Source organism: Stenella coeruleoalba, assembly GCF_951394435.1.
Source record: "Stenella coeruleoalba genome assembly, chromosome: 7".
Lineage (NCBI taxonomy): Eukaryota > Metazoa > Chordata > Mammalia > Artiodactyla > Delphinidae > Stenella > Stenella coeruleoalba.
The window spans coordinates 122,059,022-122,123,382 of record NC_137153.1 but is presented as its reverse complement, the minus strand read 5'-3'; the positions used below and the strand labels follow the sequence as shown (position 1 = coordinate 122,123,382).

At 66.5% G+C, this 64,361-nt stretch overlaps 5 protein-coding genes across 10 annotated transcripts; 3 read left to right on the top strand and 2 right to left on the bottom strand.

The window, feature by feature from the left end:
* Nucleotides 1-4,376: 4,376 nt before the first annotated feature.
* On the top strand, nt 4,377-5,601 carry FUT7 (fucosyltransferase 7; the record flags this gene model as incomplete). Its single annotated transcript, XM_079925493.1, is given in 3 exon segments — nt 4,377-4,428; nt 4,431-4,468; nt 4,471-5,601. Coding segments are annotated over 3 exon segments (1,110 nt in total). The 3' UTR covers nt 5,491-5,601.
* A 2,338-nt stretch (nt 5,602-7,939) lies between these two features.
* Nucleotides 7,940-28,136, top strand: ABCA2 (ATP binding cassette subfamily A member 2). 2 transcript variants are annotated; one of them, XM_079926459.1, is made up of 48 exons: nt 8,044-8,124; nt 11,771-11,864; nt 12,843-12,954; nt 13,036-13,199; nt 13,494-13,621; nt 13,752-13,862; nt 14,170-14,388; nt 14,669-15,039; nt 15,303-15,462; nt 16,302-16,430; nt 16,520-16,687; nt 16,759-16,855; nt 17,006-17,179; nt 17,248-17,350; nt 17,429-17,543; nt 18,116-18,306; nt 18,406-18,556; nt 18,631-18,835; nt 18,952-19,116; nt 19,204-19,384; nt 19,483-19,695; nt 19,782-19,978; nt 20,066-20,248; nt 20,404-20,588; nt 21,043-21,163; nt 21,430-21,666; nt 21,745-21,951; nt 22,204-22,306; nt 22,408-22,727; nt 22,800-23,013; nt 23,104-23,209; nt 23,308-23,419; nt 23,496-23,556; nt 23,644-23,818; nt 23,936-24,051; nt 24,136-24,283; nt 24,385-24,508; nt 24,631-24,763; nt 24,982-25,099; nt 25,214-25,392; nt 25,477-25,618; nt 25,688-25,822; nt 26,000-26,103; nt 26,186-26,278; nt 26,379-26,481; nt 26,558-26,695; nt 26,770-26,976; nt 27,392-28,136. In XM_079926459.1, exons 1-48 carry the CDS (start codon nt 8,059-8,061, stop codon nt 27,425-27,427), a joined length of 7,314 nt encoding a protein of 2,437 aa, XP_079782585.1. In that variant the 5' UTR covers nt 8,044-8,058; the 3' UTR covers nt 27,428-28,136. The 2 variants fall into 2 exon arrangements, with proteins under 2 accessions (XP_079782586.1, XP_079782585.1); XM_079926460.1 differs by having other exon boundaries at nt 7,940-8,124; nt 22,408-23,013.
* Nucleotides 28,137-29,889: 1,753 nt separating this feature from the next.
* On the top strand, nt 29,890-32,902 carry CLIC3 (chloride intracellular channel 3; the record flags this gene model as incomplete). Its single annotated transcript, XM_079926594.1, is given in 8 exon segments — nt 29,890-29,943; nt 30,140-30,166; nt 31,838-31,878; nt 31,880-31,935; nt 31,938-31,944; nt 32,025-32,150; nt 32,269-32,384; nt 32,456-32,902. Coding segments are annotated over 8 exon segments (840 nt in total). The 3' UTR covers nt 32,869-32,902.
* A 58-nt stretch (nt 32,903-32,960) lies between these two features.
* On the bottom strand, nt 32,961-35,129 carry PAXX (PAXX non-homologous end joining factor). Of its 5 annotated transcripts, none has more exons than XM_079927151.1 (7): nt 34,897-35,129; nt 34,765-34,825; nt 34,474-34,523; nt 34,287-34,389; nt 34,051-34,122; nt 33,829-33,913; nt 32,961-33,725 (listed from the first exon to the last, which is right to left on the bottom strand). In XM_079927151.1, exons 1-7 carry the CDS (start codon nt 35,019-35,021, stop codon nt 33,670-33,672), a joined length of 552 nt encoding a protein of 183 aa, XP_079783277.1. In that variant the 5' UTR covers nt 35,022-35,129; the 3' UTR covers nt 32,961-33,669. The 5 variants fall into 5 exon arrangements, with proteins under 5 accessions (XP_079783277.1, XP_079783279.1, XP_079783278.1 ...); XM_079927153.1 differs by having other exon boundaries at nt 33,225-33,729; XM_079927150.1 differs by having other exon boundaries at nt 33,234-33,725; nt 34,199-34,389.
* A 6,450-nt stretch (nt 35,130-41,579) lies between these two features.
* Nucleotides 41,580-48,298, bottom strand: PTGDS (prostaglandin D2 synthase). The gene is made up of 9 exons (XM_079925604.1): nt 48,127-48,298; nt 47,137-47,276; nt 46,950-47,026; nt 46,292-46,408; nt 46,053-46,154; nt 45,460-45,485; nt 44,133-45,093; nt 43,687-43,774; nt 41,580-43,324 (listed from the first exon to the last, which is right to left on the bottom strand). The coding sequence occupies exons 1-6, from the start codon at nt 48,238-48,240 to the stop codon at nt 45,460-45,462; spliced, it is 576 nt and encodes a 191-aa protein (XP_079781730.1). The 5' UTR covers nt 48,241-48,298; the 3' UTR covers nt 41,580-43,324; nt 43,687-43,774; nt 44,133-45,093.
* Nucleotides 48,299-64,361: the final 16,063 nt, after the last annotated feature.

Here is a 64,361-nt window from a genome sequence, read left to right as displayed (position 1 = left end):
ATGCTGGACCTCTGGCTCCTAGATGGATGGGGGCAGCCGTGAATGGGGAGCACAAAGCCAGTCTGGGACAGTCAGGTCCCTGACGTGGGGCTGGGCCGGGGAAATGGGGTTGGCTCTGCTTAGAGCTAATGGCTTGTCCTAAAGCGGTATGTTTCTGGGGCTAGAGCCCACCCCTGACTCCTGGGCCGTGGCCTTGGGCTGGCCCTCAGCAGGAAGCCTCAGTTTTCCTTTGAGGCACTGGTGTGGGAGATGAAATGGGCCGGGTACAGGGAGCTGGGAATGAGGGTAGGGTGGGATGCAGGCAGGACGACGAGGACCGCTGTCCACTGTCATCTAATCTGTATCGTGAGGGGAAATGGCCACGAAGAAAACTGGGGGGCAGAGAGGTTAAGTTCTCACTCAAGAGCAAGGCACCCAGCTGATCTGGCCAGGCCAGTCCGTCTCGCCAGCGGGACCTGCAGACCCAGGGCCGGCGGCTCCCCTGGAGCCCTGGGGTCAGTCCCCGGGCTCCTGGTACTTGCCTTTCCCACCTCGTGCTGGCCTGACCGGGGCAGAGAGCGGCCACCCTACGTGCTGACCACTGTCACCTTCCAGACGACAGCACCTAGGCAGCAGGAGTGGGGAGCACGCAGCCCCAGCCCGAGGGGCGCCTCAGGGAGAGAGGGCCAGAGCCTGCCTACCCAGCTGTCTGCCCCAGGGGTGGACCTGAGCAGAGCCAAGACCAGACACGTGCCCAGAGGCCCCCTGGTGGCCATGCTCCCAGCCCCCGGCTCCTGCAGGAGCGGGCTGAAGGCGGCAGAGGGAGCCCGCACACCCTTTACTCCCAGAGAGAGGGTGAGGCAGGGGCTCAGGGAGTGCCTTTGGGAAGGTGGGCGCCCAGGCTGGCAGGTGGCCAAGGGCGCCCCAGGTTGGGGGTGCCGCTGAGGGAGCAGCACGAGGGCAGTGCCGGAGGGCAGTCACAGCAGGCAGCAGCCTCCCCGTGGACCACCTGGAGGCCACCAGCCCCGCCAGCCCTCCTTCCCTTCCTGCCCAGGCTGTGGAGCATGGCCACATCCTGTCCAGGGGGAGCTCCAGGACCTGCTGGGGGCTCCTCCAGGGCCCTGGGGGGGTGCAGGGTGGGGACTCGGAACCCCGGGGCATCTCAGCCACCCAGGCTGGCGGGAGGACATCTCCTCCTGGGGTCTGCAGCTGGGGAGGCTCCCACTGCCTAGGCTCTTGGCTAGGGGGCCACCCCACCCCGCGGCCTGTGCCAAGCACCATCTGGGCCCTAGGGTCTATGCTGGGCTGTGGCAGTGTCCCCCTCTGGCACCTGCACTCGGGAGGACAGAGGCCAGGGAAGCTTCCTAAGGAGCGGAGGCACACATGCATCACCGGCCCCGCTCCCCCCCCACGCCCTCTAGTGAGAACCGGGTGGAGGTGGGGTGAGGGCTGCCAGAGATGGGGCCTGTGAGAGTCCCAGGTGGGCTCAGGGCTCCTGGTGCGGTGGCCAGGAAAAGTGCTCGTGGGCAGGGCACCTGGGCTGGGGACGGGAGCAGCAGCTCCAGCCCCAGGGCAGCCCCCTGCATCCCAGGGCCTGTGAAAGGAAGGGTGGTTGAGGATTTGACCAAGCAGGGGCCGGCTCTGTCTGAGCTCGCCTGGGGCCAGCGGAGGCCAAAAAAGCCAGATGGGGAGCGGACATGGAACTGCTCGGGGCCTGGCGCCCGGTGAGTGGGCTGAGGGAGGCCCTCCTCCCTGGGGGACCCCAAGCCCCTGCCCTCCCTTCCCTGACCCGGTCTGCTGGCCCCTAACTCGTTGCGGAGGCTGCCGGAAGGGGGATCCTCTTCCCTTGGGCCCTGGGCAGTGGGAAGCAGGGACCCTGGGGAGAGGCTGGGGGCCGTCTGATCGGTGCCCGCCAGGAGGCTGGCCCTGGAGCAGCCCTGCGCTCAGCTGCGGGAGTGACCCTGTGTTCCTGGGTCCCAGATGCTCACGGGCTGCTAAGCTGGAGGTGGGTGCCCGCCGGCATCCCAGTGACTCCGAGGCCCAGGGCTGAGCTGGCAGGAGGAGGCGCCACTTTCCCTTTGACTCAGACGCTCTCACCTTTTTCATTTTCCTCTGAGAACCTCTCGTTCTGACCCATCTCTGGGCCAACCTTGGAGCCCCATTTCCCAGCCAGCAGGTTCTCACGAACGGGGGGGGCCCCAGTGACTGGCAGGCATGCCAGGGGCCCCTAGGAGCAGCAGACCTCACGTAAGGGTGGGGGAGGTTCCCTCAAGTCCACCCAGGAAGGGAGTGGGCTGCGGGTGTGGGTGAGGCCGGTGGCAGGGCCCCAGCCAGCCTGGCAGTGCAAACAGGAAGGGCAGAGGCTCTGGCAGCCAGGAGCCAGGTCACTGGCAGGCTGTGGCGGGATCAGCTCCTTCCTGCTCTCCCCCACCGCCCGAGGGGCGCCTGCCACAGGCAGAGGGGGTGGTCTCCTCCGGGGCCCCTGTGCCAGGGAAGAGACGCCTGGGTGGGACCAAAGGCCCAGTGCCACTGTGGTCCTCTCTCTAAATGACGGGTGCCGGAAGGGCAGGGGTGGCAGCAGCTGTCTGCTCCGGTCAGGGCCTGACGCTGGCCCGCGGGAGCCAGGCCTGGCGGCTGCATCCACACCTTGGGCCACCAGATGGTTTCCGACCGATCCCGCAGGCCCCGCTCCGCCCCCCGGACGACGTTGCACAAGGCCTCACCGCAGCTCAGAGGTTATGCAGGGGGTGGGGAGCCTCAGAGGGGCCAAATTGCCCCCCTTCTCCTGGACTTGCCTCTGTCCCCCTCCATGGGTCTGCCACCAGCTCCCCGGTTCCTGCCCTGAGGGAACCAGCCAGTCCTCACCGGAGGGCGGGAGTTGGGGGAGGCCAGCAGCCCCGGGAGCCCGCGTGGATCAGGACAGGGACTTCGGGGCGATGGGAGGCGCCCAGGATAGCGTGGGCGGCAGATCCGACCACTGGTTCCTGGTTGCTGTTCCTTCCACGACACCCAGCCTGCAGCCTCCAAAAACTGGACTGGCCTGAGGCCTTTAGGACACTAGCATGAGGGCTGGGCCTTGCCCAGCCACGTCCAGCCAGGTTGAAGGAAGCTGATGGCTGAGCGCGGGGTGCAGGCCAGAGCCAGGGCCGTCCAGCTCCGAGGAACCAGAGCAAAAGGGGAAGGAACAGGACCTCCATGCCTGGGCCTCCAGGGCTGGCCGGACGGCGGGGGAGGAGAGGGACTCTGGACTTCAGCCTTCCTTTTCCTGGAGCGGGTGCCAGCCCCCTGCCCACGTCAGGGACAGAGCGACTCCTTCCCTTTCCAGCCTGGAAAGCCCCCTCCCTGCCCCCACTCCCACCCTGGGCTGTGGGACCTGGAAGAAGAGACCTGGAGACCCCAAGGGCAGGCCTCCCACCCCAGGTTCCTGCAGCTCTTCCCGGCCTGGCCAGAACCTGGGCCCCGCCGCCGGGGCTTCCACAGACACGGTTCCTTGGGAGGGAAAAGAAGCTGTGGCAGCCCCACAGCCCACCCCGGGGCCAGGCCCAGCCCGGCACCTGCCCACCACGGGCACGTGCTGGGGCCTTGTGTGGGCAGACACTCCTAGGACCCCTGGACGGAACCCCTCTCTGGGAACCTGGGTTCTGGGACAAAGGTGTCCTAGAGGCAGCAGGGGTGGGGTGGGGTGGAGTGGCCCAATTAGAAGCAAAGAATAGGACAGACCTCAGCCTCCTGGCAAACAGCTGAGTGCAGCACATCTGCGGCAAGAGGGTCTGGGAGCCCACAGCGGAGCTGAACGGGCGGTGAGCAGGGGAAGTGGGTGATGACACAGCACTGGGGGAGGTGGTGCTGGCCGGGGCTCGGCTGGCCTCCGAGGGAAGCGTGCCTGCTGTCCACGGGCACCCCAGGCCTGGGCAGCAGGCAATAGCTGGGTGCTCAGTGGCTGGGCCACCCTTCTGGGGCGGGGGCCACCTCCGCTCAGGATGGCCTCCCTTTCCCTGAGGTCCCACGGGCCCTCTCCTCCTCCTGCCTCCCGTGCCTGCCCCGTGCTTCACCTCCAGGCCTTTCCAGAGGCCAGCCGGGGTGGGGGACACGGTCCTGGACCCTGGCTGGGCGCCCTTCCTGTAGCCGCCTCCCCGCAGCAGCCAGAGGGCTAGAGGGGGAGGCGGGGTGAGGATGGCAGCGATGCCATAGGTCACCTCGGGGCGGGGGCGAGGGCGGGACGGGAGCGGGAAGGTACCCTGGTTGCCCTCCTCCTGAGCAGATGAAAGGACGGCGTTTCGAGGTGGGGCTGGGTGCAGGGGTGCAGCCGTGATTTCAGGGCATCCCCGTGCAGCCGCGGCTGTGATTTGAGAACCTCCGGCTGCTCGAGTAATTAATCTGGGAGCTGCCAATGCATAATGCCGGTGAGTGTCTGGTCTTCGGGGAAGCTTGGGCTGGGAGGATGGGGCCTGGGGTGAGCCCGAGGAGACAGCCTCTCTTCCTGTGTCCTGTGCAGGGGTAAGCCCCGCTCCAAGGCCTCGGGCTTTGGGGGGCCTGGCGGTAGCGGCTCTTCTCTCGGCCCTCTGGCTCCTGTGGCTGCTCAGATCGGCCCCTGGGGGAGCTCCGGCGCCCCAGCCCACAATCACCATCCTCATCTGGCACTGGCCCTTCGCCAGCCAGCCCCCAGAGCTGCCCAGCAATACCTGCAGCAGCTACGGTGTGGCCCACTGCCGCCTGACCACCAACCGCAGCCTGTTGGCCAGCGCCCACGCCGTGGTCTTCCACCACCGAGAGCTGCAGACCCGGCAGGCCCGCCTGCCCCTGGCCGAGCGGCCGCAAGGGCAGCCCTGGGTGTGGGCCTCCATGGAGTCGCCCAGCCACACCCGCGGCCTCGGCCGCCTCCGTGGGGTCTTCAACTGGGTGCTGAGCTACCGGCGTGACTCAGACATCTTCGTGCCCTACGGCCGCCTGGAGCCCCGTGAGGGGCCTGCGCCGCCGCTGCCGGCCAAGAGCAGGGTGGCCGCCTGGGTGGTCAGCAACTTCCAGGAGCGGCAGCGGCGCGTGCAGCTGTACCGGCAGCTGGCGCCCCACCTGCAGGTGGACGTGTTCGGCCGTGCCAGCAAGCAGCCCCTGTGCGCCGACTGCCTGCTGCCCACCGTGGCCCGGTACCTCTTCTACCTGTCCTTCGAGAACTCCCAGCACCGAGACTACATCACCGAGAAGTTCTGGCGCAATGCGCTGCTGGCTGGCACGGTGCCCGTGGTCCTGGGCCCCTCGAGGGTCACCTACGAGGCCTTCGCCCCACCTGACGCCTTTGTGCACGTGGACGACTTCGGCTCGGCCCACGAGCTGGCCGCCTTCCTCGCTGGCATGAATGAGAGCCGCTATCGGCGCTACTTCGCCTGGCGAGACCGGCTCCGAGTGCGGCTGTTCGGCGACTGGCGGGAACGCTTCTGCGCCATCTGCGCCCGCTACCCCCACCTGCCCCGTGGCCAGGCCTACCAGGACCTCGAGGGCTGGTTCCAGGCCTGAACTCTGCCGGCTGGAGGAGGCAGGGGAAGGTGGCTGGGAGCCGGAGGTGTGGGCGGAGGCCTGGGTGTTGAAATCCAACCCCCCGGCATCCGACCAACCCCCATGGGCAACCCACAGGCTGACTTGGGGTCTGGGGATGGAGGCCAGGAAGCGGGAGTAGCCTTGGCAGGCTGCCCGGAGGCGGAGGCGGGTGGGCACTGGAGCCACTATTTGGGGGCAGAGGTGTGAGCAGGGAGGGAGCAATGGGGGTGCACGTCGCTGGGGCCCATCAGAGATGAGAGGCTACGGAGGCCCTCCCTCCCCACCTTGATCATACCTTGGGCCGGTCAAGGCTGTCCTCCTGAGGTCTGTGGGGGCAAAACCTGTAGCCACGGTCCCCTCGTCCGGGACGTGCAGGCTGGAGCCCCGCGTACAGACCTGTGTGGCCCGGACCCGAGACAGCCAACCAGCTTCTTGGGCTTTTGGCAGCCTGCAGTCAGTCCCCTCGGGGGAGGGGACACCAATCAATAAAGAAACAAAGGACACGGATGGCATGGCACGCGTCGAGTCTGCTTCCCGCTGCCACCCTGGCCACACAGGCCTTTGTCCTGGCTGGATCCCGCCCTCTCCATCCCAGACCTCTGTCCTCCCAGCTTGCTTCAGCCGCACTGAAAGGCACCGCAGCAGAGAGCCTTCCCTGACTCCCCAAAGGCCTGGGGGCGGAGAGCAGAGGCCAAGGACAGAAATGCGGCTGGGGCGGGGGAAGGTGCCCCATCTCGAAGGCCTTGGGATTTCATTCTCGGGCTGCAGGGTGTCCGAGGTGTGACGAGGTCTGGTTTTTGACGGGGGGGTTCCCTCTGACTGGTGGCTGGCGGCAGCACGGGCATCGAGGAGGCACCAGGGTTACTGCTGCAGCCGAGGGAGCCCTCGTGGCAGGCTGTGTGGGGGGAGGGGAGGCCGATGGTGAGCCTCCGGGTGGTACCGACAGGGCCCCAGGAGCGCGTTCGCCCCGGCCCCAGGTGGGGTGGGCAGCAGGTGGAGGCAGGAAGCTGCCCGCACCCTTGGCGTGGCTTGTGGGAAAGGCCCACCGGTGACTTCCGGCCCTGCCCTAGCCCCGGTACTGGCCGAGGAGAAGGAAGTGTCCTCAGGCTGCTGGGTGGAGCGGTTGGGGATTGTGCTCTGCCCCTCTTCCCGGGACTGCTTCTCCTCGCCCGGTGAGGAAGGAGCTGGGACGGGGTGGGGAGGTGCGGCCCCCAGATCTGCCACTCAGTTTAGGATGCGTCTTCTTTGTGCAGCCCAGACGCTGGACACCACTCGGTTTGCCCGTCCCTTTCACAAGTTGGGAAACTGAGGCTGGGAGGAGCCATCAGAACCCACCGCCAGGCCTCTGTTCCCCGCAGGGGCCGGCCTGACCTCTGCTGGCCTCCCTGGGAATGGACCGCCCCACCCGGCTCAGACCCGGCCTCCGGCTGTCCCGCCGCTTGGCTCCGGCAGGCACCAAACCACCTCTGCGGAATTCACTGGACCCCAGACTCCCTGTGCAGAGGCCAGACTCACCCTCGCATATAGGGAGAAAAATGAGCCATTCACAGAGGGAGCAGCCTCAGTCTCCCCGAACTCCGGCCTACCCCGCCTGCAGGGAGCAGTTCTCTCTCTGGGTCCCTTCCCTTCCTCGCTGGGCCCAGGGAGCTGCAGCCCGGGCCGAGCCCAGCCAGGCCAGTCCTGCTACTTGGTCACCAAGCGGCTCATTCACAAGGAACGCAGGAAACTCTTACAGGGGTGGGGCAGCCCACCTGCAGCCCCTCTCACCAGCCCCACCCCCTCGTAAGGGGTACAGGTCGGGGCTGCACCCAGTGGGGCAGGAAAGCTGAGCCTTGAAGCAGGTGAGAGCAGGGCCCGCCCTGTGCACAGGTGGGATCTGCATGCAAGGCGGAGCTCCCCTCCCCAGGTGTGGGCGGCTGCCTCCCTCCAGGCCCCAAGTGCCCTGGGCACTGGGACCTGTCTCTCAGGTCCAGATGAAATTCCTGCCATCAGCCCTTCTGCGGGGAGGGCAAGGCGGAGGTGGGGACCTGGTGGGGGACGACCGCTCCCAGCATCCCCTCAGGGCGCCCTCGGCCAGGGCCAGTGACGACCTTGGGGTGCCTCTGTGAGAGGAGGGTTTCAAGGGGGTGGGGCGCTGCTCACAGGCCTGGCGCCCCTGGGAGAAGAGTGCCCTGGAAGGGAGTGAGTCGGGGGTCTTGGTTTAGATGTGGGCTCTTGGGCGCGTCACTTCAACGCCTAGCGAGGTGGGGGGCGACCAGAAAGCCATTCCTGGCGGGTCAGAGCTCCAGGAACGGCCCGGACGGGGGCGGGCGGGGGGGCCCGAGCGGCGGGCACCGGGCGGCCCCTTTAAGCGGGGGCGGCGCAGGCGGGGGGCGGGCACGAGCGGCTGTCGCCGCGGCCGCCGGGGCGGAGCCAGCGCCGAACCGGTCCCGGACGCCCGAGACGCCGCCCCGCGCGGGCGATGCCGAGCGGCGCGGCGGGCGGCGGGCGGCGGGGCGCGCAGAGGAGCGGGCCGCGGCGCGGAGGCGGCCGGAGCGCGGCCCCGCCATGGGCTTCCTGCACCAGCTGCAGCTGCTGCTCTGGAAGAACGTGACGCTGAAGCGCCGGAGCCCGGTGAGCGACCCCGCGCGCCGCGGGCCTGCGGGAGCGGGAGGCTGCGCGCACCGGGGCCAGCGGCGCGCTCCCCGCGAGCACGTGCGGCGGCCCGGCCGGGCACGCGCGGACCCCGGGCAGGCGGGGCGGAGGGCCGGAGACCACCCCCCCCCCCGCCCCTGCCCGCGCTCCGGCCTCCGGGGAGGGGGGTCGGCAGTGCCCGGCCCGCCGCCCGCGTCCGCTGACATTCGTGGTGCTCGGATGAGTCACCGAGCGGGCGTCCCCCACAACGCACTCTCCGGGGCCAGCTTCGGGGGTGGGAGGTGGCCCTGGGACCCTGGGGTCTTGAGAGGCTCTGCTTCCCGGGGCAGAGGGCTGGCTGGGTGTATGGGTCCAGCTCAGAGGCTCTGTGGTCCCTGGGCCCAGCCCCCTGGCGCCCCTGCAGGGACCCTGCCCCTCCCCTCCGTGCAGCAGCTCTCTGTCCTTGGGCAGGCACCTCTCCTCCCCCCTCCCCCGCCCACATCCACTGGCCCTTGCTCCTGCTTTCTCACCACCGGCAGTGTCCTTGCTGTGCCAGCCTCAGGCAGCCTGAGTCCCTGCATCCTTTTGTCCTTTGGGGCCATCCTCCCTGAAGCTGATCCACTCTCTGATCTCCCCCACCCAATCTCCTCTGGGGACTGGGTCGTGCTGTTTGGAGCTGTGACCACCCCAGCTCTCTGCCCTGTGCCTGAGGTTGCAGGGCACAGCAGCTGTCAGGGGCAGAAGCCCCGGTGAGGGGCGGTGCTGGGGTGGGATCATCATGGATGTCATCATGCCGACCGTCACTGCTCGGGCCCTGGGAAGGACAGGGGCATCTCCTGCTGGCCTGCCCAACCGGCAGCAGCCACACACACCAGAGAGGCCTGGGCAGCTCGGGTTCCTGACTGGGCCCTGGGGATTTTCCAGGATGGGGCCCAGAGCAGGTCAGGGTCTGGAGATGGAGCCTGAGGCGGAGGCATCCTCTTGCCCGTCTGGGGTCTGGGAGGCTCCTGTTCCCCCTGGCCCCGGGACCCCTTGGGCTGACCAGCTCCTGCCTGGGTTCCTCCTTGAGAGGGGTTTTGAAGTGCACAGTGGGAAACCCTGGCCTGCAGCTGGGCAGGGTGGCCATCGTCGCCGGGGCCTGGCAGGATTCCCCTGGGCACCTGGCCCTGGCAGGGAGCCAGGGCTGTGTACACTCCCTGCCCGGGGCGCCCGGGGCTGGCTGGCACTGGGCTCCATGATCAGGCCTGCAGCCTCGGGCAGCCTCTGGCGCACCTTCCTCCACCTCAGGTTTTGGGTCACTGGTGACAGCAGGGCAGGATCCGGGGATGAAGGGGGATTGGGACATGGGCATGCAGTAGTGTCAGCCCCAGAGTTCTTGGCAGGAGGGACCCCCAGGGGCTGGGAGCAGAGGCTCCAATGACGGCCCCAGCATCCACTGGGGACCCCGAGGCTCGGGGAAGGGAGCAGTGGCTCGTTGGGTACCTGACAAGCAGGTGGGAGGTGCCCACTGACCTACACCCAGGAGTAGCTCCCGCGTGCCAGGTTGGACCTCCCCCAGAACCTTCCTTGCCCCTGCCCCGCGGCACTCCAGGGCACGGTTAGGCATCTGGAGGTTCTCGGTCTGTGGCCACAGCAAACCAGAAATTCCTCCTCCAGGGTGGCTGAGGCCTTGCCGGGCCCACGCCATGGGCTGGGGCTGGCTAGATGTCGGGCACAGTCCCCCACTTTCCTGGGAGGGTCTTGGGCTTCACACTCGGACCCCTGGGCTCGGCTGGCAGAGGTCGTACCCTGCGTGCTGTGTGCCTCGCTGAGGGGGGCGTGTGTCCTGTGGAAAGCTTGGTCTGGGGAGTAGAAACCAAGGATCTCTGTGCCCTGCTTGCTCCCTCTTCCCAAGCTCTGTGCCTCGGTTTCTCCATCTGTCAGTGTGGCCTGTGCCCTCTTAGCTGGACCTCGTTCTACTCTGGGGCCATAGGCTACTCCTGGTGGGGGGACCAGGTCAATGTCACCAAGTCCCTGGAGTGGGGGGCAGCACCTCCATCCTCAGGCCTCACCTATTCTCCCCTTGACGCAGGAGGAGGGGGCCCGGAGTGGGACAGCATGGGGTGGCAGGCTGGTCTCCAGGAACAGGGGTTTGACCACCTTGCAGGCCGCTGGGTGGGGCGCCCAGGTGGGGCTGAACCTGTACTGCCTGCCGTAACCAGATGCCCTTCTGGCCGCCCGCCCGCCAAGCAGGCCTCCCTCCTCCCAGCAGCACGTGCGCGGCCGTTGCTATAGCAATGAGGAGGCAGCGAGGCCTGTTGCTGCAGTTACTGGTGGAGGTGCCTGGTGGCAGGGCGGGTGCGGCTGGGGCTGGCCCCGCGGCCGTGACCCTGGCCTCCCGCATGCCGCTTGCACACAGCCACCCTCGCGCTGCGTGCGTGTGGCAGGCGCCTCCCAGTCCACGATGCCTCCTTGGCTGGCCCTGGGCTGGATCCTGGCTCCGGGTGGGGGTGGAGGCTGGCGCGGGCTGGCGCGGGCGTGGGGCGCAGACACACAGCGGGGTGTTCCAGACCACAGAGCTCTATTGTCAAAGCCCAGTAAACAGGGCAGCAGCTGCCCCTGCCCCGGGGCACCGGGCTCGGGCCCTGGGCCAGAGGGAGCGCCACTCACTGGGGGCTCTGAAGTCTGTTTGGGGTGGGGGGTGAGGGTGAAGCAACCCTGGTGCCTCTGGGAAGGGTTGGGGGTGGTCCCCCAAAGAGCAGCCGGCCCGAGGTCCTCCTCCCCCTTGCACTCCTCCCTGCCCGAGCCAGGAGAGGTGGAGGTAAGAATGGCAAAGTCCTTCCGTTTTCCAGGTGAGACAGAGAGAAGTCTGGGCCCCTGGGCCCCTGGTACTTCTTTGCCACTCCGAGCAGGTCCCAGCAGGGCTCACCTTGGTACCCAGCCTGGAGTGGCAGGAGCTGCCCTGGGAGCCCTGAGCTGATGCCCCAGGCAGGCAGGGCCACCGCGCCCGCCTGAGTCACCTGGGGTGACGGAGAGGGGCCGGGGCAGAAGGAGGGACCTGTGCCTCAGGGACTGGGGGCTGTCAGACCCCTGAGCAGGTCCTCCGGGAGGCTCAGGGCCCTGGGCTACAGCCAGGCCTCCCCGCCTAGGCCCTTGTGTGGGGGTGTGACGGCGCCACAGTGGCGGGAAGGAGGGCTGACCCTGGGGGAGTGTGGGAGCTGCAGGCCAGTCCAGAGACTGCCTCCGAGATCTTGCCCAGGTGCCCCTGCGGATGGGAGAGAAGATGAGCTGGGCAGACACAAGGGTCAGAGTGGACCACAAGCTGGCTGATTTGTCTCTGCTGGCCTTCAGTGTGACAAGCAGAATCTGGGCTGGGGGTGGGAGACCTGATTTGCTTGAGCCGGATGACGCTGACCCTCTCACTCTTCAAAGAGGTCCTGGAAAGAAGGGGCCGTGATCTCTGTGGCCCTGGGGGGGCCTGGCGTGACCTTCTGTGGCCCCTGGGGGAGCATGGAGGGTCCGGGCTGGGCTGGGCTGGCCCTGCGGGGAGGGTGGCGTGTGGCTGGTAGGGAGAGGAGGGTTTGGCTTTGTCCTGCCCAGCGCTGGGCAGGTGGCGTGGGGGGCCGGGCTGCCCCGCACAGCGGCTCACTCAGCCTGCCCTTCCCAGTGGGTCCTGGCCTTCGAGATTTTCATCCCTCTCGTCCTCTTCTTCATCCTGCTGGGGCTTCGGCAGAAGAAGCCGACCATCTCTGTGAAGGAAGGTGAGGGGCCTGGGGGGAGGGGAGGGGCCCAGGCACAGCCGGGTGGGCGGGGAGGGCAGGCCCTCACTGCAGCACACACGCACGTCCGGGTGCAGTCTGAGTGCCCGTCCCCCGGCGCGGGCCCTGGCACGGGCCGGAGGACGTGGCTGGCCACGCGGCTGCGAGGTGACCGAGGCGCCCGTTTCTCACTGTTCTCCTCTGTTCTGTTCTGCCCCTCCCCCGCACGGTCTCTGTCCTCCTCCCGGGCCTGCATGCAGTCTGTAAGTGCGCGGCCGCCGCCTCCTGGCTGGCCCGGGCGGCAGCCACGGGAGCCCTGCGGGGCCTCCTGGTGCGGCTTGAGCCCTCCCCCGCCCGCTCGCTTGCATTAACAGCCCCTCCTGGCCAGCTGGGTCCTGCAGGGCCCCCTGCCCGCTGTCAGGAGCGGCTGGCTCTCGGTGGGTGGGGGTGGGGGGAGGTCAAGGGTGGAGGCCCCTGGACCACAGTGGCTCCCAGGTCAAGCTCCTCGGGGTCAACCCTCTGTCTGTGGGGTTGCCTGGCCCCGCCTTGCTGGGCTGGGGTGCCTGGCCACTCTCCACTCAGACCCTTGTGGGCTCCTGCATTCACTCTGCTAACCAGCTGGCCAGAGAGGTCAGAGGTCGCTGCCCAGGAGGGGCCCCCGTGCTCCCCTGGGCCCTGTGGGCAGTGCCGCATCTGAATCCTCGGGAAAGGCGTCAGAGCATTTTGGCCTTGACTGGCCGAGGGAAGGGGGGCGCTCCGGGAGTTGTCGGGAAGGGATGGTGAGATGCCCTTTGACCTCTGACCTGCTGGGTCATTTGCACTAGAACTCTTGGTCCTCTGTTTCTTGTCTGCTGCCTGAAGCTGCTTTTCCTTCCTGACTTTCTCTAAATCTCTTTTCTCGGCCTGTCTCCCTCCCCCTTCTTGATTGTCCCTCTCTCCCCCCGGCCCCGCCCTGGGCCCTCTCACCTGCCCGCCCCCCAGCCTTCTACACGGCAGCCCCCCTCACCTCTGCCGGCATCCTGCCCGTCATGCAGTCGCTGTGCCCGGATGGCCAGCGGGACGAGTTTGGCTTCCTTCAGTACGCCAACTCCACGTGAGTGCCCCCTCGGACCTCGGCTGCCCCCCATCCCAGGCCTAGGCGACCTGCGGATGACATCCAGTGGTGGTGGTGCAGGGTCACGCAGCTGTTGGAGCGTCTCAACCGCGTGGTGGAGGAGGGCAACCTGTTTGACCCCGCGAGGCCCAGCCTGGGCTCGGAGCTCGAGGCGCTGCGCCAGCACCTGGAGGCCCTCAGATCTGGCCTGGACACCTGGGAGAGCCACCTTGACCGACCTGCAGGTGCGCCCTGGGTGGGTGGGGCAGTGCGTCTGCTGCAGGCGGCCAAGCCCCGAGCTCTAGTGTCAGCTGGGTTTGAGGCCCAGCTCATTCGCTTCCTGCCCTGGGCTTGCGTGTGCCTCGGGCCCTGCTACCTACACGCTGGCTCTGAGTTCTCAGGGTGCACGTGCTTGGGGCCTGGCGCGCCGCCCGCCACTGTGACCGAGCTGTGATGCCGGGAGCTCAGCTCTGAGGCTGTCCGGGGCACGTCGGCCCCAGGCAGGGCTGGCCTTCAGCCCCATCCTTCTACCTGTCCAGTGTCCTCCTTCTCTCTGGACTCGGCGGTCAGGGACCCACGGGAGCTCTGGCGTTTCCTGACGCAGAACCTGTCGCTGCCTGATGGCACGGCCCAGGCTCTCCTGGCCGCCCAGGTGGACCTGCCTGAGGTGAGGCGTCTGCTTCCGGGGACGCTCCCGGCCCTGGCCTCTCCGCTCTGCCCTCCCCTGGTCTCGGGTGGGAAATGCAGGGCCGCCAGCCTGCGCCCCCAGCCTGAGCCGTGACCCCCGCGCGCTCTAGGTGTATCGCCTGCTTTTTGGTTCTTCACCTGCCCTGGATGCGGGGTCAGGCATCCCCAGGGATCCGGAGCCCTGGAGCCACCGGGGCAGCAATCCCCTATTCCGGATGGAGGTGAGGGGGACTTTTAGTGGGATGGGAGACACGTTGCCTGCTTCTGGGTGGGTGTCTCTGCTTGGGTGGGTAAGATAGGGGCCCCTTAGGGGTGAGGGAGAGTCCCCAGGAGTTTGTGGTTGGCATGGGGAGGGGATGGTGATGTGTCTCCGTCCCTACCCGCCCGCCCCCCCAACCTATTGTTGCAGAACCTGGGTGGTCTCAGACCTGGCACAGTGGGTGGGGCAGGGTCCCCATCTTGGGCCAGGCCCTTGGTTTCCTCTTGGTTGGGGCTCCTTTTCAGCTGTTCCCCCGCACCCTGCCCCAGGAGCTGTTGTTGACCCCTGCCCTCCTGGAGCAGCTCACCTGCACGCCAGGCTCCAGGGAGTTGGGCCGGATCCTCACGGTGCCCCCGGGTCAGGAGACAGCGCTGCAGGGCTACCGGGACGCCATCTGCAGGGGTCAGGCTGCAGTGCGTGCCCAGCGCTTTTCTGGGCTGGCCGCTGAGCTCCGGAACCAACTGGATGTGGCCAAGATTGCCCAGCAGGTGAGGCCCTGCCCGCCAGCTGGCCCACAGGTCTGCTGCCAGGGCTCCACGGCGTCACGGCACTCCTGGGCCTGAGGCTGTGCACGGGTGCGCCTGCGGCCCTGTAAATGCTGTGCCTTGCGCCCCCTGCCCCCCAGCCTGCTCCCCTCCTCCCACCTCGTGTCCCCGGAGGGTGTCCTCCTTAGTCTACCCTGACCTCATCACCCATCTGCAGATCAGCCCCCAGACGCTGTTCCCTTCTCTGGGCCTGTGTTTCCCCACTTGCCCCGTTTCCCCTCAGCTGGGCCTGGATGCCCCCAACGGCTCCGCCCCGCAGCCGCAGCCAGCCCCTCCCCGGCGGCTGCAGGCGCTGCTGGAAGACCTGTTGGACGCCCAAAAGGTTCTGCAGGATGTGGATGTCCTCTCGGCCCTGGCCCTGCTGCTGCCTCAGGGTGCCTGCACGGGCCGGCCTCCTGGGCCCCCAGCCAACGGCCCTGGCGGGGCGGCCAACGGCACCGGGGCTGGGGCAGGCGTGGGCTCCAACACCACGTCCGAGGAGGGTGCCCCGTCCGCTGCAGCCCCGGCCTCCTCCTCGGACGTGCTGCAGGGCCAGTGCTCAGCCTTTGTGCAGCTCTGGGCGGGCCTGCAGCCCATCCTGTGTGGCAACAACCGGTAGGTGGGTGGCAGGAGAAGGTGAGGGTGGGGGGAAGACAGGTGGGGGCGGGGCCCGACCCCAGGCCTGCTCCTGACGCCCCCTCCCTGGGCTCGGTCCACTGCCCCCACTCCACCTCCGTCAGTTGACACTCGGACCTGCTCTGAAGCCCCGCCCCACGCCCCTCCCTGCCAACGCCCCGCTCCACCCTGAAGCCCCGCCCCACGCCCCTCCCTGCCAACGCCCCACTCCACCCTGAGGTCTCACCCGCCACCCGCCCCAGCACCATCGAGCCCGAGGCGCTGCGGAGGGGCAACATGAGCTCCCTGGGCTTCACGAGCAAGGAGCAGCGGAACCTGGGCCTCCTCGTGCACCTCATGACCAGCAACCCCAAGGTCCTGTACGCGCCAGCGGGCTCCGAGGCAGATCGCGTCATCCTCAAGGTGCGCATGTCCGCCGTGTGATGCACTTGGTCTGCGTGTGTCGTCTGGAACAGGAACTGGAGGAGCTGAGCAGAGGGTTCTGCAGGCCGGGGTCCCCTGAGCAGAAGGGGGCAGGTGGTGTGGTTCGTAGAATGGGCACGGGAGGGGTGCGGCCCTGGCTCTCCAGCTCCGGCTAGGCTCTGTGGGTGAGGGGACCTGTAGGCAGGACATTTTGGAGGCTGCCTTGGGGAGGCACTGGATGGCTGGTGTGGTGCAGGGTCCTGGCCTGGCTGGACATGGCCAGGGCCGGGCAGTGCTGGTGAGGATAGAGGAGGGGCCGCTTGCAGAAACCGTCCAGAGCAGCATCCAGTGGGTGAGATTTGGGCGGGGCAGCTGGGTGGTTTGGGGCCAGCTGAGGGCACAGTGTCGGTGGCCATCCCAGGGTAGAGCTCCTGTCTGGAAAAAGTAGAAACCAGGGCTGGAAATGGTCCAGGAAAGGGAGAGGCTGTGGAGGGGGTCCCTAGGATGACCACGGGGGAGGACGAGGACCAAGTATCAGGGCTGCCCAAGAGATGCGTGGAGCGGTCCCCCAAAGGAGCAGGGAAGGTATTTGTCGGGGGGGGACCGGAGGCCGTGCTTCTCTGGTAGCTGGGCAGAGGGGCTTTCAGCGGAGGCGCTGAAGAGAGGCCTGGAGGGGGAGGGCTTGGAGCTTCAGGTAGAATCTGGCCAGACCAAGATTAGTGCTTGGTGGGGACTGGCCAGTGGCTGGCCCCCAGCCATGGGGGGAGGCAAGGAGTGAGAATCCCCTTGCTGGCCGGGGTCCTTGAATGAGCCCCATGCTCTGCCCTCACCCTCTGCAGGCCAACGAGACCTTCGCCCTTATAGGCAACGTGACTCACTACGCCCAGGTCTGGCTCAACATCTCAGCTGAGATCCGCAGCTACCTGGAGCAGGGCCGGCTGCAGCAACACCTGCGCTGGCTGCAGCAGGTGCTGGGGGTGCTGGGCTGGGGTGGGGGTGGCACGGAGCCCACTCTGTCCTCAGGCCACCCTCTGAGCTGGCCTCCCTCACCCCCCAGTATGTGGCAGAGCTGCGGCTGCACCCGGAGGCACTGAGCCTGTCGCCAGAGGAGCTGCCGCCTGCCCTGCGCCAGGACAACTTCTCCCTGCCCAATGGCTCGGTCCTCCTGCAGCAGCTGGACACCATCGACAATGCGGCCTGCGGCTGGATCCAGTTCATGTCCAAGGTGGGTGGGCGAGCCCCGCGGTCTGCTGGTGCCTGGGGTCGGCTCTGAGGATGCCCCTTCCCTCCCCGCAGGTGAGTGTGGACATCTTCAAGGGTTTTCCCGACGAGGAGAGCATCGTCAACTACACCCTCAACCAGGCTTACCAGGACAACGTCACCGTGTTTGCCAGTGAGCCAGTCCCCTGGGCAGGTCCCGGCCCCTGCTTCTCTGCCTCCCCCCTCCCCTAGTCCCTCCCCGCCCCACACCCCTTGACGCCCGGTCCTCGGCCCTGCCCCTCACCCATCCCCTTCCTCGGCCCCGCCCCTCGTCCCGTCCCAGGCGTGATCTTCCAGACCCGCAAGGATGGCTCCCTGCCACCCCACGTGCACTACAAGATCCGCCAGAACTCCAGCTTCACTGAGAAAACCAACGAGATCCGCAGGGCCTACTGGCGGCCGGGGCCCAACACCGGCGGCCGCTTCTACTTCCTGTATGGCTTCGTCTGGATCCAGGGTGAGGGCCGGCCCTGGGGCCACGGGGGGCAGGGCACGGCCTCCGCTGACCGCTGCCCCCCACCGCAGACATGATGGAGCGCGCCATCATTGACACCTTCGTGGGCCACGACGTGGTGGAGCCAGGCAACTACGTGCAGATGTTCCCCTACCCCTGCTACACACGGGACGAGTGAGTGTGGACCGAGTGCTGGGTGCCCGGGGCTGGCGTGGAGCCCCACCTTCACGCCCCTCCCCTCCCCCTCCCCAGCTTTCTGTTTGTCATCGAGCACATGATGCCGCTCTGCATGGTGATTTCCTGGGTCTACTCCGTGGCCATGACTATCCAGCACATTGTGGCAGAGAAGGAGCATCGGCTGAAGGAGGTGCGGGGTTGGAGCGGAAGAGATGAAGGAGAGGGAGAAGAGGGGAGGGATGGAGGGGGGAGATGGGGGAGGGGAGAAGAGGGGAAGATGGAGGGGGAGATGGGGGAGGGGAGAAGAGGGGAGGGATGGAGGGGGAGATGGGGGAGGGGAGAAGAGGGGAGGGATGGAGGTGGGGAACGGGGGCGATAAAGATAGAGGTTAGGGCTTCCCTGGTGGCGCAGTGGTTGAGAGTCCGCCTGCCGATGCAGGGGACGCGGGTTCGTGCCCCGGTCCAGGAAGATCCCACATGCCGCGGAGCGGCTGGGCCCGTGAGCCATGGCCGCTGGGCCTGCGTGTCCGGAGCCTGTGCTCCGCAACGGGAGAGGCCACAACAGTGAGAGGCCCGCGTACCGCACAAAAAAAAAAAAAAAAAAAAAAAAAAAGATAGAGGTTAGAGAAGGGGGAGGACTACAGGTGAGGGGGGTAGCTGTGGGCAGCCCTCCCTCCCCGGACCTGGGCTGGCAAGGCAGGGGCAGGGTGTTCCTTCCTGGTGCCCCTGTCCCAAGGTCTCATGCCTGCCCGCCTGCCCACAGGTGATGAAGACCATGGGCCTGAACAATGCCGTGCACTGGGTGGCCTGGTTCATCACGGGCTTTGTGCAGCTCTCCATCTCAGTGACGGCGCTGACCGCCATCCTCAAGTACGGCCAGGTCCTCATGCACAGCCACGTGGTCATCATCTGGCTCTTCCTGGCCGTCTACGCCGTGGCCACCATCATGTTCTGGTGAGCGCTGTGTGGCTGGCAGCGGGCTGCAGGGTGGGCGTCGAGGGTGGCTCCGCGCGTTCAGGTGTGGCTGACAGCCGTGGCCCTGCGTGCCCCCAGTTTCCTGGTGTCCGTGCTGTACTCCAAGGCCAAGCTGGCCTCGGCCTGTGGCGGCATCATCTACTTCCTGAGCTACGTGCCCTACATGTACGTGGCGATCCGCGAGGAGGTGGCCCACGACAAGATCACCGCCTTCGAGAAGTGCATCGCGGTGAGGGTCGTGGGGGTGGGCCGGGGTGGGGGTGTCCAGCCTCCTCTCCCCCACTGACACCGCCGTCTCCTCAGTCCCTGATGTCCACGACAGCCTTCGGCCTGGGCTCCAAGTACTTCGCCCTGTACGAGGTGGCGGGCGTGGGTATCCAGTGGCACACGTTCAGCCAGTCGCCCGTGGAAGGGGACGACTTCAACCTGCTCTTGGCTGTCACCATGCTGATGGCAGACGCAGTCGTCTACGGTGTGCTCACGTGGTACATCGAGGCCGTGCACCCAGGTGCCAGCCCTTGGGAGGGGTGGGGGAGGGGAGGAGGAGGCTGTCTCTAGGGGGACCCATGGCCTGGGGTTGACAGTGACCCCAGACCCTGGGTCAGCCTCCCCTCTACCCCATAGGCATGTACGGGCTGCCCCGGCCCTGGTACTTCCCACTGCAGAAGTCCTACTGGCTGGGCAGCGGGCGGACGGAAGCGTGGGAGTGGAGCTGGCCGTGGGCTCGCGCGCCGCGCCTCAGCGTCATGGAGGAGGACCAGGCCTGTGCCATGGAGAGCCGGCGCTTGGGTGAGCGGGCACCAGGGCGGGGACGGGCAGTGGCTGAGCTTCAGCGGCCGGAGGCAGCCCTGGCACTGACCCTCGGCCCTGGTGCAGAGGAGACGCGGGGCATGGAGGAGGAGCCCACCCACCTGCCGCTGGTGGTCTGCGTGGACAAGCTCACCAAGGTCTACAAGAACGACAAGAAGCTGGCCTTGAACAGGCTGAGCCTAAACCTCTACGAGAACCAGGTGGTGTCCTTCCTGGGCCACAACGGGGCTGGCAAGACCACTACCATGTGAGTGTGTGGGGGTCGGCCCGGAGTTCCTGACGGAGCGGGCGGCAGGGAGGGCTCCCTGCAGGAGGTGGGGGCCATGACCCCGCCTCCCCGCCCAGGTCTATCCTCACCGGCCTGTTCCCACCGACATCGGGTTCGGCCACCATCTACGGGCACGACATTCGCACGGAGATGGACGAGATCCGCAAGAACCTGGGCATGTGTCCCCAGCACAACGTGCTCTTCGACCGGCTCACGGTGGAGGAGCACCTCTGGTTCTACTCGAGGCTCAAGAGCATGGCCCAGGGGGAGATCCGCAAGGAGATGGACAAGTGGGTGGGGCTCGGGTGGGAGGCGAGGCTGCGGGCAGAGGCACCGGCTCCCGAGGGCTGGTCCGACCCTCCTGTCCTGCTCTCAGGATGATCGAGGACCTGGAGCTCTCCAACAAGCGGCACTCGCTGGTGCAGACGCTGTCCGGCGGCATGAAACGCAAGCTCTCCGTGGCCATCGCCTTTGTGGGCGGCTCCCGTGCCATCATCCTGGATGAGCCCACGGCCGGCGTGGACCCCTACGCACGCCGCGCCATCTGGGACCTCATCCTGAAGTACAAGCCAGGTGGGCGGGGCGCGGGGTGGGTGTGAGCAGCCCCCTGCCCAGCCCTGCCCGGCCGCCCGCCCCGACCCCAATCCTGACCTCCCGCAGGCCGCACCATCCTCCTGTCCACCCACCACATGGACGAGGCCGACCTGCTTGGGGATCGCATTGCCATCATCTCCCACGGGAAGCTCAAGTGCTGTGGCTCTCCGCTGTTTCTCAAGGGTGCTTACGGGGATGGCTACCGCCTCACGCTGGTCAAGCGGCCTGCCGAGCCCGGGGACCCCCAAGGTCTGTGCTGAGGCTGCCTACCCCGGACCCCTTCCCAAGACCAGTGAGGTGGAGGGGCTGGGCCCTCACCATTGCCCCAGTGGGCCCAGGGTGCTGGTTGGGCCTGGCTCACACTCTCCGCCAGCCCCTGAGTGAAGCCTTCCCTACCCTCGCAGAGCCAGGGCTGACAGCCAGCCCCCCAGGTCGGGCCCAGCTGAGCAGCTGCTCCGAGCCCCAGGTTTCCCAGTTCATCCGCAAACATGTGGCCTCCTGCCTGCTGGTCTCGGACACCAGCACCGAGCTCTCTTACATCCTGCCCAGCGAGGCCGCCAAGAAGGGAGCCTTTGAGCGCCTCTTTCAGGTGTGGGGGTGGGGCTGGGCTGGTGGAGGGGTTGGGGCTCAGGGGAGAGGTCAGTGTAGGAGGTGGAGCTGCCCAGGAGGTGTGTTCAGCAGAGGAGGTGGGGCTGGTAGAGGAGGTGGAGCTGGGGTAGGGCTCGGGGGCAGGGCCAGCAGAGGTGGGGCTGCAGGGTGAGGTGGGACTGCTGGAGGAGGTGGGGCTGGGATCAGGGGTGGGGCCAGTGGAGGAGGCGGGGCTGAAGGGGAGGTGGGACTGTTGGAGGAGGCGGGGCTGGGATCAGGGGCGTGGCCAGTGGAGGAGGCGGGGCTGAAGGGGAGGTGGGACTGTTGGAGGAGGCGGGGCTGGGCTCCGGGGCGGGGCCAGTGGAGGAGGCGGGGCTGGAGGGGAGGTGGGCCCAACCCTCCCTGTGCGGTCCCCCCTCCCACCCTGAGGTGGGCCTCACCTAGCTCTTTCACAGCACCTGGAGCGCAGTCTGGATGCCCTGCACCTGAGCAGCTTTGGGCTGATGGACACGACACTGGAGGAGGTGTTCCTTAAGGTATCGGAGGAGGACCAGTCGCTGGAGAACAGCGAGGCAGGTGAGAGGCTCCAGAGCGGCTGACCAGCTCTGCCCCTGCCCCCACCAGCCTACTCCACCAGGTCCGGACTTGGGCCTCACTCTTCCTCTGTCTGTGGGGGCCAAGGGTCTTAGGTGGGAATAAGGATCCAGATTTCCCCAGGGTCAGACTGGGTCTGGGCCCCTCCGTGGGTAGGTGAGTGTGGAGGCTGGGGTCCTGGACGGGCCTGCAGGTGGCAGGCAGCCTTGAGCCCCATATCCCCTTCCGTGGCTTCTCTGCCGCTGCAGACGTGAAAGAGTCCAGGAAAGACGTGCTGCCTGGGGCCGTGGACTCATTGTCGAGGGAGGGTCACGCTGGCAACCTGGCCCGGTGCGCAGAGCTGGCACAGTCACAGGTGTCGCTGCAGTCTGCGTCCTCGGTGGGCTCTGCCCGTGGTGACGAGGGGGCCGGCTACACCGATGTCTGTGGCGACTACCACCCCCTCTGTGACAACTTGCAGGACCCCGACAACGTCAGCTTGCAAGGTGGGCGGCGTCTGGGTGGGGCCGCAGGGTCCCTGGAGGGTGGTTAGGGCCCCCTGCTCAGCAGCCCCTCCTGTGCAGAGGCCGAGGCGGAGACCCTCTTGCGGGTCGGCCAGGGCAGCCGCAAGCTGGAGGGCTGGTGGCTGAAGGTGCGCCAGTTCCACGGGCTCCTGGTGAAGCGCTTCCACTGTGCTCGACGCAACTCCAAGGCGCTGTCCTCTCAGATCCTGCTACCTGCCTTCTTTGTCTGCGTGGCTATGACGGTGGCACTCTCCGTCCCAGAGATCGGTATGGCTGCCCGGCCAGGCATCAGGACGTCTGCCCTGCTCGGGAGCCATGTGGGGAACCCGCACTTGCTCTGGGCCTGGGCGCTGCGCCTGAGGCTGGTGGGCATGCTCCTAGGCTCATCTGGGATTCCTGCCTCCTTGGGGTCCAGACCCCAAGCTTGGGCCCTGTGGGTATTGGGAAGAGGGGACCTGGGCCTAGGGGATGCTGGCAGGCCATAGAAACCTGCTCAGGCTTCCCCATGCACCCCACCAGGCGACCTGCCCCCGCTGGTCCTGTCTCCCTCCCAGTACCACAACTACACCCAGCCCCGCGGCAACTTCATCCCCTATGCCAACGAGGAGCGCCGGGAGTACCGGTGAGGCCGTGGGACAGGCTGCCCTGCGGGGTGGGGGCCGGTGCGAGAGCTGGGAGGGGGGGTCCTGTCCCCGAACCCAGACTGGCTCTGTGCTCTCTCAGATTGCGGCTGTCCCCCGACGCCGGACCCCAGCAGCTGGTGAGCACCTTCCGGCTGCCGTCAGGCGTGGGCGCCACGTGTGTGCTCAAGTCTCCGGCTAACGGCTCGCTGGGGCCCACGCTGAACCTGAGCAGTGGTGAGTCGCGCCTGCTGGCCACGCGGTTCTTCGACAGCATGTGCCTCGAGTCCTTCACGCAGGGGCTGCCGCTGTCCAACTTTGTGCCGCCCCCACCCTCGCCTGCCCCGTCTGACTCCCCCGTGTCCCTGGATGAGGACCCGCCGCAGGCCTGGAACACCTCCCTGCTGCCCACCTCCTCGCCAGGTACCGGCTGGTGGGGATGCCTGGGGCTCGGGGCAGCACGGGCTGGGCTGACTCTGCCCGCTGTGCCCACAGAGAACTGGACGTCGGCACCCTCCCTGCCACGCCTGGTGCGGGAGCCCGTCCGCTGCACCTGCTCTGGGCAGGGCACCGGCTTCTCCTGTCCCGGCAGTGTGGGCGGGCACCCGCCCCAGATGCGGGTGGTCACGGGTGACATCCTGACCGACATCACCGGCCACAATGTCTCTGAGTACCTGCTCTTTACCTCCGACCGCTTCCGGCTGCACCGGTGAGCCAGGCGGGAGGGGCGCGCTGGCCGTGGGCGAGGAGCGGACACCCATCTCCCGCCTGGCTCACCGGTCCTCGGCTTGCTGCCCAGGTACGGGGCCATCACCTTCGGCAACGTCCAGAAGTCCATCCCAGCCTCGTTTGGCGCCCGGGCCCCGGCCATGGTGCGGAGGATCGCGGTGCGGCGGGCAGCCCAGGTGAGCGCCGCTTGGCCCCGGGCCCCGGCCCTTCTGGCCCTCGCCCGAGGTCTGCAGGGACCGACGTGGCTCTCGGGGTCTCTGTGTACTCCCCGCAGGTTTTCTACAACAACAAGGGCTACCACAGCATGCCTACCTACCTCAACAGCCTCAACAATGCCATCCTGCGTGCCAACTTGCCCAAGAGCAAGGGCAGCCCTGCGGCCTATGGTGGGTGAGCTGGGGCGGGGGGTGGGCCAGGCCGGGCGCAGAGCAGGCCCCTGAGGCTGCCCTCCCTGTGCCGCAGGCATCACCGTCACCAACCACCCCATGAACAAGACGAGCGCTAGCCTCTCCCTGGACTACCTGTAGGTGCGGGGGCGGGCGGGGGCGGGGGCGGGGGCGCCGCTGTGGGACTGCGTGCTGCGCAGGGCTGAGGGCCGCCTCGCCCCCAGGCTGCAGGGCACGGATGTGGTCATCGCCATCTTCATCATCGTGGCCATGTCCTTCGTGCCGGCCAGCTTCGTGGTCTTCCTGGTGGCTGAGAAGGCCACCAAGGCCAAGCACCTGCAGTTTGTCAGCGGCTGTAACCCTGTCATCTACTGGCTGGCTAACTACGTGTGGGACATGGTGTGCCCCCAGACCCCTGGCTGTCCCGTCCCCCCCCGGTTCTGCCCCCGGGCCCCCACCCCCGCCCCCGGGCCTCACCCCTCCCTGGCCCCTCACCTGCCACCCCTGCTCTGGCAGCTCAACTACCTGGTCCCGGCCACCTGCTGTGTCATCATCCTGTTTGTGTTTGACTTGCCGGCCTACACGTCACCCACCAACTTCCCCGCCGTGCTCTCCCTCTTCCTGCTCTACGGGTAAGGGGGAGTGGGCGGGCGGGGGGAGTGGGCGCAGGGCAGGCTCGGGCCGCCCAGTGACCTCCGCCCGCCTGCCACCCGCAGGTGGTCCATCACCCCCATCATGTACCCGGCCTCCTTCTGGTTCGAGGTCCCCAGCTCGGCCTATGTGTTCCTTATCGTCATCAACCTTTTCATCGGCATCACGGCCACCGTGGCCACCTTCCTACTGCAGCTCTTTGAGCATGACAAGGTGGGGCGGGGCGGCGGGGTGATGGGATGGAGGGGCGCTGGGGTGATGGGATGGCGGTGCGGCGGGGCTGAGACTGTGCCCTGACCCCCGTGACCCTCCAGGACCTGAAGGTTGTCAACAGTTACCTGAAAAGCTGCTTCCTCATCTTCCCCAACTACAACCTGGGCCACGGACTCATGGAGATGGCCTACAACGAGTACATCAACGAGTACTACGCCAAGATCGGTGAGGCCGGCAGGGGGCGACAGCGTGCGCCCCTGGGCGGGGAGGCTGAGGGGCTTCCGGGCCTGGGGGCGAATGGGGGCTCCTGAGGCCCCAGGCCCAGCCCTGAACCAGCTGCCCCACAGGCCAGTTTGACAAGATGAAGTCCCCGTTCGAGTGGGACATTGTCACCAGGGGCCTGGTGGCCATGGCGGTCGAGGGCTTCGTGGGCTTCCTCCTCACCATCATGTGCCAGTTTAACTTCCTGCGGCAGCCGCAGTGAGTGGGGGCGCGCCGGGCGACTCGCGGGGCGGAGGGGTGGGGCCAGGCTGGGCGCCGCCCTCCTTCCCGCCGTGGCCGCGGTGGGGCGCGCCGGGCGACTCGCGGGGCGGGGGGGTGGGGCCAGGCTGGGCGCCGCCCTCCTTCCCGCCGTGGCCGCGGTGGGGCAAGCGCTGGGCGATGGCGGGGGTCCCGGCCATGCCCTCGTGTCCTCCCAGGCGCATGCCCGTGTCGACAAAGCCCGTGGAGGACGACGTGGACGTGGCCAGCGAGCGGCAGCGAGTGCTGCGGGGCGATGCTGACAACGACATGGTCAAAATCGAGAACCTGACCAAGGTGGGCCCTGGGCGGGTGGGGGCGGGGCTCGGGGTAGGGTGGGGCCCAGGTGGAGTCCGGCCGGGCGGCGGCCCGCCTGCCCCGCTGAGTGGGCCGCCCACTCACCTCTGACAGGTGTACAAGTCGCGGAAGCTCGGGCGCATCCTGGCTGTGGACCGCCTGTGCCTGGGCGTGCGTCCTGGCGAGTGCTTTGGCCTTCTGGGCGTCAACGGCGCGGGCAAGACCAGCACCTTCAAGATGCTGACGGGCGACGAGAGCACGACGGGGGGCGAGGCCTTTGTCAACGGGCACAGGTGCGGGGCACGGGTGTGGGCGGGCGGGTGTCTGGGTGGGCGGGGCGACGGCAGTGACCCGTGCTGACGGCGCTGTGTCCTCAGCGTGCTCAAGGAGCTGCTCCAGGTGCAGCAGAGCCTGGGCTACTGCCCACAGTTCGACGCCCTGTTCGATGAGCTCACGGCCCGGGAGCACCTGCAGCTGTACACGCGGCTCCGCGGCATCCCCTGGAAGGATGAGGCCCGGGTGAGGGTCGCCCGGCGGGAGAGGGGGCTGGTGTGTAGCGAGGGCCCCTGACGTCGTTCTCCCTCCCAGGTGGTGAAGTGGGCCCTGGAGAAGCTGGAGCTGACCAAGTACGCGGACAAGCCTGCCGGTACCTACAGCGGAGGCAACAAGCGGAAGCTGTCGACAGCCATTGCCCTCATCGGGTACCCTGCATTCATCTTCCTGGTGAGCCCGGGGGTGGGATGGGGGTCCAGTGCCCCGGCTTTGTCTTTGTGGGGGGCCCGGGGGTGGGATGGGGGTCAAGCGCCCCGCCTTTGTCTTCCTGGGGGGCCGGGCAGGAAGCAGCTGGTGGGGCTAGCTGGGGTGAACGGGTCCAGCAGCTGAGCCTGGCACCACCCCCAGGACGAGCCCACCACAGGCATGGACCCTAAGGCTCGGCGCTTCCTCTGGAACCTCATTTTGGACCTCATCAAGACAGGGCGCTCGGTGGTGCTCACTTCGCACAGGTCCGCTCGCCCCCGCCCCCCCCCGCCCCCACACATCGGGCCCTCCCCACCTCCCGTGCCAGCCTGTGCGTCTCGCCCTCAGCATGGAGGAGTGCGAGGCGCTGTGCACGCGGCTGGCCATCATGGTGAACGGGCGCCTGCGCTGTCTGGGCAGCATCCAGCATCTGAAGAACCGGTGAGCAGCGGGGGCGGCAGGGACGGTGGGCTGTGGGCCGCGGCAGGCGGAGGCTGGGCTCCCCTGGCGGCCGGGCTGGGGCCAAGGGCCTGTCCCGCAGGTTCGGGGACGGCTACATGATCACGGTGAGGACCAAGGGCAGCCAGAACGTGAAGGACGTGGTGCGGTTCTTCAGCAGGAACTTCCCGGAGGCCGTGCTCAAGGTGGGCGGGGCCCCGGGGCGAGGGGCGGGGCGGGGCGGCACTGCCCGAGCGGCCTCTGACCACTGTGCCCCGCCAGGAGCGGCACCACACAAAGGTGCAGTACCAGCTCAAGTCGGAGCACATCTCGCTGGCGCAGGTGTTCAGCAAGATGGAGCAGGTGGTGGGCGTGCTGGGCCTCGAGGACTACTCAGTCAGCCAGACCACCCTGGACAACGTGAGTGCCCTGGGCCGGGGCCGCCGGGCCCCCCTGGGCGGGCCCCCACCCACCCCCTTGTCCCTGCCCACCAGGTGTTCGTGAACTTCGCCAAGAAGCAGAGCGACAACCTGGAGCCGCAGGAGGCAGAGCCCCCCTCGGCGCTGCAGTCCCCGCTGGGCCGCCTACTCAGCCTTTTCCGGCCTCGGCCCCCCACCACTGAGCTGCGGGCGCTCGTGGCCGACGAGCCCGAGGACCTGGACACGGAGGACGAGGGCCTCATCAGCTTCGAGGAGGAGAGGGTGAGCAGGGTCCTAGAGTCAGGGCAGCCAAGCCGGCCAGAGAGCCCAGGCTCGGGGTGGGGGTGGGGCTGGGGGGTGGCCCCGGGGCCCCTGCTGTCCTGAGCTCACGGGAACAGAGGGACCCGCCTGGTCCTCAGGACTGTAGTGGACACAGGAGGCCTGGGCACAGGCAGAGAAGACAGACCCACACAGACCCCAGCACAGCTTGGAAACGGAGGGCATTTCAGAGACAGAGCGGAGGTGGGGGGAGCAGAGCCTGGGGACAGCGGCCACCGGCCTGGCAGAGGCAGGCCACGTGGGGAGCTGACCACTGAGAGGAAGCTCAGGGCGGACAGAGGTGGCAGAGCCTGCGTGCGGGCCAGCCTGGGGCAGGCGCGGGGCCAGACGCCCGACCAGGCCTGTCGCTGTCCCCCAGGCCCAGCTCTCCTTCAACACGGACACGCTCTGCTGACCGCCGGAGCTGGGTCAAGGTCACGCTGTGGGAACGGAAGTCGGGCGGTGGCTGAGGTCCCACCCTGTGCCCCCAGTGCCCGCCCGCCAAGGCCCTGGAGTGGGAGGTCCAGGACCAAGGGCTTCAGGCCCCTCCAGCCCCGCCCTCCTCGGCCATCGCGCCGCCCTCCCCTCATTGTGCCAAAGGCTGGCCCGGCCCCGGGCTGCGCACACCCTCACCCTGCTCTGCCTTAAAGCCTTGGGGTCTGGCCAGCCCCTCGCCCCTGCCCAGCTCTGCCTACCACCCCCAGGGCCACGGGGTGACCCGGGCTGCCAGGCACCGCCCGACTTCTCCTGGCGACCCCTGCCCTCCTGAACGGGCGGTTCTCTTACACCCAGTTTGGATGGTGGCTGCTGCCAGCCTGGGACTGGGGGGCGGGGCTAGGTCCCACCCAAGGCGCCTGTTCATTCTGCTTCGGGACGAGCCTCGTCACCCTGGTTTCCCACAGGGAGCCGTTGTCGTGGGCCGGGGAGGGGGCTGCCACGGGGCAGTGGGCCGGGTAGCAGAAATGGGGAAGCTGGCCCCACCGGCCCGGTGAGGGGCCGGACCCCCTCCCCACCCCCTCCAGCTGCCATTGCTCTCCCACCCAGCTTGGCCCCCTGCCCGCCCACCCGGGAGCCAGACCCGTACGGAGTGCACAGATGTTTGTTTTAAATAAATAAAAAAGTTCACGCCAGCTTGCGTGTGTAGGGTGGGGTGTGGGGTGAAGGTGGGCGCGCTGGATGCCAAGGTACAGCCCCTGCCCCGTAGGCCAGGCTCAGGGTGGGGGAGGGTGACTGGGTCAGCCTGGAGGAGGGGTGGGCTCCTCCCCCTGCAGGCCGGGGCTCAGGAGAGAAGAGTTTCCAACACAGGGATGAGGTTGAGGACAGCAGCCCTGGGACCTCGGGCCAGGCCGAGCCTGCCCCGCAGGGACTGTGAAAGGAGGAGGGCGGGCAGCCCCCGAGGGCCCTCGGGGGGCTGCTCTGTGCATGTGGCAGGGACGGCGGGGAGGGTTGCTTAGGGACAGTGCAAGTGGCTGGGGTAGGTTGTGGTCTGGTTAATGTTGGTGACCACAGGTTTGTTCTCACTTCTTTAAAAACTTTGAAACATGGTAGAAATTTCATACAATGCAAGTGGATAGAAAACACAAATGGAATGTCTGTGTTTGTACTCGTCAGAGGTCAGCCTGCAGGATACACACAAGCATAGGCTCAGAGTGACATACACTAGTGGGTGGTTTTTCAGTTTGCTGGGTTTCTCTCTCCCACTTGGCCTGGTTTGCTAGGGCTGCCATAACGAAGTACCATAACCGCGGCGCCTTAAACACCGGACGTTTACTCTCACCGTCTGGGGGCCCAAGATCGAGGTGTCGGCAGGGTGGAGCCTCCCGAGGCTGTGAGGGACGGTCTGCTCCCTGCCCTCCCAGGTGCTGGTGGTTTTCTTTGGGGCCTTTGGCCTTGGAAGCGTCACCCCCATCTCTGCCTCCACCTTCACACAGGGCTCTCTCCCTGTGTGTGTGTGTCCACATCTCCCCCTTTTCTATATGTATGTATATATTTTAAAAACATGTATTTTTGGCTGTGTCGAGTCTTAGTTGCGGTATTCGGGATCTTCGTTGCGGTGCGTGGGCTTCTCTCTAGTTGTGGCCTGCATGCTTAGTAGTTGTGGCGCGCAGGCTTAGTTGTCCCATAGCATGTGGGATCTTAGTTCCCCGACCAGGGATTGAACCCAGGTCCCCTCCTTTGGAAGGCAGATTCTTAACCGCTGGACCACCAGGGAAGTCCCTCCCGTTTTTATAAGGACACAGCCATGTTGGGTTAGGGCCCATCGTAATGACCTCATCTTAACTTGATTACTTCTGTGAAGACCCCCTCTCCAGATATGGTCACGTTCTGAGGGGTGGGGGCTTGGGGAGGAGGACTTCATCTGAATTTGGAGGGGACACAGTTCAGCCTGTAACACTAGTAAATCTCAGGCTAGTGAGACCCACCTCCTCCGTCCGCCCCTGTGGACGCACCGGGACTCTGCCACACCCCGGGGGACTGCACACCCGTTTGTCCCTCGTGTACTTATGGGGACGACTCGGTGGCAGGTGTTTACCAGGGACGCCCCCAGAGTGTGTTTCCCCCACGCTTGCCAAGAACGTGGTTGCCACATTTCTGCCCGTTGTAACCACAAACCGTATGCATGTCGGTCTCATTTGTTCTTGGAATACGTGTACAACGGAACACAGTCATGTGTTCTGTTGGTGTTTTATTTCCTTTTTTCTGCACCGCGTGTTCATTTGTCCATGCCACCATTTTTCTAACGGACGCATAAGGCTGCCTTTACACACAGGACGTCTGGCGAACAGGCGCAGGTGTGGAGGGGCCTCGGCCCTTCTCCAGGGTGGCAGGGAAGCAGGAAGGGAGCCAGGAGACCCCCCAGTTGTTGAGGGCAGCCCCATGGTGGTGGCAGGTGGTCCGGAGGCCCAGGCCCCAACTCCACAGTATGTCGAGGTCAGCCCCAGGCTCAGGGGCCCTCTGCCAGGAGCGCTGACCACTGTTGCTTCCGGAGAGGGTCTGTCGGGCTGGGAGCCTTGACGGGGGAACGAGGCCCTGGGCTTGGAGTGGAAGGCGCCGTGCATATCCCACTGCTGCCACCAGGTGGCGCTGCCCCACGATGGCTCCTCCCTAAGCCCCCCTCCCCCCCCAGGCGCTGGGCCCCAGTGTGGGGAGGCCGGTGAGTGGCCCTTATCGGGGCGGGCCGGCAGGCGCACACCTGTGAGGCTGCCCACTCCCCCAGCCTCCTCTGGCCTCCTTCCAGTCCAGGGTGGGGAGGTGGAGCGGGGGTGGGGGGGCGAGGTCCCCATGGCTCAGAAGATTGTGGCTTCTAACCCCAAACGTTCTTTTAAAGGTTAAGAGCAGGGAGAAACCCGCCCTGAGCCCACAACGGAGGGGCAGGGGTGTGGGGTCGGCCGGGTAAAGACACCTGAGCCCGGCCCGTCCCCCTCGGGCACGTTTGGAATGTGGGCCCTGCCCTGGGTGGGGGTGGGGGGGCTGTATCTAACGGAGGTCAGTACGTGGGAGGGGGGCGCCCCCCCCAAGGATTTATCACTCCTGTAGTGCCCTGGTCGGCAGATGCGGAAACAGGCTGCGGCCGAGACAGGCTGTGGCCGGGCTCTTCATCTCCCTCCCGCTCCTCGGCTTTCTGGGCTGGGAACCCTCACAGGCGGGGGGTGGGGTGGGGGGGTGCGGGGTGTCCACTGCAGGGAGGGCTGTTGGGCTCACGGTGGGGGCGGCCCTGCTCCAGAGCTGCCCCCTCCGAGGTCGGCACCCCGACTGCCAGTGCACTGGCCTCCTCCACCACTCCGCCCCCCCAAGCCGTGGCGCCCCGCTCCAGCTCCCAGCACTCAGTTCTCCACGGTCACACCCTCACGCCGGCACTGAGCCCTCGCTGCCTGTGCGCCACCTAGGTGACTCCACAGGGCGGGCTCCCGGGCCGGGGAGGGCGGGGCGCTCGGGGACCCTTAAAGGGCGCTCCGCAGGTCCTCGCCCGGGCCCTGCCGCCGCTCGAAGCTCCCCACCATGGCTGAGACCGCCAAGCCCGGCTGTTTGTCAAGGTGCCGGGCTGGCCGGGCTGCAGAAGGTCTGGGAGGGCTGAAGGGTGGGTCTCTGCGGCAGGGTCCGCACCCCTTGCCCTGCGCTAGGCTCCGGCTGTCCTTTGGAGGCTGTGTAGGTGGGGGCGGCGAGGGGCGTAGCGCCGGTGAACCATTCCCAAAGGGCTTGGGGTGGCCTCACCCTGACTCCCAGCCTTGACTCCCGGGCACAGCCCAGCCCTCCTGAAGGAAAAGCCCCTGGGGGGCGGGCACGTAGCAGGCAGGGAGCAGTGCCGAGGCCCGGTGGAGGCTGGGGTCAATGCAGCAGAAGAGGGGCTGTGCCAGGCAGCCCTCCGTGCCTAGATCTGCCGACCCCAGTGAGGGGCTGCCAGGGCCTGGCCTCCTCCCACCCTTGAAGCCCGGGGCAGCGAGGTACCCGGTACAGCAAAGTAAATCACTCCGGAAACAGCTCACTTGTCCCACCCCACCCTTGTGACCAGCCTGCAGGCCCTGGTGCCCAGGGGCCTGGCCTCAGCCCAGGCTCTGAAGTTAAGGGCCAAGGGACCAAGCTCCAGAGCCAGGCTCCCGCCTCTGCACCCCTCACCCCGGTGCCCTGGCCCAGCCTCCAGGCTCTCAGCAGCGCTGCAGCCCTCCCCGCCTCCCAGGGACCGAGTGAAGGGCCCTCGCGGCCGCTTGTCCAGGCCATGCCCAACTGAGTTGGAGCCCTAGCCTTGCTCCAACCTCTTGGCAGTGGGAGGCCGCGGGGCTCCTGGGTGTGCTCCCTGCTCCGACGCCCCTCTACGCCTCCCATCCAGGCAAGCGAGGACAGCGAGAGCGTGGGTCACCGCCCTTCTTGTCAGAGTCCCCACGATCCTGCTTCTCAAAGGCGTGTCCTTCACACTCGCCACCGTGGACCCCGCAGGTGAGCCCCTGCCCCGGGAACCCCTTGCTGGCTCTGGCCCTCCTTGTGCCAGCCGCTGGCACCCTGCCTTGTGCCCACAGGTCCCCAGATGTGCTGAAAGACTTTGCCCCGGGTTCACAGCTGCCCGTCCTGCTGTATGACGGCGACGCCAAAACGGACACGCTGCAGACTGAGGAGTTTCTGGAGGAGACGCTGGGCCCCCCAGAGTGAGGGCCCGGTGCGGTGGGAGGGGCAAGATGGGGCCCTCAGGCAGGACCCCCAGGACAGAGCCCGGGGCCCCGCAGGGGGCAGCAAGGGTCTGACCCAAAACCCCTCCACCCTCAGATTCCCCAGCCTAGAGCCCAGATACAGGGAGTCCACCGCGGCGGGCAATGACGTCTTTCACAAATTCTCCGCCTTCATCAAAAACCCGGTGCCCGCGCTGGACAATGATGAGGAGGGTCCGGAGACACGGCGAGGCTGGGGGGAGTGGCGCCCCCGGCCGGCTCCTCACCACGCTCCCCGCCCCCAGCCCTGTACCAGCATCTGCTGTGCGCCCTCGCCAAGCTGGACAGCTACCTGCGCGCGCCCCTGGAGCACGAGCTGGCGCGGGAGCCGCAGCTGCGCGAGTCACGCCACCGCTTTGTGGACGGCGACCAGCTCACGCTGGCCGATTGCAGGCTGCTGCCCAAGCTGCACATCGTGAACGGGAGCGCCGGGCCGGGGGGGGCAAGGTGGGGCGGGGCGGACCCTCGAGGAGACCCCGACCGCGCCCCTCGCCCGCAGACGGTGTGCGCGCACTTCCGCCAGGCGCCCATCCCCTCTGGGCTGCGCGGCGTCCGCTGCTACCCGGACAACGCCCTGCAGGAGAAAGAGTTCAACTACACGTGTCCACACAGCGCCGAGATCCTGGCGGCCTACCGGCCCGCCGTGCGCCCCCGCTAGCGCGCCCGCCTTCCCCGCCACCCACCTGCTCCTTTGCAGCCCCAGAAAGGCATCTCTGCCTCAGTGAGCGGGTACGGACATATGAGGACCAGAAGCCCCGCAATTTCTGCCACCCCCAAACTCCCACCGTGAGACGCTCAGCTCCAGATGACAGCCAGGAAGGACCGGCAGAGAACCCAGTGGGCGGCGCGCGGTCCATACCCCCACTTCTCAGGGATGGCGGGACTGGATTGGGCTCCCAAACCAGTCAGGCCAGGGTGGGGCGGCAGGATGGCTGGGGAGGGTGGGGAACAGAGCCCCGTCTGGGCAACTCGGGTCTCCAGGCCGGAGGGCGGGCCCACATTCCTCAGCTCTGCCCCAGGTGGCAGGCAGGCCACCCCCATCTCCCTGGTCATCACGTGGGTTTGCATCAGGGAGGCGTGTGCCCGGAGGGACAAGAGCAGAGTTCTAGCCTCTTAGAGCCCCAGCCCCACCTCACACAACCTTCTTGGCTCCTGGGCTGGCCAGGCAGGGACAGTTGGGCAGGTGGGGAGAGCCGGGCAGCTCCACCATGGAGCGCAGAGCCTGATGCGGCCCCACGCCCAGACCGCAGGCCTGGCAATCCCCGAACCCTCTCCTGGAGCCAGCCCCCAGGAACCAGAGCCTGGCCCTGACCTCTGTGACCTCCACCAGATGAAGATGTTTATTTGATGGGGAAGGGGCTGGAGGAGCAGGCCTGTTCCTGCCTGGCAGCGGGATGGGCAGGTGCCAGTGGGAGGGTCCCAAGGGCTGCCCCTCCCCTGGCAAGCAGCCTCCCGACGGTCACACGTTTTGCTGCACCTTCAGGGGTCGTCGAAGTCTACACCACCAGCTGGTTTCTTGCTGGGAGAGAAGAGGGAATGACACCATGGGGGTGTGGGCGGGCGGGCAGGGTCCAGGGATGGACCCTGGGCACAAGAGGGAGGGGGAGTGGGTGGGCACCTCTTGAAGCCAGGGTTGATGAGAGACTCTCCCGGACACCGCCTCTTGACCCCAGGTCTAGGGCCAGCTCTCTGAGGATCCGGGTCTGGGGAAAAGAGGATGAGGGAGGGCGGCTCCTGAATCTAGCAGGATGCCAGGGCCACAACCCCTTCTCCACACAGACAGATCCTCTCTCTGGGGAAACTGAGTCACCCAACCCAAGTCACAGGTGACAGGCCTTACCTGGTAAGAAGAGCGGAGGGCCCACCTGCCGGGAGCTCTTCCTGGGGCTGCTGGCCGTCTCCTCTGCAGCAGCTGGGGAGAAAGCAGGAATGGAGGCCCCAGCAGGGGAACCCCAGTGAGAGTGTGAGATGCCTACCCCCCACCCTACCTGCCAGCCGCCGCTCCAAGCTGCACACGCGCTCTGCCAGGCCCAGTGTCAGTGCCTGCAACCTGGAGGCTGCCTCTGGGCCCGGCACCTTGGAGAGGTCAAATTCCAGCGCAGAGGGCCCCCCTGAAAGGGTCAGGGATGCTCTGTCCTCCTGCAGGGTGAGAGTCACAGCTTGCTGCTCGCAGGCTGCCCTGGGAAAGGAGGCGGGCTGAGCGCTGTGACCAGACCCACTCGCCGCTCGCTCCCCATCCCACCTGCCCCCCCCAGGGGCTCACCTGAAGCGAGGGGTGATGTCTTCAGCCGCACTCAGGCCAAAACGGGCTTTCTACAGGGCACAGGGACTGGTCACCAGGTGCCTGACACCCTAGGACTACTGGGGACACCCCAAACCTGCCCGACCCAGAGCCGCCCGGGACCAATCTTAGGACTACAGCTACAGAGCCGTGGGAAGGGTGTCTTGACCCTTCCGGGGAATCCCAGGCCGCCCCCTTCGATCCCACACGTGGTCCGCGCTGCGGGCGTGGGGTGCTGGAGGCTGCCGGCCGCCCAGGAGCCCTGTTACCCACGAGGGCCGCCAGGCTGTCCGGCGTGAAGCAGGTGCTCCAAAGCTCCGCGGCGTCCGTCACACTGCAGGGGAGGGGCTGTCAGGCAGGACCGCCCGCAGAGCTGCCCGCAGCCCTGCGGACCCCGCTACTCACTAGAGGTTGAAGCCGCCGCGTTCCCACGTCCCACTGCCCTCCCCCTCGCAGTAACACACGAAGCGCGGGGGTCCGGGGCCGGGCGGCAGCGTGCAGAGCGGCGGCGACAGCGGCGGCGGAACCATGGCACCTCGGCAGCCGGAGGGACCGGGCGGATCCAGGGCCGCCTCGGGACCTAGGGCCACCTCGGGACCTAGGGCGCCTGCGCGGGCGGAAGGCTTCCGGAGCGGGGACGGGGCCCGTGCCAGTGGGCGGGCTGGGGGTGGGGGGGGGCAGTGCCGAGCGGTGCCCAAGGGGCCTGCGCGGGGCGGGGCTAGCTGGGCGGGGCTTAGTCACGGGACGGTGCTTGCACCGGTGGGGGCGGAGCTTCGTGCGGAGGGCGGGGCTCCCGGGCTGGGCTGGCGTGTCCTGAGCGCTGTTTTACGGGACAAGGGCTGTGCAGCGCGCTCCGGGACTCGGGACCCCGCGCACACTTCGGGGTCTCTTTGAGCCTTACCCCCTGCTCTGTCCCCGCTGAGTCCGGGGTTCCCCCCTTCGCGCAAACCCTGACTGGGCGCAGGCCGCGCCGGCCACTGCTCTGGCTTCAGACTGCTTTGACCCCCTCGCTGATCGCTGCGGCCTCCCCCTCGCACCCAGCTTCCTATTGTCAACTGAAACAAGTCAAAATACGAAAGTGAATAAAGTACGGTAACCGGTGCAACAGGCTTCCGCCACTCGTTCATGCATTCCACAATGTTTACCCAGCACCTGTTCTTTGCCTCGTGTTGTCCCGGGCCTTGGGCACACCTTGCTCAAGAGACAAGGTCTCTGATCTCCTGGAGCTTGTGAGAGCTCATGGGATGGACAGATAAACAAACGAAACATGCAATCCTCAGGTCGTGCCAAGTGCCTGTGACCCGGAAGAAGAGAGAGGTGGAGCGCGCCAGGAAAGAGGGTACCAGGCAGAGGGGGCAGCCTCTGCGGAAGCCCCATAGTGGACACAGAGCAGCTGTGCTCAGGGCTTTGCTAGAGGCCAGGGTGCCCGCAGCGAGGCGTACGAGGGCGGCAGGTGGGTTTGTAGGCTGTGCTGATGCCCTTCAAGTATGGCTGCAGCCAGGCCTGCCTCGTCGCCTGCTTCCTCCTATTCGACAAGCCTCACGCGACAAGCCCCTTCCCATGAGGCTCCTGCCTCAGGACCTCTGCATTCGCGGTTGTCTCTGCCCGGCACCCCCTTTCCCCAGAGTTACTCACTCCCTTCAGGTCTTCACTCAAAAGTCACCTTCTCGGTGAGGCCTTCCCTATTATTTTATATCCAGTTTCAGCACCCGGCCCAACATCTCATGTCCTCTCTCCTCTTTCATCTGTTTTCCAGCTTGTCACTACATAGAGTACATTCTGATTACCGTATTGTGACAGCAGCCTCTACGATGGCCCCCAACCACGTGCCTCCTGCGTTTGCACCTTTGTGTAGCCCTCCCCTGAGTGTGGGCTGGATTGAGTAACTGGCTTCTAGCCAATAGAATGTGGCAGAAGTGATGGGCTGTCACTTCTTTCTTTCTCTGGAATTGCTCACCATGACATGAGGAGTCCCGTGGCAAAGGACCAAGGCCTGGCCAACAACCAGTGAGGGAGCTGAGACACAGACCCCTTCCCAGCTGAGCCTTCTGATGAGAACACAGCCCCAGCCAGTGGCTCGACTGCAGCCTCTCGAGAGATTTTGCGCCGAGGGTCCAGAGCACCCAGGACCGGATTCTTGACCCTCAGAAACTGGGAGACAATACACGCTGTTGTTTAAAGCCACTGAGTTTCGGGGTAATCTGGTCTTCAGCAGTAGGTGACTAATATAGCTATTTATCCTGTTTATTGCCAATTTTCCCCATGAGGTCCACAAGGGCAGGACATTCTGTTTTATCTGCCGCTGTATCCTCAGTGTCTAAACAGTGGCTGGCACGTAGAGATATTCAATAAACATGTAAGTGAGTGAATGCAGAGTGGGGAGCCTTTGGAGGGTTTAAGCCGGGGTGGGCTGGGGAGTGGTACTTCTGATTTATGTGTATAAAGCCCATGTTGAATGCCATGAGGTGAGGGGATGAAGGGCTGTGGGAGTGGAGGTGAGGGGGCCAGGGAGGCTAGAGGGCTGCTGAGTTCCCCAGGACAGAGCTGTGCCAGGGGCTCAGAGTGGAGCTGGAGAGAGGTGCAGGGGAGGACGGGAGAGATCATGGTGACCCCTGCATTTAGGAAGAGTAGAAATGCCCTTCCCAGGACTTCCCCAGTGGTCCAGTGGTAAAGAATCCGCCTTCCAATGCAGGGGACACGGGTTCGATCCCTGGTTGGGGAACTAAGATCCCACATGCTGAGGGTCAGCTAAGCCCATGCGCCACAACTAGAGAGAGAAAACCTGCACGCCACAGCTAGAGAGAAGCCCATGCACTGCAAAGAGAGATCCGCGTGCTGTGACTAAGACCTGATGCAGCCAAAAAAAAAAAGAAGTGCTCTTTCCAAGATGACTGGGCTAAGGCAGGACTGGAGAGGACATGGGCGCCTCTCCTTCGTCTTATGAGCTCTTGATATGGCTGTATGTCTGATGGAGATGAATGAAAGCTGCTGTGTACACAAGACTCTAGAGGATCAGGCCCAGAGATGTGAGTGTGGAGTCACCAGCCCCCGGGACAGCCTTAAACATTAGTCCCTCCAGGCACAGTGCTCAGGCTCTAGGAAGTTGTCTCTAGGTAGAATGTGGTAGGCTGAATAATGACCTCTAAAGGTATCAGGTCCTTAATCCCTGGACTTGTGTTATCTTGTATGTGTTGACCTAAAACGATAAAATAGCCAGTTATTTTGCCAGCAGCGTGGGTTTATTTGGGAAGAGCAAAGAATCACAGTTGAGTGCATGCAATCTAGGGGAAACCACAGGCAAATCTGAAGAACAAACGCCAGGAAACTCTTTTATAGAGGAGAAGGGGGAATGGGGTGGGGTGTTCTACACAGAAGAGTCCATTGGAGGAAACTGGGAGTTGGAAGTGTGGTGGCTTTTCATTGGCTGAACTGTGCTGGTCTCTCACTGGCTGGGCCGTTGCTGGGTGGGAAGAAAAATCTTCCTTCCTCCCGCTGGGTAGTAACTAGTAACCTTCCTGTTGGTCTCCAATTGAGGCTGCACAGTACGGGGTGAGGTCTCCCCCTTGTGGCCTCCTGACTATTTTAAATAAGGTTTCTGTTTATTCATTCTTACATGCTTTCTCTAAAAGCATTGCTGGTCAACGGTCAGGTTTTTTACAGATTCAGCAACTTTCGTCCCTTGATGCCAGGGAGGACCTTTCCTGGGTGTCCTGTCCCATGTGGAAGGGAGAGTGCACATATGAGAAGCCTACTGCGGTCACATTCACGTAACAAGGAGGGGTAGGAAGGAGATCTCTCAGGAATTTCCCATCTCAAGTTTGTGTCTTAGAACAGCGAAAAGAGCAAGAGCACACTCAACACAGAAAGAATTAAACAAGCACTTTGGGAAGACACAGCTGATGAAAGAAATTTGCACATATTAAGGTATGGGGAAGTTATTCTGGATTAGACATACTTTGGCTTGAACTTTATGCTAATTAGAACAGTCTGTCTTATGGCCCGTCAAACGTAAACTGTATATCTGCTTTAACCATTAAAAAATAAGGAGGAGGAGGAGAAAAATGCATTACCTGATTGTTTAGAATGTCCACTTTGAATACAGGGATAAATGCTGCGTGCTGCCCCCTCCCCAGCAACACCAATGCCAGTATTCCTTCGAAGATGAGATTCCCTTCCCAGACGCCAAGGTCATGCTGACTTGCTGTGTACCTGCTAATCTGTTTTGAAAACTTGAAGAAATGTACCCTTGTCACGTTTGATGTTTGTTGTTCTGACAAGATATTAAACTGTGGTTCAGGCATCCGAATTGGAGCCAGGTGGCCATCGCGGATGTGGTTTCAGACAGTTCCTGCATCACTGGGGACTTGAATTTTCTGAGCTGTATCAGACTCAAGGTCATGACCAACTGTTCTCAAAATAGCATCTGCTAGTTGCTGCCACCAGCAACCTTCTAATCTCAAGATCTCTCCTGGTAACTATGCATTTTGGAGCCCAACCAATTCTTGCTCTGTAAGCACCTTCCTTATTGCCAGCTCCAGTTCTAATTCTTAACAATTTACGTAACTTTGCAGTTTTTGCTTGTATAGGCCTCCCCCACTGTGTAGCCTGGGGAACACAAGTCAAGTGCTTCTTGAATCTGGGTCTCCTGCTCTGCAGTCCTCAGTTTAGCTCAAACAAAACTTGTCTCTTCCTCTCGTCCATGTAAATAATCAGTAACCAACCTCAGCTGACTGAGAGGGAGGGTTGGAAAGAAAGAAAAGACACAGTTTAAGAAAAAAAAAAAAAAGAGGGAGGTTTGGGAAGAGCCCCCGTGGTTCCTCGGACCCCGTCTCTGGAGGTCAGGAGGGCGTTGGAAAGGCTGGTCCGAGGGCTGAAGGCACCCGAAGCAGCGAGGTTTGGGACAATCTTTTTTCCAGTGACCCGGCTCTTTGCAGTCATAGTGGTGGGGTCAGAAGAAGGCCGATCGGGGGGCCTTTGTTGGCCACCTAAGGACTTTGGCCTTTACTCTCAGTGAGATGGGACCCACTGGAGTAGCTGCGAGCAGAGGAGGGTGCCAGCCGACAGATCTTACACACGCAGCCCTGGGCTTCCGGGTGGAGAACTGGCTGAAGTCCGCCCCCGTGTGGCCGGAGCTGGGAATGCAGGACTGGGCTGACCCGCAGCCGCCAGGGGCATGACCCTTCCTGGGTCCAGAGGGGCCCTGGGGGGCTGCCCCCCGATGGGCCGTGAAGGGAAAACTGCATCTCCTCACTCCAGATCCTTCTCAGGGGACATGAGAGGGTTGAGTTAGTGGGGAAGGAAGGGACCGAGAGCCTGCTGGAGACTCTTCCCCCCACCCCGCCCCGCCTTAAATCCCTGCTCCTGGGCGATTTCCACCACTTCTTCTCTTGTTCCACGTGGAAGCTGAATGACAACCGATAGATCAGTTGATCAATAGATCAGCTGGGAATTCCCTGGCCGTCCAGTGCTTAGGACTCAGCACTTGCTCTGCCGGGGGCCCCGGCTTTTATCCCTGGTTGGGGAAGAGAGATCCCACCAGCCACACGGCACTGCCAGGGGCAGAAAAGAAAAGCAAGTTGACTGCGAGCTCATCACCAGTGTCTCTGCGGGCGCCTCTGCTGGTTGGCAGGTGGCATCTTGGCTGGGAGGTGCTGGATCTCTGGGCCTTCCCACCTGCTCCCACATAGTGGGACTGGTGTCAGGCTGGGGGGAGGGGGGAGACCCTGCCCTTGTAGTGTCTGCAGAGGGCCAGAGGCCGGCAGGTCGGCCAGGCGGCAGGGGCGGCGGCGGGGCCTCCAGGTGTTGGGTGCAGGTGTGGAGGGGCTGTCTGCGGTCCCTGGGATGCGGGGCTCTTTATCCCAGTGACCTCGCCGTCGGGTAGGACAGGGCTGTGTTTCTCAGGAAAACTGTCTAACCGAGTGAAGAGCAGAAATGATAGTATAACAGACCGTCACCCAGATGCAACCACCATCAACATTTTGACATATTTACAGCTGGTACGATTTTCTTCTGAACTAGTTACGTGACAGGTACTGTGCCATTTTACCCTCAAATCCTTCAGGACCAGTCCTCGAAGGACCGCGCTGTTTCCCTCAGAAACACACGGCAGGACAGAGCTCTGCCTTGAGGGCGGGGGTCGAGGGAGAAGGGGTGCTGGAAGGCCGCCTGGGGGGGGGAGCGGCGCAGACCCCCTCGGGCTGCGGTTTGGGAGGACCCCAGGGCCTGTGGAGCCCAGGCACGTGCTGGGTGTGGGTCGGGCAACTGCACGCAGGTCTGCGCCACGGAGCGAGGGCAGCACCCCTGGCCTGGCGCCCGGGGTCAGTGGGGGACCCAGGGAAGCCACTGTGATGCCCTGTCTGACCGATGGAGGATCCTACCACCCGTGGGGCCAAGCCTCGGCCCCTCCCAGGCCTAACGCCTGCCTGGGTGGTGAGGGGTCCCGCTCCAGTCCCTCTGGGTCCCCAGAACCGGCCATGGAGGGGCCTCCCTGCAGGGTTGGAGCTGAGCCCCACACTGTCCCTCTCCGGGCGGGTCCCAGGCCTCAGGGGGACCCAGAGTGCCCCTGCCCCGGTCCACACGGTTCCTCTGCCCAACCCCCTATTCCTGCCCCCACCCAAGAAAAGCACAGCGCTGGCTTTTCGAGACAGTTTATAGTGCTGGGGCCTGGGGGTGGAGGGAGGCCGCCGCTCTTTGAGGAGGGCTGGGTACCCTGAGCCCCAGCATCACGGGCCTCTGCTCCAACCCCTGGGCTGGGTCCCTGACTGCAAACCAACCGGGCAGCAGCTGTGGGGAGGGGCGGCATCCTCTCACCTCCTCCTGCCCTCCCTGGGCCCGCCCCGGGGCCCCACTCTGTCCCTCCCCGCCGCTGCCCCAGGACGGAGGACCCCCAGAGTGCAGCCCTCTGGCCAGGAGGGGCCTCCCTGGGTCAGCAGGGCACTGGGTCCGGGCCAGCCCCATGCACTCACCTAGGCGAGGGCGCCAGCCCACTGGTCTGTGGAAGAGAGCAGGGCCCGAGGAGACACCCAGTGCCCCCTCCCCGGGCTGGAGGCGCTGCACCCTCCCCGGAGTAGCCAAGCCTCCTGGCCTGTGACCCCCCCCGAGGGGCACCGGCCAGGGCACCGCCCACCATCCCCTGGTCCTCCTGTTCTGGGTCCGGGGCCAGTGGAGTGAGGCTTGGGCCCTGGCTCCCCCCGACCCGCCCCCCACCATCAGGGTCTAGGGTCTTTCAGCTCCTGCAGCCCTGAGCCGGCACGGGGACAGCGCTCACCTGACTTGGGCAGCAGGGCGCCCTGGCTGGGGTTCAAGCCCACTTGGGGTGCCAGCTGCTGCATCTTCTGGGCATCTTCAGGAAATGGCTCTGGGGCCCGGGCTGAGAGCAGGGAGGGCCGGTGAGCAGAGAGGCAGGGCTGGGAGGGGGAGGGGGAAGTGGGGAGCAGGGGGTGGGGAGGGACCCCAAGGAGACACTGGGAGATGGTGGTTCCACCTGCCACCGAGTCAGAGCTTGCTGCGAAGGGCACGTGGGCACTACAGACCAAACCTTGCATGTGGCCCCCAGAGAAGGCCGTGATGGGCTGAGGGACGCGTCAGGAGTGCTGCCCCTCTAGCTGGGTCACCCACCACCCATCACCCACTGTAGGGCCGCAGCCAGACGTTCCTAACGTCCCGCTTCTGCATCTTGGAGTACAACACGGTGAAGTGCTTGTAGTCGGCGAAAGCCACCCGGATGTTGGTCTGGGCCATGGCTGGGGAAGCGAGAGCCTGCTGAGCTGGGCGCCGGCTCAGGACGCCCCGTCCCCTCCGCACGGCCCTGGCCGAGCCAGCCCTGCCGCTGCCCACCCTCTGTCTCTCTCCCGGCACTGCCCACCTCACCCGCGCTGCTGAGCCGCCCGTCCACGGCATCCTTGGAGAGGGTCACGTCCGTCTTCTGGCACCCGCCATCGGGCCTGGGAAGGAGGACCCCAGCAGCCTGCACAGTAGCCCCGGCCAGGCCGCTGCGGCCCCACTGGGCCCCCTGAGCGGGGAGGGTCCGGGCCAGCCCCCAGCCCCTGAGGACGCTGCCCGACCATGACACAAACGGCTGCCACTTAGGTGCTGCCGACGGCCGCGCGTGGGCGATGGTGTCCAGCCTGTCCCAGGGCCCACCTGTCCCCGCCGTCACATCGATGCTTAATCACACAGGTGCTTTATAATTCACTTACAGGTCAGGAGACACCGTGGGGGGCAGGGGGACACAGCCTGGGGTTGCGGGGTCTGTGGGGCCTTCCGGTTTCCCCTCCAGACACACACGCACGCGCACACCCACACACGTGCGTGCACGTGTGCACACACGCAGCGCACGCACGCGCACACCCCCACACGCACACACAGCACACACTCGCAAGCACACACGCACACCCCCACCCACGCGCACGCACACAGCACACACCCACGCGCACGCACACAGCACACACGCGCACGCACGCACGCACAAGGACGCTGCTCCTCCACGCCCAGGCCTCAGGCGGGCCCCTCGGGGAGCAGGCGAGCTGCAGCTGCTGCTTTAACGGCCCCCGCGGCCTCGCGCAGGGTCAGGGTCGGGCCTGGCCTGGCTCCCTGACGGGTCAGGGACACCTCTGGCTCCTGCTGGCTCACGTCTGACCTCACACCGGCCGGGCCTACGGCCAGTCCGAGGTGGGGCTCCTGGGATCCCTTAAGCGGGGTACCCAAACTTGAGGCCCAGGTCGCCGTTGGCCAAAGGGATCACCAAGACCGCGGGCATCTTCATGCTGTCCTTGGAGTCCAGGAAGCCCTGGTCATCTGACACCGCCCCAGCCGTGCACCAGATGCCCTGGAACTGCAGGGAGGGGACAGGGAGAGCTGGGGGGCAGCCCCTGTGCCACAGCCTCCCTGACCTGGAATCGGGGGGCGGGGCAGCTGCCACTCATCTGGTCTGAGGCCTGGGGAGTGGCAGTGAGCACAGCCCAGAGGCGGGGCTGAGGGGCCTGCTGTCCTCCGCAGCACACCCACCCCAAGCTGGACGAGCAGATGGACGCGAGCTCTGTCCCCTGTCCCCAGACATGAGCTAAGCTTGGGCCAGAGAGGGTATGGGCAGGGCCGGGCTGGGCTACCCCAGCCCTCCAGCCTCTCTGGGTAGAACGCAGCCAGAAGGAGGCTGTCTGTGAGGAGCAGGTCTGGCCTAGGGAAGTCTGGACACACCTGGCTGGTGTCAGAGTTGGCCTGGGTGGGGACCTGGGCCCGCTGGGGATGCCGCGAGCAGCGCGAGGGTCCAGCCAACGAGCAGCACCTGCAGCGTGGTGGAGGGTGTCTCTCGTCGACTGCACGGGCTCAGGGGCGGGGTAGGAGAGTTGAGGTGGCCCCTCCCACTGTGCCTTTAGGCCCTCAAGACACCCTGGGGCGCTGGCATGCTGGGACAGAGCCCACTGTGATGGGCTCACGATCGAGGTGCACCCTGGAGCACCTTGGCCCAGTGGCCCCAGCCACCCCCGGCCAGCCCAGGTGTTTCCTCCTGGGGAGGGGCCGTATGCCCGAAGCAAGGGGAGGCGAAGGCCCGGCAGGCGCTCTGGGACGGGGCCCCCAGCCCTTGGCCGAGGCCCAGCCTCAGGCCCCCTCCTCCAGGAAGCGTCCCAGAAGTCCACCCTCACCTCTGAGCCTCACACCCTCGGTGCCTGGGCGGGGCCTGGCTGACGTCTGCCTGGGTGGGGTCTGGTGGGCAGGCTGCTCATGTGAGCCAGGAGGGCCCAGGACAGGGGCCTGAGAATGGCCACGCCGGCCAGGAATCCGGGGGCTAGCAGACGGTGAGGGACTGCGGGGAGGGGAGACCGTGCTTCGGGTCTCTGGCTCAGCTTTGGTGCCAGAGGCCTGGCGAACGGGCAGGGCCGTGCCCTTGAGGCCCAGGCCGGAGGCCAGGCGACTGGAGACTCTCAGGTAGCCATGGGAGATGGGAGGGTGGCCTGTCTCCAGCCCACTCAGTCAGTCTGTCCCAGTCCAGGGGGGCACGGACACTCCGGCCACCTTCGTCTTGGTCCCCGCAAACCCGTATCTCTGCCCAGCCTGAGTGCACTAATCCCACGCCTTCAAAAACTGCCCTGGGCCTCGGGCCTTTCCCGGACGGGGGGCAGCGGGCAGGCTGTGGGCACCTGACCAGGACCGGCTCAGCTGCCGCTGGGCCTTGAGGGGCTGTGGTGAGATCAGGGCCCCGAGTGGAGTGGGTGGGGGACGCGTTGGCGCTTCCCCTAAGCTGTCCTGGCTTCTGACCCAGCCGTGTCTTCCACTCCACCAGGCGCCTGGCTAGCGGGCCCTTGCTCACCCCTTGGGGGTGTCATGCAGAGCCAGCCTCCAGGATTTTACAGGGCGGGTAGGGAGACCTAAGAGGGCGGCGGTCAGGTCCCGGGGGCCTGCCAAAGCCAGGCCCAGGGGGGCAACGACTGCAGGACAGACAGACAGAGGCCAGGCTGCTGACTTGCTTCCGGAGTTTATTCTCAGAGCTGGGATAAAGCCCAAGGGGCAGGGCCGGTGGCGCAGGAGCCGGGGCTGGGGTCTTGGGGGTGTTGAAGGAAAAGGCTGAGCAGGGCAGCATGGCCAGGTCCTGAGGGCTGGGGTCACCTAGCCAAGAGAGCAGGACCTGTCGGTGTGGCGGGCAGCACCGCAGTCCGGGTCCCGGGCCCCAGGCCCCTGCTGGCTGCAGGCCACGGGGGAATGGCTGTCCCAGGGCCCCACCCCCTGATGGGGGCCTCCCCGCCCTGCCCTCCCCTCCCCTCCCGGTTCCTGTTCCAGCCGCCAGCCCCTCCTACCCCAGCGACCTCGCGGAACCCCGGTGGAGCCCCCTCCTCCTCGGAGCAGCCCCAGGGGCCTGGACCAGCCTTGCATGGTGGGTGGGGCTGTGGGGAGCGTGCACTGAGCGACCAAGTGAGTGAAGGAACGCATGGGCGGGCACCGCTGGGTGAAGGCGGCCCCCAGCACCCCACTCACCTACGTGTTCTCCTCCATGCACTTGTCTGCCAAGAGAAGCCCGGGACGGCGGTCAGCGCCCCAGGCCGGGCCACCTGCCCCGCCCCACCTGTCGCTAACCCCGCGGCCCTGGAGAGCGTCTCGGTTGACCCTCAAACTGCTGACTGCAGCACACCACCCCGCTCCCTGGCCCCACTCCTCCAAACAAGGAGGGGGTCCCGTCCCTCCGGGGGCCCAGAGCAGGCTGCCTGCCCCAGGGAGGCCGTGGGCGCTGAGACTTCGGGGAGCCCGTGCTGAGCCCAGGGCGCTTGTCCCTGTGTCCCCACGGGCACACCCACCCCTAGGGCTTGCCCCCCACCGGGCTGGGGGCCTACGTATCCTGGGGGCCAACCCGGGGCCTGGCACACAGTGGGTGCGTGGTGAACACGGGGAGGGGGTGTTTCAGGCCAAGGTCACGGTGTGGAGGACAGACCGCCCACACTCTGGAGGCCGTGTACCGGTCAGCGGGCGGTCGGCCGGATGAACCCCAGGCCTCAGCCACCCCCGAATCAGGAGACCGTGTGTCTGCCTGTAACCTGACCTTAATCCCTCCCGTCAGATTAGCGGCCCCTCACCAGTCTGCGGCAGGAAGACAATGCTATCCTCTGTGAAGCCCTGGGCCTTGGCGAAGGTGGCGAATTTCTCCTTGATCTCAGCTTTGGGGGCCTGGGTGCGGCCTGGGGCAGAAGGAGAAGCCGCTGGCCTCCATCCGGGAGACCTCGCTCGGCCCCCACCCCCAGGCTTGGGGAGTCCCCAAGCTGCCCCGTGGGCCGGGCCTCAGGCCGGGCGGCGGGAGCTGGCGTGGGGCACGTACTGTAGAGCGTGGCCATGCGGAAGTCCTGGCCGGGGCCTCGGAAGCTCTCGGTGTACAGCAGGGCATAGGCCTCGTAGTCCGTCTCCACCACCGACACCTCGTGGTTGCCGCTCCAGTCTGGGGGCCCAGGAGACAACCGCGGTGGGTCGGGGACCCCTGGGGAGGGCGCCTCTGTGGGCCGGCGTGGGAGGGGCCCTGATGCCCCACGCTCTGTCCAGCTGCCTTCCCTGCCCCTCCCCAGCCCGCTGCTTCCTGCCAGCACAGCCCAGCGGCCCCAGACCAGAAGTCCTGGGGGCCCAGCAAACACACAGGCTCAGAAAATCGGGCGTTCATGGGACAGCCACAAACTCTGCAGTCAAACTCCTCTCGGGAGGAGGAGAGATTCGCAGTGGGGAGGTCGTTCCCGGGCCGGGAGTGAGGAGGCCCGAGGTCCTGGGGCAGAGAGCTGCGGAAGGTGTGGGGGAAGCCTTGGGGGCAGCGGGACGGGGCAGCAGACAGCTGGGGAGATTCCATCCCGGGGCAGATCCAGGCCGACCCTGGCAGAGCAGCCATCACCGCCCCCCTCCATGTACTGCAGGGCAGGGTGTCACCCAGAGTCCCCGACCAGCAGGTGTCACTCCTGAGTTGACCCTGGGGTCTGGCGAGGGGCCCCACTCACGGGGGCTGGTATAGCTGTAGCAGCCTGGGGGGCCTGCAGGACGCAGCAGCAGAGTCCGGGTCTCACACTGGTCTTTCCTGTGGGCAGGTCACCCGCGGGTCAGGGGTCAGGCAGGGGTGGGGGCTGTCCCTAGACCGCGACCATGGGCAGGGAGCTCTCGGCCCCAGAAGCCCGCCCCGCCGCCCACCTGAGGAAGGTAGACGTGAGATTGAGGCCACCGTCTGCCGCGGGGGCCACCACCGACTTGCACATGGACAGCACCTTCTTCTTCTCCAGGAACCAGCTCGAGTTGGAGGCGAGGCCCGAGGTGAACCAGAGCCCCAGGAACTGCGGCGAACGGCGCCCACCCTGGTCAGCCGGGACCCTCCCGGACGCGCCATGGTGGCCGCCCCGCTCCTCCCCCTCCCCTCCCCTCCCCTCCCCCACTCTCCCCCATCCTTCCCCTCCCCGCCCCTCCCCCGCCCTTCCCCCTCCCCCTCCTCTCCAGCCCGGCCCCTCCCCCTCCACTGGGTCCGGCCTTGCCTGGCCGTGGAGCTGGCGCCAGAGGGCGCCGAGGCCGTCCCTGGAGGGGTCGGAGCAGGGCGCGGGGCTGCGAGACCCACTCCGACTGTTCCCACAGCTCCCGAGGGGGAGCGCGCCGCCAGCTGTGTGCGTGTGTGTGCGTGTGTGCGCGTGTGTGTTCGTGTGTGTGCGCGTGCGTGTGCGTGTGCGTGTGCGCGCGCGGGGAGTGGGGGGAGGGTCGCGAACGCGCGCGCACTCGGTTGCTGTGGCCATCCCCTGGCGCCGCCCTGTGCAGCATCCCCATCTTCGCGCTCGCCCACGGAGGTGTGTCCTAGGACCCAGGTGTGGAAGGTGTGCCTGTTTTCCCTGGGCATCGTGAGCTCGTTGGGCTAACCGTGTTGGGTCAGGGCTGACGGGCACGCAGGTGATCCGCGTGTCTGCATGTGCCGTGTGGGCGCTCGTGGACACAGGTTCTTCCCTGCCAGTCGGGGGTAATGTACCCAGATCTTGGTTGGCGAATTGCCCGGGAAGGCCTCTCGTGGTCAGCCTCCTCCTGCCGGTCCAGCCCTCCTTCCCTTCAGCACCCCCTTCCCAGGGAGAAAATTGGGCCCCAGGGAGCACCCTGCTCCCTACACGGCCCTGTCCCGCCTTGGGGACCCGGCAAGGAGCCCCTCACCTTGTCCTCTTGGAAGTTGGGCTGCAGGGCGGCCTGGGCCTGGGTTGGAATCTGCAGGACCCCCAGGATCCCCAGCAGGGCCAGCCCTGTCCACAGAATGTTCAGAGCGGCCATTCTCCCAGAGCCGAGCAGGCAGCGCAGGCAGAGAGGCAGGCAGGAGGCGCGGAGGCCACCGGGGAGACCCCTATTTATGGGCCTGGCTTGGCCTCCACCCAGGGCACAAGGACAGCCCACTGGAGGCTCGTGATGCTGGGGGCAGGACAGGGCAGCTGAGCCCAGCGGCCGCTGAGCCCCCCACAGGGCTGCTTATGTAAGAGGCACTGACTAGGACAGGCCCGGGCGCTGCCACAGCAGGGTGAGCGGGGGCGGGCGGCCAGAGGCCCCTGCGTGGCTGGGCCTTTCTCCAGTCCCAGAAAGACCCGCCGCAGCAGCCTGGATGGGGGCAGGGGGCAAGAGCCTCGGTGCTGCCCTGCCTCTGGGGCCTCTGGTCACTTCCCACCGGGGACTGGGAACCCCCCGCCCCCAGCCCAAGCCCTACCACTGTTCCATCTCCAAGCCTGGCGACCCTGGGAGGGGAAGCGAGGCCCCGTTTGCACTGTATGAGTTTGATCCTGAAAGGCCCAGCAGGCCCCGGGGTGACGGGAAACTTGGGCCACGGTAAAGAAGTCAAATCTGTCCCCGAAGCAGAGGCCGAGGGCCGGATGTGCTGGGCACAGCCTCCCCTGACGGCCAGCTGTCGGGGCTCTGGCTGGGGCCCCTGGGCACCTCTTTCAGCCCGGGGCCCCTCTGGCCTTGGGCGTAGGCCCATCCCCCGCACCACGCATCCCCGCCTGCACCAGTCCCGCCCACCCTGTGGAGCTCAGCCTGTCCTGTTACCTGGGGTGCTGAGGCTGGTACCTCCCCCAGTGGCAGCGGGTTACAGAGAGGGCCGCCTCCCTGCAGAGGCCTCTCTGGGTTGATGGGGTCCCGGGCCCTGTTCACATCTGGCAAGTGTCACCTGTCCCCCTGGTTCTGTCCAAGGCCACCCCAGGCCAGCCAGGGCCTCAGCACAGGACTGAGTGCGGTCAACGGCTCTGAGCAACGGTGAGTGGGGTGGGTGCGAGTATCTGGGGTTCGGGCTGGGAGGGATGAAGCTGGGGAAGGAGGTCCCGTGCGTGGTGCAGACCAGAGGGGACGCAGCTGTGGCCGGTGAGGGGACAGGGGCTGGTCACCCCTAGACGTAGGCCCGGCTCCCGGCAGGGCGCGGGCTCCCGTCCCGGTGCCTGGCACCTTCCGCCCGGAAGCTGGATTCTTGGCAGCCCTGGCCTCGGGCTTTGGAATGGCCCCAAGGCGGCCGGAAATCATCGAGGGGGAGGTGTGGGTCAGGGCAACTGCCTGAATGGGACCAGCGTGGGCCCTGCCACCCACCTAGTGGGGGCAGGAGGGTGGGCATCAGGCCCACGGGGGTCCTGGTGAGGTCAGGGTGCCTGCAGCTCGGCCCTGGCTGGACCCCTCGCTGGGGCTGTGAGGCCGGCGTGTACTGCCCTTTGTCGCCCCCCCCCAGTGGCCCAGGGGTCTGGGAGCGCAGACTGGGTTTTCTGGGGGGGCACCAGGGAGCTCCCTCAGCGGGGCTGCCTGGGGGAGCCGCTGGGTGGGCAGTGCCGTGCAGAGGGTCTCCTACTTTCTCACCGGCGCTGGGGCTGTGGGAGCCTTTGGTGTACGAGGCGGAGGCCAACATGAAGCGGGGGGGGGGGGGGCAGAGAGAGATAGGAGGCACCTGCGGTGGGGGGGGGGGAGTGTGATGGGGGATGGGGGTGGAGGTAAGGAGGGCAACGGTGCAGGGGAGGGGGCAGAGGCAGGCCTGAGACCCCCACCCCTCTGGCCTGGCCTCCCATCAGCTCCCACCCCTCAGGCACTGTTCATGCTCTAGGCCGTGTGGGGACAGTCCGTCAGAGCAGGCAGGAGTGGGGACGGGTGCCCGGACCTTGCACTGCCCCTGGGCTACCCTGGGAACCCCTTTGCAGCGCTGGGGCCTTTCGTGGGCAGGGCTGGGCTGAGGCTGGGGCCCTGGACTCCTCCCCCACCCCGGGCTCTCCCTCAGGTGCCCCTCCAGCCCCTTACCCAGTCCTCCTGGAACTCGGGCTCCAGGGGACCCTGAGCAAACTGGAGTTGAGTGGGGGCTTGGGCCTGGCCCAGCTGCAGAGGACCCAGGGCACGATTTCGGGGCCCAGGAAGTGGGTTCCTGGGCACTGCTGGGCCCGGCAGGTGGAGGAGGGGTCCCCCTGGGAGCCCTATTGATGGGGACACCTGGCATCGGCCCCCCAAGGGCCGATGATTCACCTCTGCCAGGTCCAGGTAGGGTTGGGCCATTGCCAGCAACTCCTGCAAGATTTCTGCCCCTTCTTCCCTCCCCCTGGGGCTGTGCAGGACGGAAGCTGGGCACCAGGACCCCCTCTGTGCCCTCTGCACCCCGCCGTTCTGCTCTGAGCTTGGCCCTGCGTGTGGTCAGCAGGGCCCATCTCCGCCCTCCAGGTGGTGGGTACGTGATGGACATGGGGGTGGTGAGGCTCCTCCTGGCACCCACTGAGCGCCAAGTTGCCCGGTCCTGGCAGACCAGGGGCTGCTCCCTGGGTCTCAGGGGGACAGGTCTGAGAGGGCAGGGTGCCTGCCCTGAGCCCGGGAGCCAGACCCTGGCCTCTCAGGAGTCCACTCCCAGCCCTGGCACCAGGAGAGACCCCCGGGAGGCTGGCCTGGGGTCCCCGCCTTGGGTTCCTCCCCGTCTCTGGGCCCATCGCAGAAGCTGGCAGCTCTGGGTGCGGCTGGGCTCAGGCTTTCCGTGGGCCTGGGGGCATGTGAGCCGCAGACCTGGCTGCTCAGCGATCAGTGGAGCTGAGGCTGCAGTATCCCTGGAGCCCGAGGCCCAGGCGTGCGGGGGGATGGGCACCTGCCCGGGAGGGGAGCTGCTGGGCTACAAGGATGCCGAGAGTTGGCCTGGACCTTGAGAGGTCACTGCTGCCAGCCCCCTGCTTCTGGCCCAGCAGGTCAGAGGCAAGCCCGGGCCCAGGCCTAGGCTTGATCTCCTTGGGGGGCAGTAATGGGTCCCAGTCCCCAGGCAGTATCCCCCAGAGATGGTTGGCCCTTCAGAGCTGAGGCTCTCCCAACACCTGGTGGCCTCTCGCTGACCGGTGGCTAATGGAGTGTCCGCTGGTCTTGGACTGGGGATTCACAGGGACCTCACGGACCCCACCTACTTGCTGCTTGGCCATCAGTGCCCCCAGCCTGCGGGAAGGGGCTCTGAGGGAGCACTGAGCTGGTGGGCAGGGGAGGCCCCACTGGACCCCACCTCACCCTTCAGGCCTGTCCCCCGCCCTCCAGAGGTGGCTCACAGCCCCGGAGATCACCCCATCCGGCATGCTCCTCCCATGGGGGGATCCCCAGCCAGTAGATTTTAAGTAGAAGAGGGGCAGCGCCCGGGGTCACCTAGAAGCTTCTAGACAGGATACTCCAGAAAGTCACCGAAGGCCTCGTCCCCTTTCCCTGCCCCCTTTCCCAGCTCCTGGATGGGTCCAGCCTCCAGGGCTGCCCTGGGAAAGGCCCGAGGCAGCCCGGTGGAGAGATGGCCAAAGCGAGAGTGGCCGTGCGGCCTGGTGGGGCACTGGGGCTGGAAGTGGGGGTGGGGCACTGGGGCTGCAGCACGAGACCACCAGGGCTGGGTACCGACGGGACAGCCAGCTCAGGGCTCCTCCGGGGGCAAGAAGCCCTCCACGCCCCCGCCTGGGCTCCCCAGAGGATAGCTGCTCTGAAGTTTAAGGAGGCATCCCAGACTCGGAGTGTCCCCGAATGAGGCCCTCTCTGAGTTTCTACCCAGACCACAGGGGCCCACTCTCCCCCCTGTGCTGGCCCGGCCTCTGTCTCTTCGTCCCCTCTCTGCTCTGGGTTGGCCACTGTCGACACCTGGCGATGACCATGTCTCCACCTGGCGTCTTCTTTCCCAGCCCAGGAGGTTGCGCTGCCCCAGGAGCCAAAGCTGGGGGAGGGCCAGGGGGGTGGGATGAAGCACTGCTGCCAGACCCCAAGGGGCCCGAGGATGGTCACGGCCAACCCGAGGCTCCTCCTGGCCAGCAGGGGCCCAGGGCCGCTGGCTGCCTCTGGAGGTAGAGGGGCTGCAGCATTCTGCCTTAGAGAGGGGCCTGGCAGGGCTGTGGGGAGAGCGGCCTGCCCCCCACCACGGCCCGCAGCCCCCAGCCTCCCATGGGTGTGACACTCTGGATTGGGTGACCAGAGCAGGTGGCCTCCAGAAGCATCCAGCCCGGCGGGGGGCGGTCGGAGCTAAGGCATGCCCCCTCACCTGTGGGAGGCTGGGTGCACGGTCTCTGGGTAGGAGGGGCCTGCGGGCACCAGTCTCCTGGGAGCATCGACGGATGGGCCCTCCTGAGTCACTGCGGCCAGGCTGGGCCCCCCCCGAAAGGACCCCAAAGCCAGGCCTGTTTCTTGTGGGGTCTTCCTCATCCAGGGCCTCGGTGAAGTCTCCTGATTCTGGAAGTTTTCTCGCCCTGTGACCTGACCATGCCAGGCTGGCCCAAGGCGCTGCAGGATCTCCTAGTCCCGCCAGGGGAAGCAAGGCCACCCCTGGGGCCTGGGCCTGAGGTCCTTGGACCTGGGCCTAAGTATTCTCCCGCAGTGGGCGCTCCTGCCTTTCACTCAGGGCCCAAGGTGACCCCTGGTGGGTGGGAGCCACGGCTCTGATCAAGGCCTGCAGCAGGGGGGCACCTAGCAGGGGTGGTGCTGGGCAGGGCTCACCTTGGCCAGGAGCGTGCCCAGCCCTTGGGGGCGGTTGCCGGGGAGTTAAGTGGGGACAAACGTCAGAGAGGACACTCAGGCTGCCCGGCCTGGGCCTGCGACCCGGGGCTCTGGGTGCCGCCCATCAGCCCCAGGACGCCACTGTCGTTGCGCAGTCCTGCCGGCCCATCCGGGCACCAAATGTTTATTCCTGGTGCGGGAGGGGTGAGGGGAACAGATGTGGCCTCGGGAGATGAGGCACAGGCAAGGCCTTGACTGGCTGTGAGGATGGGGTCAGCCAAGGGCCAGGCTGGGCTCCAGAGGGGGTGGGTCCAGCATTTCATGAGGGCCCGGCCTGGGCCATCTGAGAGCGGGGAGGCCAGGCAGAAACGGGGCGGGCGCTGGAGAGCGGGAGGCCTGGGGCTCAGGGAGGGAAAGGGGCAGGGCCTCTGGCTGCCTCACCTCGGTAGGCGCTGCCTGGGCCCCAGGAGGCCCCCAGTGCCCCAGCCTTCCTCACAGCCCCCTCAGGCCTCGGGGGACACTCGCTCTGTGAGGCCTGAGTGCTGGTCGGAGGGGCAGGGCCTGTTTGCACAACCCCTGCCCCCAGCCCAGGCTCCTCAGGCAACGCCCGCGGGCCCCAGGCTCACTGCAGAATGGGCCGCCGGGCACAGAGGGCGTGCACGTGCCTGTGAGCGTCCGTGCACCCGAGGGCATCCTCCCTGTGCGCACGTGTGCGTGTGTGGGTGTGTAAGTGGTGTACGCTCATACGTGAGCTCTGCGTGTGTGAGGTTGTCACGTGTAAAGGCCCAGAGACAGGAAACACCAGGGACGCTGGGAAACACTCCTGAAGCGAGGGGACAGGGCGGCCCAGGGCAGGGGGGCCTAGGTGGGGAGGGGGTGGCCCAGGGTGGGGGGACCGTGTGGAGGGGGGAAGGTGGTCGGAGCAGGGGCACCTGGAGGTCTGGGCAGAGGCAAAAGAGGTGCCTGGGGCCGGGGTCCTGGTGGCGGCCTGCTGCCTCCGCTCCGTGCTCCCGACGCAGTTAAGGAAGGCCGGGTCGGGGCCTCCCTCACCCGCTGGGTCTCTTCTGAGGCCCTGAACCTACTTGTGTCCTTGCAGCGTTAACCTTTCATCTCAGGACTGCCCCCTCCCCAGCCCCCAGCACAAGTCCCACGGGCCTGTCCCCTCCTTCCCTTGGTCACACAGACGGGCCCCTGTGCGTCCTCTCTGCCCTCAGGGTACCCTCCCCTGCCCTGGCCTCCCCATCTGACAGGCTGTCCCCCCTCAGTCCCCTCCTCCGTGCCCCTCGTCCAGGGCCGCCCTCGCTGTGCCTTTGCTTGGCCGCTGCCCTTGGGACCTTCTGCTGCTCGACGGGTCCTGCCTGGGACCCTCTTCTCGAGCCCCAGCCCCCAGCCTTGCTACCTGGGTCCTGATGACCTGCTTACCAGGTGGACCTGGGCCAGGACAGGCGTGTCTGAGGTCTGGTGCCCACCCCAGCTGGGCACACAGCCCCTCCTCAGTGGACACTGCCGCCCGGCCCCTGCACCTCAGGCCCTCAGGCTCCCGGCCCCTTCCCCAGTGTCGGCCCCCGGTGCCCCGCCCCAGCTGCCGCAGACCTCCCGGCGCTGCTTTGGGGCAAACGGCAGTGTGGTCCCGGGAGATGCCCAGCGTCGGGACAAACGCGACAGGTTTCTCCCTCAGCTCAGAATTCAGCTCCTTCCTCGGCCCCGTGACCGAGAAAGGGGTGAGTCCTGGGAGGAGCCTCCCTCCAGACCGCGCCCCTCTGTCCTCGTGGCCCTTGACCTCCGCGTGGAGCGCCAGGGAGAAGTGCTGACAGCTATCTCCACCCCGCGCGTCTCCTCCTGCTGGTGGGGGGCTGCTGAGCACGGCCTCCCTCTGGGTGTCCCCCAGGCCCCCCCTGGTCGCCCTGTGACCTAAGGAGCAGCTCTGGGCCCTTCCTGGGTGGGAGAGCCCCCTTCCAGGCCTCCGAGGGGTCCCGGTCTGGCCGCCCCTGGGGACAGGGCTGTGGACCCCGTGTGCGCGGGCTGGGGCCCTGTGGGGAGTGCTTGGGCGGAGGGAGGAGGGAGGAGGCCCCCGGTTGGAGGGGCTTTGGGGACGGGGGGCGGGGCAGGTGGGTGAACCGGGTCGGGGAGGCTTGGGTTCTTCCAGAACAGTCCTGTTGCCACACGTCTCCCCTGGCGGCCCATCCCTCAGGGGAGCCTGGCGGGAAGGCTGGCGGATGCAGAAGTCGGGTGTCCTAGATGAGGTCACCAGGTCCCCTGGGCCCATCTCTCTGCCACCAGCCTGGACCTGGGTACCTTCCTCCTTCCAGCCGAGCTCTGGCTGCACCTACCTGGCTCCTCTCCCCATTGCAGCCCGTGCTGGCCGCCCTCCCTCGGGCTGTTGGCCTGCCCGCCTCCAGGCAGGGGCTCTGGGTGTCCAGCCTCATCCTGAGGAGAGAGAGGTGATGGCAAAGCGATGGTCGTCCTTGAGCTTGAAGATCGCCGAGGCCGTCCTGAATCAGGACTGGTCCTCCCCGAAGGTGCTGCCTGCTGGGCCACGAGGGAACGCTGTCCCCGGAAACTGCGCCGAGCTGGGGCTGAACAGGCCCCGGGAGGCCCGTCCCACACCGCCCGGGCATCCAGGAGCCAGGGGCCCTCTCACCGGGCAGAGGTACCCGCGCTGGACCTGCCCCGAGGCACGAGCAGAGACCAGAGGCTCCCTTGGGTGTGGCAGGGACAGGATGACCCTGACCTTCCCGAGCCTCAGTTTCTCCGTCTGTGCAGAGGCACCGAGATGTTCCCGCCTCACCGGTGCTCCGAGGGCTGTGGCCTAAGGCAGGGCTGGAGTCGGTCTGGGCCCGGCTGCACTCGCCCTCTTTCCTCCTGTCCAGGCGAGTCCCGGGCCTTCCGCCCCAGATGCTCGCTCGGCCCACCTTCTCCAGGCTGTGCCAGGGATAGACCTTGTGGCAAGGCCAGTTCGGGCCCCGGGGTGACTGAAGCCCCGGGATATGTTCGGGGCCCTGGGCCTGGGTCTGCCACGCTCCCAGCAGGATGAGGCCACCCGCAAGGGTCCCAGGGGCTCCATTCTGAGCGAGGAGGCAGGAGGCCTGGGCGGCCGCTGGCCTGGCAGGTGGTGGAGGCGTGGCGGAGGGGCTGGCCTGGGAGCCCCTGTTAACGGGTTCACCTGCTAGCCGCCACCCCAGGGCAAGCTCACCTTCCTCCAAATCCAGGAAGGGTGAGGTTTTGCCCCTTTGTCTCCTGGGTGCAACTGGGCCAGGGGGAGAGGTGCGAGAGTGAGAGCGTCCAAGGAGGGCTTGCGGTGGGGAGGCTGTGAGGCCCCCCTTGGACGTGGCCCAGCGAAGATCAGACAGTGGGTCCTTTTACCCATCTGGCCCCGTTCTGGGCCCTGGCCCTAGAAGTGGGTGGGACAGGGGCACCTGCTGAGACTGCCAGCCCACGGGGACGTGCCCCAGCCTGGCCTCCTTACACTCACGTGCCCCCGGCCCCCTGTGCCTACTGTCCGAGCAGTCGCCACCCCACGCTGGACATCAGGGTCTCCTGGGCCAGGACGCCTGCTGGGAGTGCCCAGCCAGGCCCGGGGGGGTCACACAGGCACCTGAGCTGAGGGCCCACAGTGTGGAACCCATCCCCGCCTGCCCGGTCTGGGAGATGGCTGAGTCGTGCTCTGGTCCCGGGGCAGGTGGCTGGGCGGTGGAGAGAGGGGGCAGGGGGGACAGAGAGTGTCAGTGCCAGGCTGGCCAGCCACTGACCCCGCTCTGCGCCCAGGTCCGGTCTGGGCCAGGGCCGCCTGAGGCCACCGCCGTGTTCGGCAGCCCCAGACCCGGGGGAGCAGGCAAACCTCCTCTTTCCCGGACACGGCAAGGTCCACTGCCCCATGGTGGCTGCCCCCTGGCCACGGTGGCCCCCACCCTTCCACTCCCCGAGTCCTGAACGGGTGCCCCTGGGTGAGGTGGACCCGGCCAGGGGGTGCCCCAGAGAGAACTCGGCCTGGCCACTGACCCTTGGCAGGGCAATTCTTGGGGGCCTGGGGGGATACAGGAGTTTCTGGGTTCAGGCTTGGTGCCTGGACCCTGGGCAGGGGCAGAGCACACTCTCCCACAGAGCCCCGGCCCGTGATGTGCAGAACTGGCTCTCAGCATGGGACCTGCCCACAGAGGTGGCAGGCAGGTGGGGAGGGTGCAGGCCGGAGGGTCTGGGCACCTCCCTCTGGGCCTGGGGGGCTTCTGGACCCCCTAAGGCCTTGGGAGGGTATTCTCCTCTCTCGGGGCTGAGCAGTCCACAGGGTCCCCCGGCCCCCACCCGGAGCTCAGCCTGCATTGGCAGGAGCAGAGCTTCTCACGGATCCTGGGTCTTTGCTTACACACCCACTCCCAGGCCTGCTCTCCGGGCACCCGGGATCCTCTCGGGAGATGGGTCCCTGGGAAGCCTGGCTGTGTGCGGAGCTGCGGCCCCCCGGCTAGTGGCTGAGGGGCTCGGCCGCGCCCCAGGCAGGCCAGTCGCCTGACCTAAGGGCACCCGGAGAGCTGGTAGAACCTCATTGCTGGTGTGTCTGGGAGCGTGTCTCTGGGAGAGATTAGCCTGTGATTTGGGGGCCAGAGGAAAGCGGGGCTGGGGGCCCCATCCAGCCCCCGGGAGGCCCAAATAGAAGAAAGAGGTGGGGGGCAAAGTCACTCCGCTGGAGCTGAGCCGTGACCCTCTTCCCCTGCCTGCGGACGTCGGCGCTCCTGGCTCCTGCGCTTTTGGACCCAGACCAGGGTCTACACCTCCTCAGGTCTTCGGACTTGGACTGAGTCGCACCCCCCGGTGTCCTGGGGCCCCAGCCTGCAGACGGCGGACCGTGGGGCTTCACAGCCTCATAACCGCGTGAGCCCGTTCCTAGAATAGATTTCCCTCACAGGCATCTATACACATATCCTATCGGTCCCGGTTCTCCGGAGAGCACACAGGGGCTTGTAGACAACCCCGAGGGGTGGCTGATTTCAGACCCTGGGGCTCGGGGGCTCAAGTGGGGGCGGGGCAGAGAGGAGGCTGCTACCCGGAGGCATGGGCCTCGGGGAGGGGGCAGCCTGGATGCTCTGAAGGGCCGTCCTATCAGCAGACCAAGAATTAGTAAAATAATAGAGTATCAGGCAAACGTCGAGGTTCGGGAAAGACTAAAAACAGAGGTAGAAACCCGGGATGATTAATCGAGACACAGAGACAAGGCACAAATCAACACGGCAGGAATGAAAAAGAAGTCTACAGACAGCCGAAGGATAACGAGAGGAAACCGCCACGAAGAGATGGGGAATTTCCCAGCAAGCCCAGCAAAGTGGATTCAGGAAGAAAAAGTCTGAGCAGAAGCCGGACCCGTCGACAGATCTTCCCACCGCGGCACCACAACGCGGTCCGTTTTCCTGGGGGTCACTGACTTGCCGTGTCCTGCACGTGTGCAAAGTGTTTGAACGATAAGATTTCTTTACATAAACTGGAAATTTTAGACTAGTTTTAGATTTACAGAAGAGTTGTGAAGGTTCCCATACACCCCCCACCCGGCTGCCCTGTTGTTAGCATGTCACATTAGCGTGGAACATTTGTCACGGTTAACGAACCAGTGTTGACACGTGATTAACTGAAGTCCATGCTTTATCCCATTTCCTCAGTTTCCCCCAAATATCCTTTCCTGTCCCAGGACCCCATCTGGGAAGAGCACGACAGTCGGTCGTCAAGGCTTCTCAGGCTCTCTGGGCTGTGACAGTTTCCCAAATGCTCCTGGCTTTTGCTGACCTTGACAGTTTGGAGGCCTGGGCAGGGATCTCGTAGACCACCCCTCTGCTGGGATTTGGCAAAAAAAGCCGGGCGTGACTATGGCTTAGATGAGACGAGAGTTTGTTTCTCTTTGACGTAAAAGCCCAGAGGTGGTGGCTGGGGCCCCCGTGGGGCCTCGAGGCTCGCTGGCCCTCCTGCCGGTGTCACCACCGTGCATGGCCTCTGCCCCAGTTGCTGGCTCCACCAGCACCAAGGACAGGGGCAAGGGTGCCCCTCTCTCAGAAGGCTTCCGGGAGGATGCAAAGGTCACCACACGTCTGCTGTCTAGACTTAGCCGCGAGGCCAAGATCGGCTACCTGGGAAGCCGGGAATCGCAGTCTGCATTCCGCGTGGCCGTGTCACTGGCTCACGCTGAGCCCCACAGACAAGAAGGGGAGGCAGCTCGCGCCCCTCCCCAAGGACGATGACCACAGGCCCCGTGCCAGGCCCACACCCGCCCCCAGCCACGTCCCGGCCTCTGGGTCTCAGGGAGCTTCTCAGAGTGCTGAGACCTGAAGCCTGAAGCCAAGGTGTCCCCTCCCGACAGCTGCCAATGTCCTGGCCGGAGGCTCCGTGTGCAGAAGAGGAGCAGAGACCGGGCAGCCTCACTGGGAAGTAGCAGCGCTGGCGGAGGCCCTGGCGCACAAGGGACCAGGACGCTCTCTGTGGGGGGAAAGGAAGGGGCTGGCCCAGTAGCCCCTGGTGCTGGAGCCTGGAAGTTGCTCCCTGGCCACCGTCTTCTGTGGCCGACCTCCCCAGTCACCCACAGTCCAGCCACCGCACAGGCCCAGAGGCCAGGACGACCCTCCTCTCCTTCCACATGAGGTCAGCGTCCTCTGGGCCACGGCTCTGCGGCTCCCAGGTTCCAGGCCCTCCAGGGCACACCCTGACCCCCGCTAGTCCGTGCCGGAGATCCGGGCAGACCCTCCCCGTCCAGCGGCCAGCTGGGTCCCCACACTGGGCAGAGGCGGAGGCAGGCCACTGCGGAGCGGGGGTCAGCAAGGGCCTGTTTCAGAGGCTCACAGATGAGATACCTGGGGGGACCCTGGGTTAGAGAGGGACAGTCAGATGATCTCGAGGGGAGGTGGAGTGGGGATGTGGGGTGCTGGGGCTCCCTTGACCCGTGGCAGGAGCAGAAGGGAGCCAGTGGCAGGTGGGGAAGGAGCCAGTGGAGTCCCAGGGGTGGTTGGAAACCCAGGCCCGGAGTCAGGACAGGGCTGCAGTCACAGGTGGTGACAGAATAGGGGGAGGGAGGGGCGGCTGGAGGCCTGTGCCTGGAGGCCCTGACACAGAGGAACCAGATTCGTTAGAGGCTGCAGAGAGGTGAGGCCGGAGGGGAACCAGGAGGGCCGTGGGGTGAGGCCTGGGGGAGGAGACCGGCCACCGGGATCAGAGGTCAAGGGAGGCCACGGAGGTTACGGCCCAGAACGGGGCTTGTGGGCCAGCGGGACCCAGGCTCTGCCCACTCCTGGAGAGAAGCGCGTCCTTTCCCGTGTGAGAACGCTGGGCACCGCCCCCCGCTGTCCCAGAGCCACGGGGACAGTTGTGCGTGGGACTTTGCCTGGCCATGGGGGATGGAGGCTGAGAGGCTTGCTCGACCCTAATGGACGCAGGACTAGAAGACGGGATCGGGACAGGTCGGGAGGGGAGGGGCCGAGAGGTGGGCGAAGCAGGGGCCTCACTGCCCAGGCTGGGTTCCCATGGCCGAGACCTGGGCTCAGGGCTCCGTCCAGCTCGGCCACAGCTGGCCCCTCAGCCCCGAGGTCCTCTGGGCCTCAGGCGCTTGGCGGGGCCGTGGACCAGGGTCGCCGGCTGGAAGGATTAGGGAAGAGGTGGCGTGGGCACCGGGCAGGATGCCAAGCGACGGGGCTGCAGGCGGCCGTCCTACTGACGCCGGTCCGACGCGGCGTGGTGAAGGGCGCGGCTGGCTGCCCTGCGTGGCGTGGTGGAGGGCGGGGCTGGCTGCCCTGCGTGGCGTGGTGGGGGGCGGGGCTGGCTGCCCTGCGTGGCGTGGTGGGGGGCGGGGCTGGCTGCCCTGCGTGGCGTGGTGGGGGGCGGGGCTGGCTGCCCTGCGTGGCGTGTGGAGGGCGGGGCTGGCTGCCCTGCGTGGCGTGGTGGGGGGCGGGGCTGGCTGCCCTGCGTGGCGTTGGGGGGCGGGGCTGGCTGCCCTGCGTGGCGTGGGGGGGCGGGGCTGGCTGCCCTGCGTGGCGTGTGGGGGGCGGGGCTGGCTGCCCTGCTGTCCGGCAGATGATGAAGTTGGGGTCTGCACGGCGGCCCCAGCACCTTCCCGCAGGCCCGGGCCTGAGCTCCCCGTGCCCTGCGGTGGGTCTGACCTCGCCCAGGGCTCTGAAGACCCAGATCCAGGCCTGTAACAAGCGTCCAGAGCCAGACTCGGAGAAGGACGGGGCTGGCGGGGGCCTAGGGAGGGGCTGCACCGGGCTCCCGGCAGGGCTGGGGCGGGGGCACTGACTGTCTCTACAGCCTCAGGGTGAGCACTGCTCGGAGGAGCCGGCGTGGCCAAGGTCGCTGTCAGCGGACCCAGGGCGGCCTCCCCAGCCCACGGCTCCTGCCAAGCTCGGCAGCGCAGGCCCAGCCGGGGCCCCGCTGCCGGGGAGGGGCTGCTGGCCTGGGCTCCCTGGGGCGGCGTTGGGGGCTCTGCCTACAGCCCCTGTGACTCATCCTTGGCCCGGCTGGCAGCCCTCACGGGAAGCGCCGGGGAAGGCCACCATGTCCCCTAGCACTACGAGCTGCACGCAGACGCGGCTTCCAGATCACAGCGCCCTGTGTGGGCGACCACAGCACCTCTCTGAGCCCGGGCGGAGCGGGACCCTCATCTCTATCCAGACGGGGGCTCGGGGGCTGGTCCTTCCTCCTTTCCTCCTGGGCTCAGAACCGAGTCCGTGTCAGTCCCCGTCCCCTACCTAGGTGTGGCCCGTGAGTCCCCTTCCCGGGGACACACCCACATGCACATCCCCACAGCATGCACACACACCTGCACACACACACCTAGGTGCCCACGGCCACTTGTTCTTCACTCAGGGCTACCCGCGTCTGCAGCCCTGGGGTTCATGCCCCTCCGTCTCTGCCCCGGCCCCTTCCCCGGAGCGCGGCCGGCCCCCTCCCTCCATGCCTCCCGCCCCTACTCCTCTTCCCCTCCACCACCAGGTGGGGGTCACCTGTCCCGCACCTGTTGAAGGATGACGTGGCTCCTCCCCCAGCCAGGCAGGGGAGGGGTGGGCGTGGGGTGCCCCTCCCCCTCCCCAGAAATAAACAGGTCAGGGGGTTGGGGCTCTGAGCATCTTGACCTGCAAAACGAGCACTGCAGGGTGAGAAGAAGGGCTGCACGCTCCCCACACACGTGCTGTGCCCACGCCCTGTCCTGGCCCCCCAGGGCTCAGCCACAGCCGTCTCCAGATGGCCGGCTCTGGGCGGGGGCAGCTCCCTGCCCCGGAGCCACCCTGCCCACTCGGCCCGAGAAGAGCCAGGCCAGGGCAGGGTAGGCATGGATGCTGCGGTGGCCTCCCAGGGGTCCCACCCCATGGCGCCATGGGACCCGGCGGCACAACGGGCACCAGCGTCCCCGAGCCCCAGGGGCCTTGTGGGAGGTGAGACCTGACACAGGCCCCAGAGACACGGGGGAAGGTCGGTGTGGGGACACCGAGATCAGGCCAGTTGGACAAGCCAGAGCGGGGTCTGCTTCTGGGACAGCCCCGGCCTTCTGCTGCCCTCCCCAGCCCAGACCCAGGGCTGCTGTGCCACTCAGCCCGGCCCTCCCCCCAGGGACAGAGCCAGGGGACCCCGCCCGCTGAGGTGCAGTTGCTCTGGGGGACGTGTGCTGTCTAGGGTCTCAGAGGCCCAGTAACTGACGGAGTGGAAAAAACCTGACTCCCGGCTAATCCACACAGACCTAAGAAATCCAATAACTTCCTTCAAAACAAAACAGCTCCCGCCAGGGCATTCCTCCCTGAGCCTCAGAGCATCCCGCCCCCCGGGGAGGTCCTTCCAAAGAGAAACAAGAGACAGCGTGTCTCGGGTTGGAGGCCAGTGTGCACGTACGTGTGCACGTGCATCTGTGTGCATGAACACGGTAGAGACGATGTTTCAGCGCCCGCTCCCGCCCCCGCAACAGCCTGGGGAACCGGAGCGTCCTCGCCGGGGGAGGGAGGTGGGCGGTCAGGCCCTCCCCGCAGTCCTGCGGGCGCCCAGGCCTCTTGGTCCCCGGTCTGGTTCCACGGTGGCTGGAGCCCCTCCGCTCGAGCCCACTCCCGTTTCTAGTCTGCCCGGAGGACACCAGAGGTGGTCCCCAGGATGGCTGCCCGGGAGGAGCCCTGGGTGCCCCTTGTCTTGCTGTCAGCCACGGGTGGTGGGTGACACTGGACACCCTGACGTCCAGGCCTGGGACAGTGCAGCCTGAGCTCTGGCCACCGGGCACCCTGGCCTCGTAAGCCTTCTCCAGCAAGGTCATCAGCGAGGAAAGGGGTGTGATGGCTCTGGGGTGCTCCAGGGCAGGGGTCAGGAGGGCCCTGCCTGCTGGGCTGGTGGTGGCCTGTTCTCCCTCCGGCTCCTGGGAACCCGTCAGCTGACAGGGGGGCGGGGCGGAGGGAGCCTGGCCTGTCAGCCCCCGCACTTCCCCTCGGTGCTGGGATCCAAGCCCGTCGGGTCTGGCTTCTTGGCCAGGTCAGAGGGCCTGCAGAGGTGGGCAGCTTGGTGGGGGCCCCTTCCCAGGCCGAGATTGACCCTGGAGGCCTCACCAGCCCCGGTCCCTGGGAACCTGCCCCGTGGACCCGCCCGAAGGTGCACAGAGCCCCGTCCACATGGCGCTTCCCCTTCTCTCTTCCCAGCAGAGGTGTCTGGGCTCCTTGGGAACTGGGAGGACGCATCTTCTGGTGCTCCCCAGGCCCCAGGGTGAACAGAGGGACTCCCCAGGTTACCCTGTCACACCTGGACTGGGTGGCCCCCCAGCCACGTGACACCATCCTCCTCAGGGGCCCTGTGTCCTCACTGTCTGCGTCGGGAGGTCCATTGGGTGACCCTTCGGGAACCAGGCAACCAGGCCCAGGTTACCCTCTGAGCGGGGGCTACCGGGAAAGGTGCTTCCCCAGGGGCCAGAGTGGGCGCTAGGCCTCAGGACCCAGAAGGGAGGGCAGACGGCAGGGTGGGAGGGGCTCCAGCTCAGCTCTGCACCCACAGATCCCGTTCCCCAGGGCTGACCACTCAGGACCCCGTCACCCTGGCCCACCTTCTCTCTACATTCCTCTTCCAGGAAACAGGCAGCGTCAGCTCTGGAAGCGCCCAGGGGGCTGGTCCTGGGCCCAGCAGGCCCAGATGGTGATGGGGGCTCTGGGGCCAGGATGAAGAGATGAGCCAGCCGCCCACAGAGCCTGAGGCCACGGCTTGGGGCCCACAGCGGGGGCCGCACGGCTCCAGCCAGCAGCTCCCCGGGTCCCATCGTGAGCCCATCAGGGGCCAACATTCCAGGACGAGCTCTGCCTGGCCTGCCCTCCCCCCGTCCAGCTCAGCCACCCACTATGGGACCTGAGCGGGGAGGTGGGCGCTGGGGGTTCGCACAATCCCGTCCCCACGCCCAGGCCCTCCCTTCCCCGACGCCTGGTCATGGTGTCCGTGTACGGGACGAGGGGGGTCGGGCACCTGCCTCCTTGCCCTTTCCT

What these genes read in the sequence shown, in the direction of transcription:
- PAXX (XM_079927149.1), bottom strand. Translation starts at nt 35,021, where the DNA reads ATGGTTCCGCCGCCGCTGTCGCCGCCGCTCTGCACGCTGCCGCCCGGC. An exon ending in CGGACAGCCTGGCGGCCCTC is followed by an intron (nt 34,524 to 34,764) that starts GTGGGTAACAGG and finishes TGTGCCCTGTAG; the next exon opens with AAAGCCCGTTTTGGCCTGAG. An exon ending in CCCTCCGCTCTTCTTACCAG is followed by an intron (nt 33,914 to 34,050) that starts GTAAGGCCTGTC and finishes TCTTTTCCCCAG; the next exon opens with ACCCGGATCCTCAGAGAGCT.
- ABCA2 (XM_079926460.1), top strand. Translation starts at nt 8,059, where the DNA reads ATGGGCTTCCTGCACCAGCTGCAGCTGCTGCTCTGGAAGAACGTGACG. An exon ending in ACCTGCGCTGGCTGCAGCAG is followed by an intron (nt 16,431 to 16,519) that starts GTGCTGGGGGTG and finishes CTCACCCCCCAG; the next exon opens with TATGTGGCAGAGCTGCGGCT. An exon ending in CATCCTGAAGTACAAGCCAG is followed by an intron (nt 19,979 to 20,065) that starts GTGGGCGGGGCG and finishes GACCTCCCGCAG; the next exon opens with GCCGCACCATCCTCCTGTCC.
- PTGDS (XM_079925604.1), bottom strand. Translation starts at nt 48,240, where the DNA reads ATGGCCGCTCTGAACATTCTGTGGACAGGGCTGGCCCTGCTGGGGATC. An exon ending in CTACAGCTATACCAGCCCCC is followed by an intron (nt 46,409 to 46,949) that starts GTGAGTGGGGCC and finishes CTGGGCCCCCAG; the next exon opens with ACTGGAGCGGCAACCACGAG. An exon ending in CCGCATGGCCACGCTCTACA is followed by an intron (nt 46,155 to 46,291) that starts GTACGTGCCCCA and finishes CTTCTGCCCCAG; the next exon opens with GCCGCACCCAGGCCCCCAAA.